This window comes from Amblyomma americanum, chromosome 4 (assembly GCF_052857255.1).
Source record: "Amblyomma americanum isolate KBUSLIRL-KWMA chromosome 4, ASM5285725v1, whole genome shotgun sequence".
In the NCBI taxonomy this organism is placed as follows: domain Eukaryota; kingdom Metazoa; phylum Arthropoda; class Arachnida; order Ixodida; family Ixodidae; genus Amblyomma; species Amblyomma americanum.
The window spans coordinates 62,979,979-63,052,067 of NC_135500.1; the positions used below are offsets into that span (position 1 = coordinate 62,979,979).

The 72,089-nt window shown below is 47.5% G+C and overlaps 2 protein-coding genes and 1 pseudogene across 2 annotated transcripts in view; all 3 read right to left on the reverse strand.

Moving 5' to 3' along the window:
* Positions 1-14,210: 14,210 nt before the first annotated feature.
* LOC144130137 (uncharacterized) lies at positions 14,211-27,184 on the reverse strand. The gene is made up of 4 exons (XM_077664150.1): positions 27,063-27,184; positions 24,581-24,696; positions 20,705-20,917; positions 14,211-14,592 (listed from the first exon to the last, which is right to left on the reverse strand). The coding sequence occupies exons 1-4, from the start codon at positions 27,121-27,123 to the stop codon at positions 14,278-14,280; spliced, it is 705 nt and encodes a 234-aa protein (XP_077520276.1). The 5' UTR covers positions 27,124-27,184; the 3' UTR covers positions 14,211-14,277.
* A 3,737-nt stretch (positions 27,185-30,921) lies between these two features.
* On the reverse strand, positions 30,922-31,557 carry LOC144129525 (uncharacterized; annotated as a pseudogene).
* A 39,625-nt stretch (positions 31,558-71,182) lies between these two features.
* The window catches only part of LOC144129526 (uncharacterized), a 16,827-nt gene continuing 15,920 nt past the window's right edge, over positions 71,183-72,089 (reverse strand). Inside the window, exon 4 of the mRNA XM_077663680.1 lies at positions 71,183-71,370. Within this exon, the coding sequence (XP_077519806.1) occupies positions 71,183-71,370 (188 nt within the window). The remainder of the gene's footprint in view (positions 71,371-72,089) is intronic.

The window sequence follows — 72,089 nt, forward strand, 5'->3', positions numbered from 1 at the left end:
TGTGTGTGTGTGTGTGTGTGTGTGTGTGTGCGTGCGTGTGTGTGTGTGTGCGTGTGTGCGTGTGTGTGTGTGTGTGTGTGTGTGTGTGTGTGTGTGTGTGTGTGTGCGGTGTGTGTGTGCGGTGTGTGTGTGTGTGTGTGTGTGTGTGTGTGTGTGTGTGTGCGTGCGCGCGCGCGCGCGCGTGTGTGTGTGTGTGAGAGAGAGAGAAAGAAGTTTGCAGGCAAAGGGTGGATGCGGCTGGCAAAGGACAGGGTTGTTAATTGTTGAGACATGGGAGGGGCATTTTCCCTGCAGTGGGTTTAGTCATGCTGATGATAATGATGTGAGCGTAAAATATAAATAAATGAGATATATTGCGGCGACTGGGTTTCGAACCGCGGCGGCGCGAAAAGATCAGCTTCGCTGTTTGCTGGCCTGTGTGCGAGAGATGCCATCGCCGCTTTTTTTTTCAACATGACATTTATTACAATGATGCGATATTTTATGTACATAAGCTATCTACAAACATCAAGAAAGCAGTGCCAAATCATCCCACCGAATCAATTTGAAGCACGAGAAAAGAATCAATGAAGGCAGGTAGCTAATGCATCATAATACGACACATGTAAGCAGCAAATAACTAAGCAATGAACAGGACTGCACTAAGAATGAGTACCGCTCCGGTTAAAACTCAGTCCGGGCATATATTTCTTCCAGCTGCGCAATAATTCTGCTTTTTTCATTTCGTTTATTGAACCCTCAGGGCCAGCGGCATTAAAGACGGGGGTGGTTACAAAAAAAAATACATAAATAGATACAATGCATACTACAGAACAAGTATTATCATCCTGCTGTTACACAATGTTAGATAATCCAGAACGGAAACGCTGGTTATCAATTATGTCGACGATATCTGCAGGAAGGCGGTTCCGTTCACGTGATGTACGAGGCAAGAGTGGCTGAAATGCCGTTTTAGTGTTACATATGTTTCAATGCCAACTTTGTGACGATGATCAATGCGATTTGACACGTATCTGGGGGACGAAATGAGGGCATCGCGTAGCGTGGGGTGATGGTATAGTTCATGAAAAAGGCTCAAACGAATTGTCTGCCGGAAGGATGCTAAAAGAGGTAAAGGAAGATTAGCTTTCATGCTCGTTACAGTTGCGGTGCTGTTAAAGTTGGGCAGGATAAAACGAGCAGCGTTATTTTGAACAGGCTCATGCAAAGTTATCAGTTTTTCATGATCGGGATACCATATCGCGGCGGCGTATTCCAGATTAGAACGTATTAGTGTTTTATAAAGCAATAATTTCAAAGGAGATGGAGTTTTGGAAAAGTTACAGCACACGTAGCCCAACATGCGGTTAGCTTGTTAGTAATGTACTCAATATGCCGTGTTCAGCTAAGGTCAGCAGAAATATGAACACCCGGATATTTATATTAAGTAACCGCTTCTAAGGCACCGGTATTTAGGTAGTACACAGGCGGAGAGGTGGCACTTCTGAATAGTCGCATAATTTTTCACTTATTAATATTAAGTTCCATAAGCCATTCATTACTCCAAAGAGAAATGTTAGAGTTCAGGCTGAAAAATGTTAGCATCGACAAGGGATTTTATTTCGCGGAAAATAAAGCAGTCTTTAGCAAACAAGCCAACAAATGAATGTACAATGAAGGGGACATCATTAATGTAATTAAGAAATAAAAGGGGTCCAAGCCCTTGTGGCACGCCCGAGTAACATCGCTGAAAGGTGAATTAAAATTATATTAGCGGAAACGAACTGCGATCGGTTAAGAAGAAAGCATTCAATCCATCTCAGAACACTGTAGTTGATATTCAGTTGGGTTAGCTTTAAAAATAATAAGCGATGATATACCTTGTCGAATGCTTTAGAGTAATCTAGGAAAATGCAGTCAGCTTCTGATATAAAATATGACGAAAGTTGATAGTGAAGATGGCAAGTTAGGTTTCTTAAGAAAATGACCTCCGAACGCCACGCTGTGCGGGTGTAAATACGAATTAGACTCGAAAATGTTCACAAAGTTAGTCAAGATGACGTGTTCTAATAGTTTGCAACAAGTCTAGTGAACGAGATGGTGCGATAATTTGTAGGGGATGTTCCATTTCCTGGTTTGAACAATGAAACCACCTTCGCGACTTTCCATTGTGTTGGCAGAATGAACTATCGAGAGTCTGCTGAAAAATCTTGGTTATTATCAAGGAGCTGGAGGCAATTGTATATTTTGAAAATCTAGCATGAATGCAGTCAAAACCTTTGTCTTTAGCGGAAATAACAGATTCACAATGTCCGTTCATTATGCGTGTTTTCGAGAGGCTGTGGTTAAAAATGAAAAATAACATATCTAAGGGGTCATCAACAGCCGGGCACGTCTCGTGTTAAACTGCAACTTAGCGCTGTGGATTGTATGTCGTCGCCTTCATCAACTAATACTACTATCGAACCAATGTCGTCGCCAGACGTGCCGACGTCCCAGCAAACCAAACCATGAGTCAACCAGGCTAAACTCATGTTTTCCGACCTCTACTGGGTTTAACTACATTAAAACGCCACCACTTTTTTTTTTCTTCACTGCTTTCTGGGCCGCATCAGATATCGTTTAAAATTGAACAAAAAAAAAACTAGTATTTGTAACCCCTTTTGCACTGGCCTTTTTTTTTCACTATTCCTCCATATTCGCGTAGCGTCCCCGCCAACGTTTTCGTAACGCATGCCCAGCGGAATGGCTGCGCACGTGCTCTTTCACGAACGACGTTTTCCCGACCACCGGCGCGACGGACCGCCGCGATATAATTAGGTGCAGTGCTCACCTCCGATGCCCAAGCAGATGTGCACCTGGTCTCCTCACGCACCGACTTCAAGGGAGAAGTGTGGTCTAGATTTGAAGCTTTTTTGAGGAAGGGATTAAGTGCGGCGCCGAAAATGCACTGCGCGTCAGGCGTGACCACAGATCGATCGTGCACACCTACTCTGGCTAAACGAAGCCAATACTGTTGTTAACAATTCTGGTCGAAAGTAATGCCAAGAGGGCGTCGTGAAGAGGTTTATTCTGACCAGTCCCCCTTGCATCGACAAGGGGCGCACTACTGGAAAAAGGCCCACTCCAGTCATGCCCCTTTTCGTAGATGCGCGCATTCAATCTTTTCAAAAACACTCCGGATCCTAAGCCACAAAAATATTTACTGTCGCCGCGTGCGGCCACATTGGTCATGCAGACTAGCCCGGCACGTCACTGTGAAAGCAAACTGAGTGACGCTACTTAAGGCGGCGTCCTCTTTATTGCAAAACCGTCTCGCGCAGCCGTCGTTTAGTGGCGCCCTTTAGTCATCCACACAGAGAACACCCAGAGCGCCAACAGTAAAACTCAGCGTCTTAGCTAACTTTTTTCCACCGAACATGCACTCATCATCTGAGGAGCGAGCATGAGAGAACCTGTGAGTAAAATGGGTTCCAAATATGCAAGACGCGCGACAAACGAACCCTTCCTCCAAGGAGAGAAGCTCTCCATGTCGGCAGGACAGAGCTCCGACTATACAAGGGAAGGGACTGGGTCGAAGCCCCTTCAACCACGAGCGTCGTCGGGAGCGTCAGTAAACCTGTCATCCCCGCTGATGACAGCAGGGAAGAAAAAGACAACTTAAAAGGAGGTCGTCCTCACCCAACATGCACTAGAAACTTCACAATGAGTGAATGTGAGTGCATGTGAGTGTGAACTGACGTTAGCAAATGCGAGTATGAATGAGTGGATGTAAGTGAGACGCCTGCCATGGCACCGAGGTCGGTCTCCAAGCTGCGCGTGCCGGTTCGTCGTATGTGCGGAAACGATTAGCAAGCAGCTCCGAAGTGCACTCACAAAGCAGGGTACGTATTCACCTTACACACAGGCTGTTTTCGAGTATTGACACTCACTCCCACGTCTCGAAAAATGGGTCCCCGAATGAGAAGGCGAAGGAGTGGGGTCCCTTCAGCGGCATGGGGCCCTCTTTGCGTATCACATAGTACACATGGTCATTCTTTACTTTACATTTATAGATCACTCGGAGTCCTCGTACCATTCCTGGCGCAGTGGTGCAGCGGTCAAGCAATGCCCTGCGATGGAAGGTGCTGCCACCGTGCGGCTTGTGACACTCAGGTTGCTCTTCCCGAGCAACCTCTCGCGACCAGTCACTAATTTAACCGCCACCTGCAAAAGTGGGCAGTTTGCTCACGCTCCGATGGGCAGGTTGGGATGACCCCGCAAGGTCACGTGACGTAGGTGGCAGGTGCGTCACCTGCCTTTCCGCACACACGTCAACAACGCCGATGCCGGATTTGGAATCTTGACTCTATTGCGTTAATATCGAATCGAGGGTTTCTGAAGGCGCTCTCCAACTCTGTGAATCATGTTTACTGTCTAAAGCTAATATGTTTTAAATTCAGGTAATCATAATAAACCAACTAATTAGTCGGAAAGGAAAAGTTAGGGAGGGAACTTGAGACTACTTATGTGATTCCAATGCGAAAGCATTGTTTTGCATTTGCTTTTTATTTTTAAAATATTTGTCCTCCCTTCTAACGAAACGCCTGCTTATTACCATGCTGTCGTAAGGCAACGCATATTCAGTCGAGCCTATTTATAATGGACGCAGTTATAACGAACGCTCGCTTATTACGAACAAGGGACGTGCTACCATCAAATTATGCCATTGCATCTGACACAACGAATAAGTGCGGCCACACAATTCGGATATAGCAAAAGTGGGGGCTCTGTAAACTCGACCCCGAAGTCTAAAAACCTCCGTTTTTTGCATGAGCGAAGAGTAATGAGTGCCTCCATGACACCCCCCTCCGCCTTTTCTAAGAAAGGATGCGAACATCCTAACGCAAAACAGTAATACGGGATGTATGGAGGCATGACGAAACGTTTTGCCTGATGAGGCTGCCAAAAACGCAAGCCTGGAAAGCGGTGCTTAGCGCTCGTGAAAAGTGCAGCAAGCTTCGCGTTGCCCTCCTTCTATGGGCGACCATGGACGGCAGCGAGCGGTGGCCGCCGTGTGTCAAGGGGAAGACTCGCAAGGCACAGCGCTTTGGGAGCTAAATTCTGATGCGCTACAGGTGGTTCGCAAAGTGGGCTTCATGATCAACATCACCCTGACTACGCCCACTGCAGGGCGAAGGCGGCCACTCCCATGTCTCTCTAATTAACCCTGTCCTTTTCCAGCTGCGAACACCGTATGCCTGCAAACTTCTCAATCTCATCCGCCCACCTAACCTTCTGGCACCCCCTGCTACGCTTACTTTCTCTTGGAATCCACTCCGTTACCCTAAAAGACCGGCGGTTATCTTGCCTTCGCATTACTTTCCCTGCCCAAGCCCATTTCTTCCTCTTGATTTCGACTAGGATCTCATTAACCCGCGTTTGTTCCCTCACCTACTCTGTCCGATTCCGGTGTCTTAACGTTACACCTATCGCTTTTCTTTCCATAGCTGGCTGCGTTGTCCTTAAGCTGAACCATTTTTGTTGTTTCTGCCCCGTAGGTAAGTACCGGTTAGATACAGCTGTCGCATACTTTTCTCTTGAGGGATATTGGTAAAATGCCATTCATGATCTGAGAGAACCTGCCAAATGCGCTCCATCCAATTCTTATTCTGATCCCGCAACGCATAAATTCAGAGCGCACCTAAACACTAGGCTTGCGAAGATTGAGACGGATTTCCAGTCTATTTCAAATGTAAGGTCTCAAATTGACAGAATACAAAGCATTACCGCCAACTGCTCAGCTCAGGTATCTAGTTTGACTGCCCGAACATATGGCCTTGAAAACATGTCTCGCCGAAGCAATTTAGTGTTCTATGGGCTCAAAAATGCGGAAAACAGAAGCTGGAGTGATTCTGAAAAATTATTAATTGATCACTGCCAGAAGAACCTGAGTATAACCATTGAAATCAATAATATTGAGCGAGCGCATCGTCTACGCACATTCAAAATAGAAAAGCACCGCCCAATCAGAGTTAAACTTCCGCATTTCAAGGACAAAGAACGCGTTCTATCGTCAGCTTATAAGCCTAAATCGACTGATTACGCAATCATTTAAGATTTCTCTCCTAACACCCGACTCGCCCGTAAACACCTCATTGAATTTGCAAAAGCTAACCACATCCCCTACAAGCTCCGTCACAATAGGCTAGTCTCTAACGATAAAACGTACATCTTTGATCACACCGCTGAGAAGGTGCTCGAACGTAAAGCATAGCAGTCACCAATTCCCCTCAGCAGTAACGTACGGTCCAAAAGCGATCATCTGTCGCTTTTTTACACCAACATTCACACTATAATATCAAAGCGTGATTCCTTATGTAGTCTTATCAGCTCGTCATCCAGTAACGTCGTTCTGCTAACTGAAACTTGGCTAAATTCATCAATCTTAGATTCCGCTCCGTTAAACATTCATCATGGTGTCTTGGACTGGATTTGAAGCTTTCTAACCGACCGCATGCAATTTGTTTCCGCTAACGGCTTCTCATCATCTTACTCACACGTTCTTTCACGAGTACCCCAAGGCACAGTTCTTGGCCGCTTGCGCTAATACACATTTACGACCTACCTTCCATGGTAGCAAATAGCATTTGCCTTTTCGCGGATGACTGCGTACTCTACCGCCCCATAACAAACGCCGAGGATGCTTACATCCTCCAAAATGACCTGGATAATATACAGCAGTGGTGCACTGCGTGGCTAATGTCCCTAAATACTACAAAGACTGTAGAAATTTCTTTACACCGCCGCCATTATTTCCACTAACCTTTTAAGGTATCTTCGTATTAACCTCGCTAGTGACTTATTATGGTCTTGCCACATTAACCACATAATAAATTCATCTAATCGAGCAGCTGAGTATCTCCGTCGTAACCTGCGCAGGGCACCTTCTTTCTTAAAATTACTAACTTAGCAAATATTTGTGCGACCTAAACTTGAATATGCTGGCAGAATATTTGACCCCCATCAGTCTAACCTTACCTCAGCCCTTGAATCTGTTCAGAATCGTGCCACTCGCTTTATTCTTTCAAACTACTCAAGATACTCTAGCATATCCGCCTTGAAGTTCCCACTACAACTTCCTCCTCTCGCTTCCCGTCGCCGAATTTCGCGTCTCTGCCTTTGTTACAGGTTTTTCCAATGTTCACCCCGTGACAGCAAGCTCATTCTACCAGTACGTCGAACACCCCGCACAGGCCATTCAAACAGCATCATTCCGCATCGTACCCACACTACTACGTTCCAGAAGTCATTTCTTGTGCACAAAGTTCGCGACTGGAATGATCTCCCCGGCGACTTAACGCTAATCTCTTATCTTGCCCATTAAAAGACTGCCATTGAGGAAGCCATGTCATCGTCTTGATTCCCACGTAACATTCATTGTTAACCGCCGCTCTAGTGCCCACTCCTCATGTAATGTCCTGCCAGGGACCCTTGAGGTTCAAAATAAATATATCAAGTAGGTATGGGAATGGCAAGCGACGGACTGTAAAAAAAATAGGAAGGTCCAGTTCGTGCTTGATAAGCGTGCGGCGTACCAATTCTGATCTGACTGCGAAGACCACGATTTCTACCACCGAACGCAACGAGCCAGGCCAACCATTTCCCGTCGGCATAACCCACCTGCTCGACATACCCTATAGGCGTCGCGTCCTGATAGCAATTGACTGGCCAGGTGCCGAAGTTCGGGGAACTCTTCCCTGCCGTTGAGTAGGTTCGCGTGGATGAGACTGTCTGCGGGGTTCATCAATCATTGCTTCCGTAAGGCAGAGTTTACGATCCTAAGAACGATGGAAGACGCTGTCAACCACGCTGTCGGATGTATTTAGATTTGTCGCAACACATCGTCAATGCGCAGCTGCGCGACCTGACGTCGTGTGGGATGGCTTCGTTGCTGAAAACGGTGAAGCAAAAGAGCCGTACGTTGAAAAAAAATTTACGCGAAGTACAAATTCTCTCCCAATGCCAGGAATCTGACGAAGACGATGACTACTAGGTCGACTACACCACGGCGGCCGTGGAGGCTCCCGCCGCGATTAGTTATATCGCGCCCTTAAGGCAGCTTGTGGAGAAAGCTATCGGCGAGGGGCATGTGACTACTTTGAAGAGTTTGGAAAGCGCCGTAATAAGGCCTAGTTTGAATAAACAGAACCGCATAACAGACTTACACTGCCTGATTTTGTATTTTTGGATGTAACAAGGGAACTCCACTTACTACGCTCCTCGGATACAACGAATGCAATCCGCGTGAGCGTCAGGTTTGTTATAAGTGGGGTTGGCAGTAGGTTTACCTTTACTGTAGGTGACTCGGTTAACTTTAGTTCGCCTAGAAGCAACGCGAGTTTGTGGCACATGAGTTGCGTGCTGGCCTCACAATTTGAAAGTCTGCATTCGATTCACGGCACTTTCGGAAGAAACTTTTCTTTGATACGCGGTGACGTCATCTAACTGCTGCTGATCAACACCGACGCCGGGTTACGTTGGCTATGAACATATTGCTACGGTTGTGCTTGTGCTTGGAACGCTCGTGCTTGGTGCGCTCGCGCTTGGAACGCGAAGAGGACGAAGTGCGTTTCTGCTGCTGGGCTTCGCGTGCCCGGTTGTTCGGCTGCGTGGCTGTAAGCTGTTTCCCTGTAAATATACTGTTCCCTTTTGGTGTGCACATCTTCACGTTACATTATTGGTGGAGGTGCTGGGTACAGCCACAGCAAGCACGGAACTTCGCAGCGGTCGTCAGCTCGCCGGCTCTTCAACCATGACCAGCGAAGGGGCCGCTCCGTCGGCGTCCGCCAACCCGGCGTTCATCATTGCCCATCCGAGAGATCCTGGGACCTTCAACGGAACGGACGGCGTCGACGTGGAGGACTGGCTCGCAATGTACGAGCGCGTGAGCACACACAACAGGTGGGACCCGACCCTAAAGTTGGCCAACGTCATCTTCTACCTGACGGGCACTGCCAGGGTATGGTTCGAGACCCGCGAGGATGAACTCACCAGCTGGGATCTCTGCAAGCGCAAGCTTTGTGACCTGTTTGGTAAGCCATTCGGGCGTCAGCTCGCTGCGAAGAAGGAGCTCGCATGCCGTGCACAAACGTCCACAGAGTCCTATGTATCATACATTCAGGACATATTAGCTCTCTGCATGAAAGTCGACGCCACTATGTCAGAGTGCGACAAAGTAGGTCACGTGCTCAAAGGCATCGCAGATGACGCCTTTAACCTTCTTGTATACAAGGACTGCGGAACGGTTGACGCAATCATCAAGGAATGCCGCCGGTTCGAACAAGCGAAGAGCCGCCGAATTTCTCCGCAGTTCACGCGGTTGCCGAATACGACTGCGACGTCGTCCTGTGTAGACTCGACTCCACCGAGCCGTCTGCCGACATCTGAGAGCCTGACACGACTTGTGCGCCAAGAAGTAGAGGCAATGTCCCCCGTTGCGTTTCATCCACCCGCAACAGACAGTACTCCAGCAGTATCCCTTATACAGGCTGTCGTTCGCAAAGAATTTGCCAATCTTGGGATTCAACCTGTTTGCTCAGTTAGTGCCCCATATGCTCGCCGCATGTCCCCGGAGCTCGGTTCTGAACGTGCATACTACCCTCGACGCAGCCGCAATCCAGATGAATGGAGAACACCTGATGACAGGCCCATCTGCTTTAACTGCTCCCGAGTTGGCCACATATCTCGACACTGCCGAAGCCGTCCGTCCTCGACCTACAGCCGCTACCCGCCGGGTTCTGCATATTCCCGCCGCTCTCCCTCGCCCTCGGAAACGACCTCTTCTGGCCACAACGCTCAGACCCCGCTTACCAATCGTTCGTCGTCACCTCAGCGCCGTCGATCTCCATCGCCCCGACCTCGCCGCCCTTCGTCGCCGGCCCCATATGCCCGCTCCCGGTCGGAAAACTGATGGCTGCAGCGTCTGGGGGTGATGCTGCTCTGACGACCCGACCAGAAAACCCTCCTTTAACTCTTCATGCTCATCGGAACATCCTTAACGTCGACGTGGACGGGGTCCCTGTTACCGCTCTGATCGACACTGGAGCGCACGTCTCAGTCATGAATGCTCGTCTTCGCCGTCGCCTAAGGAAAGTGCTCACTCCTGCCCCCTCAACTGTGGTCCGTGTTGCAGATGGCGGTATGTCTATTGTCGTCGGAATGTGTACTGCTCGTGTTTCAATAGCCGGCCGCCATACTTCTGTGCTCTTCACTGTCCTCGAACACTGCCCTCATGACATCATTCTCGGCCTTGACTTTCTCACCGACCATTCCGCCCTTATAGATTGCGCCACAAGCATCGTTCAACTCGCTCTACCTGTTCCTTCAGAGCCACCGGATCCAATTGTTCACCGACTGTGCACCGCCGACTTTGTCCGCCTGGACCCCGATGCCGCCACTTATGTCCGTTTCTCCTCGGTCCCGCCAGTTCCCGATGGTGACTACATCATTACTCCGGTTCCTGATGTGCCCTTTACACGCAGTGTTGCCCTTGCGCATACAGTTGTCACCATGTCGGCAAATCAAGCGTCCCTTCCGGTTCTCAACTTTGCCTCTTACGTTCAGCCGCTCCCACAAGGTATGTCGCTCGCCACGCTGTGCCCTGCTGCCGAATGCGTCGTATCGGCGGTGAGAAGCGTCCCACCCTCGTCGAACTGCCGCGACTGTGACGTCCCACCACCTGATGAATATGCAAAAATGATTGCTGCTGACCTCTTACCAGGGCAAGCTCACGACCTTCGGTATCTTCTGTCGTCTTTTCGCGACATCTTTGACTTCGATGACCGCCCTTTGGCTCGAACATCTGTGGTCACGCATCGCATCAACACCGGTGACGCAGCTCCTATTCACAGACGACCCTACAGAGTGTCCAGTACAGAACGCACCATCATACAGCAAGAGGTGGACAAGATGCTCAGTAAAGACATCATAGAGCCCTCGTCGAGCCCTTGGGCCTCACCAGTTGTGCTGGTTAAAAAGAAGGACGGCAGCTGGCGCTTTTGCGTTGATTACCGGCACCTAAACAACATAACAAAAAAAGACGTCTATCCACTCCCAAGAATAGACGATGCTTTGGACTGCCTTCACGGAGCCAAATTTTTCTCTTCAATTGACCTTCGGTCCGGGTATTGGCAAATCTCTGTTGATGACAATGACCGCGAAAAGACGGCATTCGTCACACCGGACGGCTTATATCAGTTTAAAGTTATGCCATTCGGTCTCTGTAATGCGCCAGCTACCTTCGAAAGAATGATGGACTCCTTGCTTCGCGGCTTTAAATGGTCCACATGTCTATGTTACCTCGACGATGTTGTGGTTTTTTCGCCCACGTTTACCACGCACCTCGACAGACTGGCGAGCATTCTTTCTGTCTTCCGTCGAGCCGGGCTACAGCTCAATTCGTCGAAATGTCAATTCGGTCGCCGCCAACTCACCATTCTCGGACATCTAGTCGACGCTTCTGGTGTCCGCCCGGATCCTGTTAAAGTTAAAGCCGTCAAGGACTTCCCTATTCCCCAGTCGTCTACGGATGTGCGCAGCTTCGTCGGCCTCTGCTCGTACTTCCGCCGTTTCATCAAAAATTTTGCCGGCACCGCTCGCCCCCTGACCGACCTTCTAAAGAAAGACACCCCTTTTACCTGGGGCCCTGCCCAAGAGGAGGCCTTTTCTTCGCTAGTCGACTTACTCACCTCCCCACCTATTCTGGCCCATTTTGATCCGTCGGCTCCGACTGAAGTTCGCACAGACGCCTGCGGTTATGGGATTGGCGCCGTGCTAGCCCAACGTCACCAAGGGCAAGAACGCGTTATTGCATATGCCAGCCGCCTCCTTTCTACAGCTGAGCGAAATTACTCAATTACAGAGCGCGAGTGTCTAGCTCTTGTTTGGGCCGTAGCTAAGTTCCGACCGTACCTGTTTGGCCGTCCATTCTCCGTAGTGACCGATCACCACGCCCTTTGTTGGCTGTCTTCACTGAAAGACCCCACAGGCCGGCTCGGACGTTGGACGTTGCGCCTCCAAGAGTATTCTTACACTGTTCATTACAAGTCAGGGCGTCTCCATCAAGACGCCGACTGCCTGTCTCGGCACCCTGTAGAGCCGCCTGATCCTGGAGACAACGACCTCGGCCCGTGCCTCTTCGCTATCTCCGATCTGGTTAACATCGCGGACGAGCAGCGACAAGACTCTTCCTTGCGTATTCTCATTGATCGCCTCAACTGTGCCAGCCGAGATCCTTCATTGCAACTGTTCGTCATTCAGGATGGCGTCCTATACCGCCGCAACCTTCGTCCTGACGGACCTCCGCTCCTGCTAGTCGTTCCCCAGCGTCTTCGTTCATCTGTCCTAGCGGAACTACACGACCTACCGACCGCAGGCCACCTCGGCGTCTCCCGCACATACGATCGGGTCCGACGCCGCTTCTTTTGGCCTGGTCTGTACCGCTCTGTTCGGCGTTACGTTGCCTCCTGCGACCTCTGTCAACGCAGGAAGAGACCATCAACGTTGCCTGCTGGCCTTCTACAGCCTATTGACGTACCTCTCGAACCATTCTACCGTGTTGGACTCGACCTTCTCGGACCTTTCCCGACGTCCTGCTCCGGCAACCGTTGGATTGCTGTCGCGACCGACTATGCGACCCGGTACGCTATCACGCGTGCGTTACCAACAAGTTGCGCAACCGATGTCGCCGACTTCCTATTGCAGAACGTAATCCTTCACCACGGCGCTCCACACCAATTGCTGACGGACCGCGGCCGCTACTTTTTGTCCCGAGTAGTTGACGATATCCTCCGGTCCTGTGGCACGCAGCATAAGCTCACTACAGCTTACCATCCCCAGACGAACGGGCTTACCGAGCGCCTCAACAGGACTCTGACCGATATGCTATCCATGTATGTCTCGCCCGACCACTGCGATTGGGACGTTGCCTTGCCTTATGTAACATTTGCTTATAATTCGTCGCGGCATGATACCACCGGCTATTCTCCTTTCTACCTTCTGTTTGGTCGGCATCCTGCGCTGCCATTGGATACATTACTACCGAGTTCTACTGCCTCGACCACAGAGTATGCACGTGACGCCATCTCCCGAGCAACTATGGCCCGTGAAATCGCCCGAGACCGGCTCACCGCATCTCAGACCTACCAGAAGTCAGTTTACGACCGCCGGCATCGCCCAGTACACTATCCGCCGGGCTCACTCGTCCTCCTTTGGTCTCCTTCTCGCCATGTCGGTCTCTCTGAGAAACTTCTACGTCAGTACAGTGGCCCTTATCGAGTTCTCCGTCAGGTGACCGACGTGACCTACGAGATTACACCTCTTCATGCTCCGACGTCGTCCACTAGCCCTTTGACTGACGTCGTTCATGTAGTCCGTCTCAAACCGTACCACACGCCTGCTACATCATCCCCTTAGCACCGGGACGGTGCTTTTGCCGCCGGGAGTTATGCTACGGTTGTGCTTGTGCTTGGAACGCTCGTGCTTGGTGCGCTCGCGCTTGGAACGCGAAGAGGACGAAGTGCGTTTCTGCTGCTGGGCTTCGCGTGCCCGGTTGTTCGGCTGCGTGGCTGTAAGCTGTTTCCCTGTAAATATACTGTTCCCTTTTGGTGTGCACATCTTCACGTTACATTATAATGTCTTCGCATTAAAGAATCTCTGTAGTGCGCGAGGCGTGTGCCAAAAATATGCAACCGGCTTCGCTCGCTTACAGCGTGTTTCATTTTTTTTTAATCCTTGACTCAAGTTAGCTGGAGCACTGTATATTAGATTAACCCTATGTGGAGACAGAGAAGTGTCTATGTGGAAGATTGAAAAGTGTGGACAGACGCGATAATTTTGCGCACAACCTGCGTTTCTTGCTTACTCCCTGTGAGGGTAGGGTGCCTCGATGCCCCTGTACATCCAGGCACGCTATGTGAGGGCCGCATGAACTGCCACTGCAATGAACGCGGTGGGTCGGCAACGTCTTTCGTATCCTGTATGCATTTCCTTTCGTCAAAAATCCTGCCAACATGGCTGCTCCGTAACCCCGGTGAGCCTCTTCCGGAAGAACCTTGTGAGCGCTCTCGGGATCACAAAGCCTGTCGCTGGTTAGCTTTCTTTAGAAGGCCGTTAAAGGAATTAGCTTAGTTCGCTTCCCTCTGAATTCAAACGACGTCTTATGGCTTTATTCTCGCGAAACTCAAGACGGGAAGTCTGCGCATTGCAAGCGCCTGCTCTATCGACGACGGCGCGAGGATGGGCGCAGATTACTCAGCCTCAGCCCGAGTGTGCCCTGCGAGTGGCGTACACGGCGTTCTTCTGGTGGACAGGGACCACCCGCTCGTCGAGCAAGACGTAGAAGGTCTCGTTGCCCCTCTCCGCTTCCGCGTAAATCTGCAGGCCCGGCAGCTCATTATTCTGGTACCTGATGCGGGCTACGACAACCGCCAGGTCGGACTTGCGCCACTGCAAGTTCGGATCGTCGTAGAGGAAGTACTCCTCGAAGTTTTCAAACTTGACCAGCTGGTTTGATCGGAAGTTCGGCGGAAGGGGTTCCCAGTAGTACGAGTAGACTCCGGTGGAGAGGACGTGCTGCAAGCGGCGCCAGAGAAAGCGAAGGGCGCGTGTGAACAGCCGCACTTGTTTGGCGAGGGTGGCGTTAAAGCCAATGTGCAGTGGTACTGTTCAATCGAAGCACCTGGTTCAGTCATTAATTCGTATTCCTTGCAAGAACCTTATGTAAAAGGCGACGCAGAAGCATCGATGGGTAATGGGTATGTCATGTTCCACTCGCTGCCGAAAGCAGTACAAGAACTCCCGGAACGAACCCGAATGTGAACACCATTTGTAGCCTCATTCCCTGTTCCATACATTTCTTATACCCATAGCTCAACGCGGGCCACACATCTTTAGCCAACAGGTGTTCAAGTTTTTGGTCACGACCTACTGGGACGACGCTTTGCTCGATGAACGCAGTTATGCAGATATTGCTGAACAAGAAAGCATGACACAAATTCTGTCGAGATGGCTACGGCGCGATAACAGTTCACGCTGTGTTACAACCACTTGAGAGGGCAAACAGGTGAACATATGAAGGTCAAGCGGGCTAACGGATGGATATTGGTTGTCAGCTAAATTGTTCATTACCGGGAAAAGTATGTATAGACTGGTTTTGCCATGAAAAGGATCTCTGAAAAAAAAAACACCGAAGACACACATTGCCGCTATATACAAACATGATACACACTTAACACAACCCTTGAAGCAGCCCACACACACAAGAAAAAGGGCATGTGGTTCTCAAAACGACGCGCTCAACTTCTTACGTTGTGGAGACGACGTAGGCTATAAGATCAACGTTAAATGCAAAAAAGCATAAAAAATACTCTCTCACACACATAATGCGGTCGTCACCAATACATTAAATGCTAGAACACTTGTTTAGTTGCTCAGTCATAAGCTGCGTAATATTCGCAGATCACAGACATTTTTATTTCGAAAAATTACGCAAAGCCTATTTAGCCCTCCTAATGCAGATTGTTGCCCAGGTAAGTATGCGTGGCCTCGTGATAAAACAAGCTTTTGTGTGATTCGCATCTCTCAGTTTCGTTGGCGTTCCGGAATGTTTTCGAACCAAGGAAAAAGAGCAGTGCGAAAGAGGTTGGCAGATTGAGCTGGTTGCGAACGCCGAGGTAGCACGCGTCAGCGGAGGGTTTTTAATAATAATAATTGGTTTTTGGTGGAATGGAAATGGCGCAGTATCTGTCTCATATATCGTTGGACACCTGAACCGCGCCGTAAGGGGAGGGATAAAGGAAGGAGTGAAAGAAGATAGGAACGAATAGGTCCGTAGTGGAGGGCTCCGGAATAATTTCGACCACCTGGGGATCTTTAACGTGCACTGACATCGCACAGCACACGGGCGCCTTAGCGTTTTTACTCCATAAAAACGCAGCCGCCGCGGTCGGGTTCGAACCCGGGACAGCGGAGGGTCAGGGTTGTCTTTCGCCGATGAGATGGCGTTGTTGGAATTAAAATTGAAAATTTCAGGAGCAGAATTGGCAACTGAAATATTGCGGTACGAGAGAGAGGTCGGGAGGCGGTGGACGGTGTAATACGAGAGGGGGTGCGTCCGGAGAATGGGGCGGGCGTCGCGGAGCATTTCGAGGTAGGCCAGAGAGCGGAAAAGGCAGACCGCAGACTGGAAAGTTGGAGTGCTGACACAGCTACCGCGATCGAGAAAAAGGAGGAAGGTGTCAAGGCGTGCCAGAGGAGCGCTCTGACGGTTTGAAGGAAACTGATGAAGACAAGCTCGGCGGTGGAGATATCTGTGCTGCGGCGAGCAGGCTAGCATCCGGGAATGATGCGGTAATCGAGGATGTCAGACCTCCGGATCGGTTGGCAGTGGCAGCCGCAGTGTCAGAAGTGGTGACTGCACTGAAGGAGGATAGCGGCAACAACCAGGAAGGCGCAGACGCATCTGCGGCTGTAATGGTGACCGCAGTAGAGCAGACCGGTAACGCTGGCGCTGAAAGAGGTTACGGCAGGCATACAAATTCTCCAGAGCGCGAAGAGTCCAGGCGCGAGCAAACTGGCGGCGCTACGCCGAGAGAGACCGGCGAACGCGCGAGAGTGCGCGCTCATGATGCGGTAGCAGGTGTAATTTTGTTTGGCAGTGGAGGCGAGATCGCGGGCCAACCGTGTGCGCCAATGGCGTCACGGGAGTCGCAACAAATGAAAACGACGCGACTGGCGAATGAGTCTGAGTGGGCAAGTCACCAGTGTGGCGGAAAGACTAAGCTGCGCTTCGCAGAAAGGTCCAAGGGGGGAACGCGTGGTCAAAATTGTAACGAGTGTCAGATGGCGCCTTGTCAGAGGCCGTACGACAGGGGACGGCCAATTGCACTAATCGTCAGGAGGTATGCGCCGTGGCAGATGAACAGTAAGGGCGATTGCGTTGAACCGACTGACCGCCCTCCGCCGCAGCGGGTTTATAGCACACTGTGGCGTTCGAGACGGCAATTGTGGGCAGGCATTGTGAGGACAACGCTGACAAGCTGCCGAGGCTTATAGCACCAGCTGCATTGGTAACGGGAGCGGGGTGAAAGGGGTAACGCTGTTCCCTAGTCCTTTGTTTTAATGGTGTCGTAGTGCCCGGGGGAGGATCACGGGACACCAGCCGCGCGCGGTTGTGGTGTGAAGTGTGGTGCGTTACGTGGAGGCATGCATCACAGTGGCGGTGGAGGTGTCGGGCGCGCGGCCTTATCGCATCCGAACGTAGCCGGAAGAAACGGCCGCCGCGGTTGTGCGCGTGTACGCGCGGGCGATTCGGCGCGCCCAAGAAACAGCCGGCGCTTTGTGTTTCTGTGTGCGTGCTTGCCGCTGACGAGAGACACCCCCCCCCCCCCCCCCCCCGAAGAGCAGTTACAGGGGCATCATCCGATAAGACCAAGATCTGCGCGCCGCCTCCGCAACGACGGGAACCAGCTCAAGATGCCTTCACATGGAGCCGACCGAAGGGAGCAGCGGGGAAGCAAGGACGAGAGGAGGATGAGGATAAACGTTTATTTTCGTCGACCAAGGTAGCAGTTGGTGTGGGGTCATAGCCCCATCGAGTGGCCATGAGCCCGTGGCGTAAGGCGACTTCTAGGGCTCTTGGCAAGGACAAGAGAGAGCAAGCTGGAAAGGAGGACCGGGAACAGAGGGGAAACGACCGAGAAGAGCGGGACAGATGGGTGGTAGATGCCGAGACGAGAGGCCGCATCTCGACGGCAGAGTTGTGTCACCACAGTTGTGAATAGATGTGAATAAATTAGGCACTGTGTAACCGGAATGTTTGGTGCGGTCTGGCTGAATCGGGAGGAGAGTAAAACAAAATAGAGGAGGGAGGAAAGAACCTGCCTGACTGCATGCAACCACACAAGAATTAGTCCTTTCTTCTTGTGTGGTTGCATGTTCTCGTGTGGTTGCATGATTTTGCGCTGCTCCTTTCCCTTGTTTCAAAATGCACCAACTAGCCCAAAAAGTTTTACGGAATGTTTTCGTCTAATTCCGTTTCTTGCTTTGAAACACCGATACATCTTTTTGTAGCGATAGCTACACTACGTCAGTCACCTCGCGAGGGTAGTAAGGCTGCGCGCTGAGCCGTGGCACCATCGCTCCGCCAGCTGTGCGCATGCGCGGTGTGATGTCATAGCCCGCAGCTGGTGTGCGCGCCTCGCCGCTGCGCCTATGCGGGTGCAGACGCCGCCCGCCTCGTTAGCTGTGCGCATGCGCGAAGTGACTTCAGAGCACGCAGCTGGTGTGCGCGCTGCGCACTTACATTACGCTAGCATTTCGGGCCTTCGACGCGGCGGCGCCGTGGCCACCGTGGCAGCTGCCGACGGCGCGGCGCGCCGGCGAAATCGGGTGGGGGTAGAGTGGATTGGAGGAGAGGGGAGAGAGAGTGAATCCGCGTCCAGGGACGAAGATGAAGAAGGAACGCCCAGCGAGAAGCAGCGGCGAAAGCCCCGCCGCGGTGGCTCAGTGGTTAGGGCGCTCGACTACTGATCCGGAGTTCCCGCGGGTTCGAACCCGACCGCGGCGGCTGCGTTTTTATGGAGGAAAAACGCTAAGGCGCCCGTGTGATGTGCGATGTCAGTGCACGTTAAAGATCCCCAGGTGGTCGAAATTATTCCGGAGCCCTCCACTACGGTACCTATTCTTCCTTTCTTCTTTCACTCCCTCCTTTATCTCTTCCCTTACGGCGTGGTTCAGGTGTCCAATGATATATGAGACAGATACTGCGCCATTCCCTTTCCCCAAAAACCAATTATTATTATTAAAGACTGACTTTGCAATTCGACTGAGCGAGCTGCACTCGGCCAGCGGTAGCTATCGCGTCACTCCAGGTTTAACCGGAGCTAAACCACAGCCGTTTTTTTTAAAGATTAAATGCCTTGAAATAAGGCAGGGCTTGTGTTGTACCGTTTATATTATCCCTTAGGGGCATATTGGCGCTCTTTTGTTTGCTATATATAATTACCCGTCTTCTAGACATGTTTCCTGTAGCTGTTACAAAAATGTAATTCATAAGGTGTTTGTCTTGCAGGAGGATGGAAACTCAGCATATACTGTTTCATAGCTAAGAACGGACGATGGATGCAAGGGACACTTGTTTGTGAGCTGCGATGCCACTCTAGAGATAGATAATAACGACGCCTCTCGAAACACTAGTTGTTTATTGCTGGTTTCGTGATTCTTCACAAACTTCATGTTTAGGGAACGTAGTTTTTTCTCTTGCAGGCGCTACGCTACTAGAGACCAAGATGCTGTAATATTTCCTGTACGAAAGCACTGTTAGCCTCCTAACCTGGAAAATGCCGGTGTGAGGTGAAACCTCCGAAGCTAGGCACATGATGAGCGACATGGTAGGAAATAAACGAGACTTTGAATGTCTGGCGATGGCTATGCTGGTTTGGGGTTGGAAATGATAACGGCCTTTAGGTTGAAGGTCATTAGTGTAAATCCTTGACGGTTAAGGCCTTTAGCGTGAATATTTTTAGGTCAAAGGATGCTTTCGCTTCCACAACACATAAGAACATTAGGTGCCCTCTACTGATTTTTTTTTGCCGTTATACTGTTTGCCGTTATACTACAACGCCATTTTATGGTTTACGAGATCGTGTGAGAAGATTCCTTTGTACGAGTGTATTTTTCAGCCTTAAAGGTTTCTAAAAAAATTGGAGGGCACACCTGGGCTTCGCCTTAGGGGCAAGAAGCGATAGCCTAATGGGCTAATTCCAATAGATGCAGAATTGGTCATTTTCTACTTTACACTCTTAGATCCCTGGGAGTCCTCACACCACTCATGGCGCAGTAGTGCGGCGGTTAAGCGATGGCAGGCGCTGCCACCGGTGGGCCTTGTGCGGCCGAAGTTGCTCTTCCCGAGCGACCTTTCATTATTTTAACTGCCACCTGCCACGGTGGGCAGTTTGCTCACAATCCAGTGGGCACGTTGTGATGACGCCGCAAGGTCACGTGACCTAGGCGAGCCACCTGCCTCATAGGTTGCTTTGGGTATTATTCGCTCACGGTCAACGACGGCGACGCCGGATTTTCTGCGTCAAGAGTTCCTTAACGCTATCGCGTTAAAATTATTTTATTGCCGTAATAATGCATACGAAACTCGTATACTAATTACTACGAGACTTTTCTTCTTCGCCATGGTACAAAAAGCCGCGCTTAACCCGTGATGTCCGCAACGTCCGGAGACGATAGAGGCCCGTGTGGGAGGCAGAAATATACGTGCATGCAAATTCTCCTATAGCGGGGGTCACAGGACCACAAGGTCCGTCCAGTGGCTAGGATGTAGAGAAAGTGCATTGCTTAGGAGGCTATTTTCTGTGGTCAGGCCGAGGGGCCTTTGCTTTCATTTGTCGCCCTGTTTGGCAGTGCGCGTGGTTCTAATATTTCTCAAACACTATCACAAGCTGACAATCTATAGGCACTGCGCTTGTTTAACTAAACTGTCCCGGAAACAGCAGGCACCCTTCAGTGCCAAACTCCGCATTCAATGCTACCTCGCCTGCTTCTCTAACGCGTGCTAGGTTTTCCGAGGCTTCCGACACACGTCGCTGGACGACTCTTTCACCTGCGACTGCCGCCACGAAAAGACATCGGTCGTGGTCATGAGAAGCGCCAAGGGAATACGGGGCGGACGTACACGAAATACGGACGCCGTGACGACGGTGAGTGGCGGCAGCACCTGGCTGGGCCCCAGGAAGAAGGCACGGCACAGTCCGCTCTCCATGGAGCTGTAGCCGGGCATGTGGGTGACCTCGCGCAGCTGCTTGTTCGCAAGCAGCGTGTCGTTGTTGAGGAACTCCAGGGCCACCATGCACAGGTAGGTCTCCTCGCCGTTGGCCAGGTTGCCAATCTGCGAGGGCCAGCCCAGCCACCGAGCGGTGACAAGAATGGAGGTGTGCAATTTCCGTAAATTTTGAATCCTCTAAAAAAACAAAAAATAAATAAATATTGAAAACATTGGGAAGAAACTCAAAAGAAGAACATGTCGACCATTTATATCCTGATACGCCCGAAGTTTATACTTAAATTTAGGGCTCAAAATAAAGTGAAGACAATTCAGTGAGCTGCAGATAGGAACATTATTGGTGTAAGGATATGAGACAGGAAGAGAGGAATGTGGGTCAATTAAGCTTATGAAATCATAGTAGAAATGAAGAAATGAACATGAACAGGGCTTGTAATGCGAAGGCAAGATAACCGGTGGTCGTTAAGAGTAAAGGACTGGATACCACAAGAGAAGGCAAGCGTAGCAGGGGGCGGCGGAAAGTTAGGTGGGCAGATGAGATTATGAAGTTTGCGGGGGATAAGGAAGCCTCAGCTGGCACGGGACTGGGTTAATTGGAGAGATATGGAAATTGTCTTTCTCCTGCAGTGGGCGTAGCCAGGCTAATGATGACACCCGAAGTTTCCCACCGAAAAGTCTTTTTCACGGATTTTTGTTCCCATATGCACTCTATTGACTGGTGTTTCCACTACTCAAAGACTGCCACTTGGTGACGTTGGCGTGCGGTATCGATGGTTGTCTGCACTTGCAGCCTTGGTGAGGCAAATAAGTCGCATGCGGAGCAACGCTGAAAGGTGCGTGCTGCGGGCACCGGAGGAAATTATGCGGAGTCTCTCCACAAGCCAATCCGGTGAAGTTCTGGGACAAATGCTGTTGAAAGCTGACCATTCTAATAATCAAGCTGACAGAGGAGCCAATCAGCCTACCGTTAAGAAACGTCTGCAGAGTGAATTACACTACAGTGCCAGTAGATGCCTGATGAGACACTGCCACCAAATGATATAACACCCGAACGGATACTACCTGGAATCCTTCTAGCTTTGAAGGCTCGCGTTTGGGCTGCCATAAATTGCACACGCTAAGTGGGCCACTCTCGGCTGTTGAACATGACAGGGTGATGAGAAAACAGTAGAAAAAGTAGAAAAAACAGTCATTTCACGCGGTGTTTGCACACTTTGCAGTGGCGGAGAGCATTCTGATATAATCGCACTTCGTTTCCTTATACTCCACGTTCTGCATAACTATTTTCCCGAACACCTTTGCTGCTTGCGGTCATCGGGTTTCCCTGAACAGGTCCTGGTTTCTGCTGCGGGACCGTTATCTAACAAGCTTAAGCCAAAGCACTTGTCTCACAACGCAGATGCGCCGTATCAAGAAATGAGATCTGCTACATGTAATGCCATACGTGCACAAAATCTCGCATAATTGCCACGAGATACGGTGTCAACGTTGTCTTTTATGCTCCCACGAAACTGTAGTCACAGTGTGCCCGTATCTCAACCAATAAGAGCAGAAAGAAGAAATGCAATGCCGACCACCAGAGTATATCTACAAAATGTACCACTGCCGCCTCGGTGGATCAGTAGTTATGGCGCTCGGCTGCTGACCCGAAAGGCACGGGCTAGATTCCGGCCGCGGCGGTCGAATTTCGATGGAGGCGAAATTTTAGAGGCCCGTATAGTGGGCGATGCCAGTGCACGTTGAAGAACCCCAGGCGGCCGAAATTTCCAGAGCCGTTCACTACGGCTTCCCTCATAGCCTGAGTCGCTTTGGCACGTTAAACCCCCATAAGCCCAACAAAATCTATTGCCAATCTTGTAGTCAGGTGGAAAGGTCTACATCGGCCAAACTAGCCAACGCATTAACGATCGCATAAGACAACACCGCACCGCGCTACATGTTACATTGCAACCATTGTCAAGTCTGTAACCCCCTCTTCAATGATATCAGAAAAACTTTTGAGGTCAGTATGGTAACCCGCATTGAAGGAATGCGAAAGCATTGACGCCTCCTTGTTACTCTTTGCCCCTCTTTACCTCTCTTTGCCTCTCGTTTAGTCTCTTTGCTTTACTCCTCTTCTCTTGTCCCTTCTCACATTTACTCGTCTAAGCACTGATGTAAATTCATACAACTTTCCAATTACCACAATTAATTGTCTTACTTAATCAAGTTCCATCAATTGCCCATTTTGAGTTTTTCAACTGGACGCCACGCTTTGTTTTCAAATTTGGCACCACGCGTTGGCTCTGCTCACACTTCCGGTTTTTCAAATTTGGCGCCACGCGTAGGCCTGGCTCCGCCCACTTCTTGGACATTTTTGGCTCTAATTATTAACTGATCAACTTATAGACACAGTTCTGTTTTTGACATCAACCTCATATGATCCTCTTTCGATTACAACCATTCATTTGGCGCTGCCTCTTCTAAGTTCCTCACGACTGCTGGGGACACTTTTTGCGGACACGGCCTTGTCGACATAGCCTAGTAAAGCTTTCGCATTATTAATCGGCTGTGGAAAAAGTGCAGATAGAGTGAGAAATCCTGAAGCATATAAAGTAAAGAAGTTAGGCACTGAATGCGTCTGCGACAGCTGGGTAGGGTTAATTTCAACAGAATTACATTTCAAGAATGGGACATAGTTTGTCACATGCGAAATAACAAGCCTGCACCGTATCAGATGTATTTGTTGTTTGTTTTGTAGGCGTTGCTTACGTACATGTGCGCCCGGCTATTGTGACAAATTTCACCGAGTAAAATTCAGCTCTTTTCCAGCGTCGCCCTGTCTACTCCTCCTTCTTGTGAATGAGTACTTTTCTACTGGATTTTCCGTGATCATGCACCAAGTGGCCCATCAAGCGACGCTTCTTCAATCCTGTTATAACCATACCAGGGTATCAAGCTTTCTTCAGAAAAAAGAAATAAGCTCGGCACTGTTGCCAAGGCCGTAAAGGACTACAAGAACATTTTTTTTTGTAGTAGCAAGTTTTTTAGGCGCAGATGTTGTAGCGACGAAGCAGCAGCAGATTTAATTTCAGTTTTAAATTTCATCACACGTACAACCGCATTCTGATGTAGAACAGACTGACGCAACACTTGTCGTTTAGGCCTTCACTGCAACTGACAGGTAAGCATGAATAACCCGAAATTATTTTGAAACTGAAACGTATGACATTAAATGAAGCGCACTTTTTCGCCTTTTCTAAATATTTTTTTTTACATAGCTGCCCATTACATTTCAGTGCTCACTGGAATAATTGCCCAGTACCTCACTTACAGGCCCTTTAGACCATGTCTGATTTATTTTCCTGTTTACCATTCCGCGGGGAAAAAAATTAGAAAAAAATTTTCTTTTTCCAGCAGACTTGGGTTATTTCTCTGCGCCCTCCCATCAGTAGAGGATAGCCGTTCGCTGAGAACAATGGCATCCAAGCGGATCATCGCCCAGGGGACGCGGTGAGTTGCAACACTATTTGAAGGAGTGTGTGTTGGCCTAATCGCCAGGACGACGGGGGTCTTCCGGCTGATGACTTCGAAGAAGTAGAATAGGCCTGCCGGGTGGACTGAATCGAGACGCGCGTCGAATTGTTTTTTTTTCAAAAATTTTAAACCATAGGCGCTTTCACGTGGAGCAGAGAAATTCGCTGTGCGCAGCCATGAGGCCTTCATGTGCGCTGTACGAAAAGATGGCCATGCAACACACCGTACGCTTTCAAGTGCGCGAGGACGCACCTTGAAGGAGTTCGGCTCGATGTGGTACATGCCAAAGCTGTACGTGTACATCTTCTCGTCGTCGTAGTCCTTAACCCAGCTGGGTGGAACTCTCCGTCGTGGCTGCATGTGGCCGCCTGGTGGAGAGAAGGAAGTGATTCCGAGACGTCGAACAAAGCACATCGAAAAGAGATCAAACGGGAACGATTTCTACACGCACGATCGTTGACTGGCGACAGCAGCCAGCCCTGCAGTTGGCCGGAACGTCAAAAGAAAAATTTGAGGTCCTTCTTAACCACATTCTTAAAAAAAAAAGATGCGGCGATAGCATTTAGATTGCTCGCTATGTTATCTACAATGAGTGTCTAATGTTCTTACGTGTTTCCGACCAAAACGCCGCATACCTTATTAAGGTATGCGTAAGTCATCACCTTCTAGAACGTTTGAGTACGTCCTATTGGATTATGATACGGGATTACAGTAATCCAATCCACTTTAATCCCCACTAATTCACCTTAATCCACTCTCAGGGATGGGTCTACATCCAAGCATTAGAAGGACTTTTGAAACTTCGGGAGGTGAGTCAACTTCCAAGTTTTGGAGGTCCTCAAAATTTAAAGCATTTGTGACGCTGATGGCGTTATGATGCTCATGACCAAGCATGGAATTTCGTGACAGAGAAGCTGGAAACTCATAGTGAGACGACAACTTAAATCCTATCGCATTAAAACTACGCCTGTCGCGGTTCCTTGAACCCGCTAAGATGACAAGTGTGGTCATTAAAGGCCTGTTGAGCTTTTCAGTAAATTATACTACTCGTTTAAAACTGCACTTTTTAACAGGACTTCTTTCTACTTTTCTATGCGCACAAGCAGCGCGCTGCCCGTGTCGCCCAATTAGCGTTGTCGTTTTGGCGCGTGTTTTTTTTTTTCAGAAATTAGAGACTGGTTGCCTAACGTCTTGCAGAAGTCCCCTTTTTCTCTCTGCGCTTTGCAAATGAACAAAGTACAGCAAATACGCGTAGATCCAGCGCTGGTATGAGTAATAATTGGTCTTTTGGGGAAACGAAATGACGTAGTTACTGTCTCATGTATCGTTGGACACCTGAACCGCGCCGTAAGGAAAGCAATAAAGGAGGGAGTGAAAGAAGAAAGGAAGAAAGAGGTGCCGTAGTGTAGGGCTCCGGAATAATTTTCACCCCATGGGGATATTTAACGTGCACTGACATCGCACAGAACAAGGGCGCCTTGGCGTTTTGCCTCCAGAAAACGCAGCCGCCGTGATCGGGTTCGAACCCGGGAACTCCGGCTCAGTAGCCGCGCGCCCTAACGACTGAGCCACAGTAGCTGGTATGAGTCGTGAGCTCGGCTTTTTTCGTCCTCGTATTTTGATTGCGTGGTCCTAACGTCGACGACCTAGCGACAATCGCAGACCGCCACCTTAAGTGCATACGTCCGCCTCATTTCCAGGGCCGTCACTTGCCAGGGTTTATATACTGTGTGATTACAGAGCGGCGCTTTCAACACGCGACTGACGCGAATAAGGCCGACTGCCTAACCAAGCGTTAGGTGACTACACAGCAATGAACGGGGACATGCTTGGAAGTACAGCCTGGGTGTGGCTGATACGAATGGGATGGACAAGTAGAGTGAAGTAAACAGAGAAAAATATTGTCGGGAAGAAAAGTCTGGGGTGCGCGAGAGCCAATCGTATTCCATCGCTGTGTCAAGTAGCTGCCCAGTACCCATCTCGTACCAAGCCTAGGTAGCGGAAAGCCGTCGCACAGGTGCTGCCGGTCACACCCCACTTATTGGAAATGCTTTCATAGACATTTCACATAAGAGCTCGCTGTGCATAAGCCATGCTGCTTCCTGGGCTGTGGTGCCCACCTGACGCTAGCACGTGGAAGTGGCAGCGAAACTGGCTTTCACCAACCCTGAGTGGGGCCGTTTCGACATCTCTCTCGGCCGATGTAAGGCAAAGTCACGTGAAGTGGAATCTCGGACGTTAGGCGATCCAAGTGCTGGAAGACGTTCCCGGTGCGTTCACCAGTTACGTCAGTGATAACACAATAAAACGCACTCCGCATGCCACCTCACAATTGTTTTTCGACGTCCCAGGAGTTTTCCATGTGAAGTCAACGCAGAAAAGTCAGATCCCACACTACGGCCGACACGAAGACAAGTCTTCTTACTAAAACTGCGGCTAGGGCACAGATGCTCCCCCTCAACACTTATTCCCTTTGTATTGTTTGCTGCTGTCAAAAATTCCATCTTACTGCCCTTTCTAACTCCGTGGAACACTACGGATACTCGCAACGTCCTGGGAACTCCGCTGCCCACCAGAAAAAAACAACAATCGAAGCAATATCGTACCGCCGCACTAGATCGCACCCGCAGTCTACTTTCAACGCGCACACTCGGGCGCAGCGTCCGATCGGCGTCAACCCTATCAGAAATGGAACGCCTCCGACGAAGGCATGCGGGTGCGTGCCAGTGCTCACCTTCGAACATGAAAGGAGTGAGGGTCAGGAAGACAGCAGCAGCCAGGCTGAAACGGTGCATCTCGTACCAGAGGATGACCACCGCTGCGGTTTCACTCGGGGAAAAAAGGCAATGCCCGTGCGATTCGCGGCAGCTGCACCTTCGTCTTCTTTCTCGCTCGCGAGGACACGCACTCACGGAGCAGCCGAAGAAGCCGAAGACGCTGGCTAAAAGATGGAAAACGTGTTTGCTCATTTATTTCTCCGTGTTAATTTCATAAACCAAGGAAGTAAGGCTATGTGAAGAGTCCTTCAATACCTTTACTGGTTATGAAAATTTGCCGCAATGCTACAGGAGAGCTTTGTACGCTGCCATTGGCGACCGCCTCAAGGCGCTAGCTGCAGTATAAGGCAGGGTGCTTTTATGCAGCTTGCTGCATGCTCTAATATAAGGGCAACGAGTGAATGTGACTACGGAAAATGCACCTTGGGCAATGGCTACACTGGCCATTTTCGCGACCATCTGAGCTAAACTGGTCATCACTCTTTCTACGAACTTTCTGCCTTTTCTTCCCGCCTCCTCACACTGTATAATGACACTGTTTTGGAGCAAAAAATAAATAAAACCACGTTTTTTAATACATCTTTATTTTTACTTCATATTAGAATGCGCTTAGGGTGCTGCGCTGATAGGAGGCGGGTATTATGAAAGAAAGGGGTAAGGCTGCCTCAATTTTAATAATGCGAAAGCATTACATGTCCCATTAGCAGAAAAGCCAGCGTCCGCCGTCTATGGCGCAAAATTCGGAGGATGTCAGAACGGTTTGTACGATGTCACAACACCTGTACGCGAACATGTATAGTCATGAATGATTAAACCTAACTGTTACCTATGAAAAGTCATGACCCGTAGTCATTCTGCAAAGCATCATGACTCAGCACTTTACAATTAATGTAAGTAGGGTTTTTACAAATTACGCGCAGACATAGACATGCCCCATAATCATTCTGCAACGTAGCATGGCTCAGCACTTTACATGTAACGTAAGATAAGGCATGTAATCTGTACAAAGTGCACGTAGTGTAAGTTGGAGCTAATTTGGAAAAGGTTCGGAACGGGCCAACAGCACTCCGAGATCAGCCAGTCCAGCAGGAGCGTGCAGTAGGCGACTTAATGGGCTGATAAGACAGCGGGGTCATAGTATGTCTTGATGCGCTGGACATGGACAGTCTCGCGACCGCGGCGTCGCGAGATCGGAGGACGACGTGAGTGGCTGAACCATATAGTTGACAGGAGATGTTTGCTGCAAGAGGTGATAGGGGCCTTGTTATTTGGCGAGAAGTTTCCGCGAAAGGCCCACAATGCGGCAGGGATCCTCAGCCAGGCAAGACAGCCGCGCGGGAAATGCTGGGCAGGTTTATCATCGTGGCGGATTTTTTAGAGAGATGGGGTAGCTGTCGTGAGCGACCGATGATGCACTCAGATGTGTCACGGTGGTAGGGGAGAACAGCAGCGATGGGAACTGAGGGATGTCGGCCGTAAAGAAGGAAGAAAGGAGAAAACCTTGTTGGGTAGACTGCGTAGCAGTATTGTCATCATCGTCATTATCCTGGCCACGCCTACTGCGGGATAAAGGCCTCTCCCATGTTTCTCCAATTAGCCCTGTCCTTTGCCAGCTGCGTCCACCGTATGCCCGCAAACTTCTTAATCTCAACCGCCCACCTAACTTTCTGCCGCCCCCTGCTACGCTTGCCCTCTCTTGCAATCCACTCCGTTACCCTTAAAGACCACCGGTTAACTTGCCTTCGCATTGCTTGCCCTGCACGAGCCCATTTCTTCCTCTTGATTTCGACTAGGATGTCATTAACCCGAGTTTGTTCCCTCACCCACTCTGCCCGCTTTCTGCCTGTTAACGTTACACCTATCATTGTTCTTTCCATGGCTCGCTGCGTTGTCCTTAACTTAAGCTGAACCCTTTTCGTTAGCCTTCAAGTTTTTTTCCCCATAGATGAGTAATGGTAGGTGAGCAGTATTGTACGCGGACTTAATATGGGAGAGAATCAGGTTCCAGTTCGTGTGGTTAGAACTGATGTACATAGTCAGCATGTCACCCAGAGTGCGGTTAAAGCAATCAGTAAGGCCGTTTGCCTGAGGGTGATAAGCAGTGGAAGTTTGTTGGATGACGTTGCACTCTCGGAGCAGGGTTTCCATGACGTCAGAGAGGAAGACGCGGCCTCTGTCGCTGAGCGGTTCACGACGGGCACCGTGTGTAAGGATGAACCGCCGCAGAAGAAAGACGCCACATCCTGGGCAGTCGCAGCAGGGAACGCAGCGGTTTCCACATGCCTCATGAGGTGATCAATGGCAACAATAGCCATTCGTGCAGTGACGTGCAGTGCAATAAACTTCGTGCAATGACGGCAAGAAGTTTCGCGGGGTCAGGGCGTACACCGTCTTTCGACACAACGTGACCTAAAGTTGTGAGTTCACGGGCAGTAAAATGCATTTCTTTTTAAGTTCAGCTGCTGGCCAGCGTTTGTGAGGCGTGTCAAGACGGGCTTAAGGCGGCATACATCCGTCTTAAAGTCGGGCGAAAAGATGACTATATCGTCTAGCTAGCACAGGCATATCTTCCGGTTGAGGCCATGCAAAACTGTGTCCATCATTCGCTCGAAAGTGGCAAGAGATTTACATAGGGCGAAAGGCATGACGGTGAACTGGTAGAGGCCGTGAGGGGTCACAAACGCTGTTTTGACACCATCTGGCGCTACCATTGGGACCTGCCAATAACTAAAGCACAAGCCAAGCGAAGAAAAAAGCTCTGCGCCTTGTAGACAGTCCAGAGCGTCATCAATACTTTGAAGAGGGTAGACGTCTCTGCACCTTCAATAGTTCAGTGGCGGAAACATTGTATGGGCGTTGTCACAGAGGGGCATGGGCACCAGTGTCAGTGTGGTGCTCGACAGTCGACGCGCGCCCCGAAATGGGTCGCTGGCAATCGGAGGAGCGAATCTTCTCAAGAAGTACAAGAAGCTGGGTTTTCTGAGTGGGAGGAAGAGTGGCGTCAATAGAGCGAAGGAATAGGTCGGTCGATGCAACGGCGGGCGCAGGAGCAGATGAGCGAAGGCCGTCCATGTCGACCGGCGGCGATTTTGTGGTGGCGCCGTGGTTGAGAACAAAATCGAAGAGCTGCACGGTGCCGACGCATTCGCCGCGGCACAAGCGAAGGAGCTTGAAAAAGGTTTGGAGACCTACACTGCGGTGAGGCCGGCGGATATAGTGAGCAGGGCATAAGGCAGCGCAAGGCAGTGGCGCCGCAGAAAAATATGAGACGGCTTGAAGACAACACTTGCATCGCGAACAGAGTCACAGGAGGGAGGAAAAATAACGGAAGAGTACGCAGGAATATCGGTACTGTCGGCAAGAAGAACTTTGGCAGAAACACAGGCGTCGCAAAGTTCAGCCTCTGGCACGTAATTCGGCAGCGTAGAGAGCGCTACTTGAGGCCGAGCACAGTCGATGACCAAGTCGTGGAGCGATAGCAAGTCCCAGCCCAAGATGGTCGAATGCGGACATGACGGCAGAACGATGAACTCGATAATATATTTTTTTTTATTCAGATACCCTAAAGGCCCTTATGGGCATTACATAGGGGGGGGGGGGGGTTAACAACAGGATATTTCAAACACAATTAGGGGGGGGGGGGGGTGCAAGGCAATATAGAACATCGCGGTAAAGATCATCGAATACAACAAGAAAATATAAAAAGAAAAAAAGGAGAGAGAATTGCATACATGTAAAAAAAAAAGAACAACAACAACACTCCGTACAAAGCATGTAGATGCACTTACAATGCGTCAAAGGCATAAAATTCTGCTTTTACCCAACATGCGTAAAACTGCGTTTCAAATTATTTACAAATGAGTCATGATCACGTATAGAAGCTATTTCTTTTGGCAGCTTATTCCAGTGATGAATAGCTAGAAAGAGCGGTGATTGTCGCAGGAGATTCGTACGCGCAAACATGGGACGTACTTTGAACGGATGGTCGAGGCGGGGGAAAATTTTTTGTGGGGGTTTGATATGGGATGCTGTAAAGGATGACGGGGCATGATACAATCTGTGGAAGTGGGAAAGTAGTGCTAACAGTCGTCGTGTTTCTAGAGACGGTAATTGGAGGGACTTTTTGATAGCCGTGATGCTGGATGTTCTAGAGTATGTTTTAGTGATGAAGCGTGCTGCTTTATTTTGTAAAGATTCCAGCTTGTTTATTAGGTAAGTCTGATTTGGATTCTATATTATGGAAGCGTATTCAATCTTTGAGCGAACTAGAGCTGTGTAAGCTAATAATTTAGTTGACTGATTTGCTAAATATAAATTTCGCCTAATGAAACCAAGTGTTTTATTTGCTTTCGAAATTATTTCATCAATGTGATCATTCCATGTAACGTTAGAAGTTAAATGGACTCCCAAATATTTTAATGTATACACATTCTCTATGCATATGCTGTTCATGTCTTGTATGACTACTCGATCAGTACACCCTGCTAACGGCTGGATGAGGTGCGCGCTTGCAGTTCGTAACGACAGGCCAGAAAGGGGCGTCTTCACTTTCCTCACAGAGCGGCAATGGGCTACATCCATGAAAAACCGCAGCTCCGGTGTCGACAAGCGCCATCGCAGACACACCCTTTACAAAAGCTTCAATTAAGTTAGCGGCAGACAAACCAGGCCTTTCAAATTTCGACGACTGCGCAGTTCTTGCCTCAGAAACTGCGGCACCTAGTTCTCCTCTTGAGTTGTCGGGGGACGCCATCACATCAGAGAGAGAGGGGAGACTTAAATGAATAAAGGAGAGGCCTGCTTGCTTGTTGGCCTAGCATGCTGCTCCAGGTGTGGGTGAAAGAAAAGAAGATAAGAGAAGAAGAAGGTGAAAGAAAGGAAAATAGAAAAACGAAATGGTAAAGGGTGAAATCAAGCATACTCAACACTCACAAACATGCATGATTATCAAAGGGTGTTCACCAAACCCAACGTGGAGAAGGCAAACCGCGTCCGGAGAGCGATGCGTACAGAAGAGAGAACACCTTTGGGACGGCTCAGCAGGAGGTGAGTACTGTCGCTGGGGCCACTAACCGGAAACTTCAGCAGGTAGTCGTAATGCAACCTTGGTCCGTAAAGTTTCGAGACTGAGGCCATTAAAAAAATTCGTTTACCATTGAAATTATTTGTGTAGCACCCATTCCAAACAGTCTCCCTTGCAGTCTCTACACAGCTTCCAACGCTTCTTGAGGTCTTAGAAACAGTTTGAAAACGCTTCTTTTGGCAGGGTTATCATCTCCTTTGTCATGGCGTGTTGAATGGGCTCCGCGCTCCAAAGTGTTCGATCCGCGAACCAGTGTGGACAGGAGGCCAGGTTGTCAAGGTTTTCCTTCGTTCCAAGAAGAATTAGTCTCTCCGGGTCTCCCGGTCTACCATCGAAGAGCAGAAAATCGTCACCAGTGGCCAACTGCCCGAGCTCTCTATCCAATACGATGTCTGCGATGGACCGAGGCGTGGACGGCAGCGCCTTGGAAATCATCCGTTGGCTTTGAATCGTCCTCGTCATCGATGCTTGTCACGGATCTCTCCGGAGAACACTCGGACCGAAAGAATGGACTAGGCGACGGGTGTACCCACACAAACGCACATTTAATACAGCCTACGTGACACACACACTAGAACACAAAACTAACAAAACTAACTCAAAACACAAATACTATAAATACACACGACCCGGGCACACTGCTATCAGCGTCTACTACTAGCGTTCGGCGTTCGTGCTCACGTTTGGTTCGATGTGGCTGCGGCGTTGCATGGATCCAGTATCCGGCGTCGAGGCGGCATTCGACGTGCTTGGGCTGGCGTCGCTTGCTGCGTCGTACAAGCTCCCGGTCCAAGCGCCCGTGGAGGTGATGCCGGTGTTGTTGGCGTTGGGAGCACCACCCGGATGGGCGGCAGCAGCGCTGGAGACTCCCCTGGCCGTAGCACGTGGTAGCGTCCTCTGTTGACTCCCCGAACGGGCTCAGGCACGGCAGGAAGTCCACGATGCGTTGCCGTAGAACGCGAGCTCACCGGAGCATTAGCCGGCGTCGCTCTCTTCCAGCCAAAGTGACCCTGACCCGCCGGAGCCTCCGCTTCTCTGCTGTTCCCCCCCTGTGCCTTGCTCTCACTCGCCCTTTTATAGCCTCGGTGTTAGTCCACGTAAGCCTTGTCGTCGTCTTCTTGTGTTCTTCACCAATCATCTCTCTCCACCTCACCGAATGCTTCTCCACCAATTATCTCTCTCCACCTCAACGAATGCTTCTTCCTCTTTCTTACTGATCGGTTAATTTGTGTCGTCTCCTTTTTCCTTTAAAATTTAACTTAGGCTCCTTAATATATGTGACAATACTATTGAAGGCAGTGCTGACCTTTGAAATTCTGCAGTGCATAAAAAGGGATGAGAGAAATGATGAATAAGCGACGTTGTATTTCTTTTTGTCTGCATTCAAAAGTCGATCAGAAAAACAGCATTGCATTATACTCGTACCTGAGGAATATTGCGAATTCAAGCCGCACGTTCCTTATATGACTAAAACCCGCTTCCAAAAAATAATGCGCTGTCGGATCAAGAACATAAAATTACCGCATAAAATTAAGGGAAGTGCAATTAAAGATACAAGTCAGCCACTTTTTGCAGTGCATAAAATGCATGGTTATTAAAAAAGTTCAGTCAGGTAGAGGCCACATAATTATCTTCAGTAGCCCCTTAGAAGAATTTAATTACAAGGCAACACTATCCTTATTAGTGCTATATCGCCTTTTCACATTTGCTCATCTCACCTGATGTCTACGCCGATACAAATTAAAATATTTCCAGAGCTTTTTTTTTCTTTCTTTTTATTTTGACAGAACTGGTTACAATACAAGACCGAATAACACACATTGGTATAAAGCACTGCCAAGGTAGACGAGGCAAAAGGCGTTTAATGCACGCCTGACGAGGCCTCGTCTCCGGAATATTGCATCAGGACAGACGAGTGGCCGGTCGCGCCAACAACAAGAAAGAATAAGGAGGCAGCAAAACTGTGCAGTTACAAAACAATCAGAAAGATTCGGTACAAGACGCCATTATTAGAAACATCAATCACTAAGCAGGTAGAATACAATGCAAAGGCAATACTCAAGATACAATGGAATACCGTACATAAAAAAAACACTTAAGAAAAAATCAAACAAATTAAAACAGCATACATCAAAACAGCGCAGTTATGCTTTATCTAGTAAAAAAGTTTTAACTTGTCTCTTAAAACTATTTACTGAGTTGGAGTTACAGACTATTTGAACAATTTCCTGAAACATGTTTAAAAGTGCAGGGATTTGAAAGTCAACCGACTGCTTCCCGTAGGATGTTCTGATCAGGTTTGAAGTAAACAATACATTTCTCAACTCGTAGCCACAGTGAGCACGTTCATATGTTGCGAAAAAGCCTGGTTGATCACGTTTAATTTCGTTATATATTCTGAGTGCTAGTACTTGGCGAAATACGTTAGTAAATGTAAGAATCTTGTTTTCATAGAAAAAACCTTGAGTATGTTCACGTGCTGATAAGTTTTCAATAAATCGAATCGCTTTCTTCTGCATGATATGAAGCCGTTCAAGATTGCCCTTTGAAGTCGTGCCCCATACCAGTACGCAGCAGTGTAGTCGTGAGTAGATCATTGCATAGTACAACTGTCGCTTGAACCACGTGGGTAAAATGTACCTGAATTTGTTTCGGATACCTAAGGTTTTCGATATATTGGTGCAGATGCTATCGATGTGTGGTGTCCAGTTAAGGTTTTCGTGAAAGATCACGCCTAGAAATTTCTGTTTGCTTACTTGCGTTATCACTTTTTTCTGAAATTCTAGCTTTAGATAACAATCTGCTGCCTTATTTTTGGGTCGAAATATCATGTAGTTTGTTTTTTCTGTGTTCAGGACTAGCTGATTATGATATAACCAGATAGACAATTGTTCAAGCCATGCATTTGCTTCTGTTAATATGCTGGTTAAGTCGGTTCCTTGAAAAAAGATATTTGCGTCATCAGCGTATAAGATAATATCAGGAGTTCGAGGAATACATACAATGTCATTAATATAGAGAAGAAATAAAAGGGGACCTAAGATAGATCCCTGCGGGACACCATACTGTATCAGTTTAGACGTTGATGTGAAGCTATTGATTTTTACAAACTGGTAACGGTTATGTAAGTAACTTTTAATTAAGTCGAGCGTGATTCCACGAATGCCATAGTTACAAAGTTTATTATATAATATATCATGTTTAATCGAGTCAAAAGCTTTCCTAAAATCTAAAAATATGCCTACGGTATACATCTTATTCTCAATATTAGTTATTATTTTTTCTTTGATGTTCAGCAAGGCAGATTGAACTGTTTTTCCTTTCTGAAAACCATACTGTTGTTTTACTATTATGTCTTTCTTTGATAAGAATTTGTAAAGTCTATTATTTATAACATACTCAGGTATCTTTGAAAAAAAAGGTAATACAGATATAGGTCTGTAGTTCGCGAGAACATCCTTAGGTCCACCCTTATGTATTGCACAGACGCGGGCAATTTTCATACTGTCTGGGAATATACCATGCCGCATTATGTTGTTGCAAATATGGGAGAGGGGGACGCAAAGAATATCAGATACCGCTTTCACTGGTCGGACAGCAATGCCATCATAACCACAAGCAGAAGAATCTTTCATATTTTTTATAACTCCTTCAATTTCATCTGGTGTGGTTGGCGTCAAAAAAATTGAATCTATTTCAGTATTACTTAGATTTAGGTATGAACTGACCGAGCTGCTGCGAGATGCACCAGCCGTAAGAAAATGATTGTTAAATAGGTTTGCTAGTGACTCACCGGCGTGGCTTGTGCCATCTACGACTAACTCATGGGGTATAGTGTCACTTCTCTGCGAAAGAATTGAATTAAACAAGGTCCATGCCTTTTGAGGGCAGTTGTACACTGCCGTAAACTTGTTCATGTAATACGCTGTGCGAGCTTTCTTTAGTTCACCACTTAACTTATTTCGCAGTTTTTTATATTCTGACAGTTTATTTATATCTTTAGTCTTAATAAACGTGTTGAACAAGTCATTTCGGGCATTTATCTTGTTTAATAAATCGTTTGTAATCCAAGGCTTTCTTGCACGCTTAGGTTTTTTCAGAATTCTTGCAGGGAAAGCATCATAATATTGTTGAGTTACCGCAGTTAGAAAGCAGTTGTATGCATCATTAGGATGTGCAACATTTAAAACATTTTCCCTAGTTAAACTGCTTAAAAGATCACGAAAACGTGTTATTCCAGCTGTACTGACATGTCTACGAGGCGGAGCTTTTTGGTGTGACTGAGGTTGTGATGTTACCGGCAGGAAGCAAAATATTGGCATGTGGTCACTGATGCCTGTTGTCAGAACTCCAGAGCGCACACCATTGTCATGACAACTTGTCAAACACAAATCAATTAATGTCTGGCTATCTGCAGTCACACGAGTAGGTATGCTAATAACATTTATTAGACCGGTCGAGTGTATTAAATCCTGAAACTTACTGGAACACAAATCAGAGGAAAGCAAATTAATATTAAAATCTCCCAAAATGACTACTGGGCACTTAAAGGATAACAAATGCTCACTAAGGTCTTCGAAAAAATCTAAGAATGCAACCAAGGATCCTGAAGGTGGCCGGTATACAACCGTCACAGCAAACGCTTGACACTTGACTGCAAGGGATTCATAGTTGTCCGTAATAGCAGAGTACTCTTGGATGATACTGTACATATGGCGTTTACTGATGTAGAGCGCCACGCCTCCACCGCGTCGGTTACATCGACCAAGCGATTCATAATTATAGTTATCAAGCTTCACTGCATGCTTTTGATCACTGAACCAAGTTTCCGAAAATGCAAGTACGGTAAATTCATGATTTAACGTTGCCAGGTACGCACAAACGTCAGGTTACTTGTCTCGCAAGCTTCTCGCGTTAAGGTGAAAAAACGATGCTGTTTTTTTCAGTGCTTGTGTTTCCTTGACTATGTTGGCGAAAGTGATAGCGCTATGATAATCGCAGTTTGGGGTGTAAGCAGCCATGAAAAAGAAAAAACAGAATCAGAGCGCACGCGCTCTGCTACACCATTTTCGCCAGGTCATCTTCAGTTCTGATCTGGATAGCGCTGTCGCCTTCTTTCTTGCGCACAAGGATTCTGCCATTCTTTTGCCAGACAAACTTATAGGAACGCTCGAGTGCCTTCGATTTTGTCACCCACAGCAATTTCTTGTTCAGAGGAGTTAGATTGTCAAGGAAACGAACGCCGGGAACCTTAGTTACCAGATGTGTCTTTTGCTCGGTCCACTGCTCCTTGGTTGTACGCGAAGAAAAGCGTACCATGATTGCGGGAGTGTTTTCCTCCCTTGCAGGGAGCCTATGTATTGCTTCTACATCTTTCGCGGTTAGCTCTGGGATGTTGAGCTTGCGTGCGACGTTATTTAGTTTCACGAGCAAGTTTTCGCCCTCACTTTTTTCAATACCGTGAACCTCCAAGTTTTGGCGGCGGCTGTATTGGTCAAGGTCATTAAGTTCCCTCCTCAGTTTCTTAACTTCTTCGATCGATGTTTCCGTTTCTACTTTCTGCATTCTCTCTTTCAACTCGGAGATTTCCTGTCCCTGGGTAGTCACCAGTGTAAGTAGGGTATCATACTTAGAGGACAAAAACTCTACTGTTTTTTCAATGTTTTTCACAGTTTCTTTCACAGACAACAGGTCCTCTATTTTGTCAATAAGTGGTAGGAGCAAGGCAATCCGTTTGTTCATAATAGTCAGCTTAGCTCCCACATCAGCACCTTGCTCAGGCTTCGTTTTCCCGGAGCTCTGACTCCGGAGTTTAGAGGCTTTACAAGTAGGACACAGCCATGTTTTGTCAATCTCTGGTTTGGATTTTACCGCTGCCTCTCCCACTCCCGAGCAATTTCCAGCATGATAGGAGAATCCACACTCCGAACAAGTCAGGACAAGGGAGTCATCCGTGATTGCTTCCTGGCATGCTAAGCAAATATCTTTCTCCATTTAAATAGTAAGGCAAAAGCACAAACAGCAGCAGCGGGAGCAGCAGTATGAAATATCTCAAGCACACAAAAAGAAAATTTTCGATACTAACCTGCAAAGCAGGGGATGAGAAGTTAGCTGTGCGTCGACCAGCCACTGCCTACCGCTGCTGCTGCGTGCAATAATGCCAGGCTTGACGGGGTGTCTCTTCTTATAGCGGCAGTGTGGTGACGTAGTCGCTGATTGTCCGGTAGACTGATGTGCTATTGGGCACGGCGGGGGTTCTTCCACGTGATGCTTGATTCAGGCTGTTGATCAGATTCAGATCTGCAAAGCAGGGGATGAGAAGTTAGCTGTGCGTCGACCAGCCACTGCCTACCGCTGCTGCTGCGTGCAATAATGCCAGGCTTGACGGGGTGTCTCTTCTTATAGCGGCAGTATGGTGACGTAGTCGCTGATTGTCCGGTAGACTGATGTGCTATTGGGCACGGCGGGGGTTCTTCCACGTGATGCTTGATTCAGGCTGTTGATCAGATTCAGATCTGCAAAGCAGGGGATGAGAAGTTAGCTGTGCGTCGACCAGCCACTGCCTACCGCTGCTGCTGCGTGCAATAATGTGACGGCTTTCTACATTGTGAACTGAGATACAGTCCAACTCCGTAAGTGAAGGAACTAAACTTTTTTTTTTTGATGCACGTCGTGTGAAGCTACTTTTAGAATTTTTTCCGGCTATGGAAAACATAATGAAGTTACCATTCAGTGAAGCAGTTGCCTCTGAGATGACTTTTCTGGCCCGGTCTCGAGATCCTGTCGCTTGTTGCTTCATTTTCTCCATTGTTGAAACCGCGATGCAACGCTCAGGGTTGGGAAGGTGGCCTAGGTGTAGAGGCGTTGCTTGCGAAAAAAAAAACCAACAGAATGTAGCTCTTTGAGGTGAATGCTAGATATTCGGTCAGTTATTCTTTACCTATTCTTCAGGTATTTTCGTGCTTACTGATGTAAAGATGAATTTTCAAGTGTATTTAGGGTTGGCTGAGTTTGCATTCATATTTTCACAATATCACAAAAACAAACGTGTTTCGAAACACCCAAGAAATAAAAAATGGGGCTCTTACCTTTTCAACATGACGTGCACCTTCCTGCTTGGTAGTGGTGGCGGACCCTCGACACCCGGCAGTGCAGCAGCGCCATGAAGTTCGATTATGGTTTCTTCGCATTACGCGGTAGGAGTAGCTCTCATAGGCTAGTTTTCCCGCCTTTCTGGGTTTTCAAAATTTCTGCCATGGTTAAGGGCCGCATTGATAAGTGAAATTGCGGCGCCTTTTTATACACCTCGCTTGGTTGGCCCCGCCCGCTAGGGGTGTTCACGTGACGTCACGGGCGCCCTTTTTTATTGTCCAGCGCGTAGATAAATTGCAAAGGTGTGGTACTTTTTGCTCTGGTTGGGGTGAATTTTTTTTACTATGTGGCTATTTTTGGGCTATATTTGGCCTACAGGTTCTTTTGGGGGGGGGGGGGGGGAGGGGGTGCCTTGTGAGCTAAGAGAGTGTAGGTACTACAACTGGCTCGCCATACCAGCCGTACCGGCTCAATTTAGAATGCTGTTTCCATGTGCTGCCACGGCCCTGAATCTTCCGCTCACTGTCTTTAACCATTTACTGCCTCTCTAGTTGGTGCTAGAAAAAGGCACTCAACTGTTTGGCCCTTTACTTGAGCCGGACAAAAGTCGGGTCGATTAGGCGGTTGTGCTGAAAACCGGCTGTCGGGCTCAAGTGTCCGCTAGGGGGTCAAGCTAAACGACCGTCGAGTCGGGCCGACTGCAGAGGGTAGGTTGACTGGCAGCCCTCTCCGTAAATTACACTTAATCCTCTTTCACGTTTGGGGAAAGCTTCTTCTGCAGGGAAGAACAGAAGCTGGTGCCGGTTTACTACTCGCGCGGTCGAGCCTCACAGGAGGCGCAGCGAATTGTGTTGACCTTGCTCAACTCGGCCCGCAACGTTGGGCTCATGTATACGAGCAGGAACTCCGGAACCGGGGGGGGGGGGGGGGGGAGGGGCGGTAATATAACATTTAGGTATTAGAGCTAGGCGTTCGGTTAAAATATAGATAGCCAGTTGTTAGCAAAAGCCATATCACTTTTCAGAATTTCGAAACCGCGCTTCCACATATATATATATATATATATATATATATATATATATATATATATATATATATATATATAAAGAAATAAAGGCCAAAAAAACGCTTCCTTGTGGTACACCATGTGTAACTGCTAAGAAATTTGACTGTTAATTATCGACGCATACGCACTGATTTCTACCACTCATAAATGATAGAAACAGTTACAGTGGTATGCTCCGAATTCCGTAGAGTGAAAGTTAATGTAATAGTATATCGTGATTAAGACAATCAAAGGCATTTGTGAAGTCAATAAAGAAGGCTAAGGTATAATTGTTTTTGTATATTTCTTAGTATATTTTCTCCCAGAGTCAATAAGGATGTCTCTGTTCATCCATTTTTCCGGAATCCATGTTGGGCATTGGTTAGCACTTTATGCTTATTTAGAAAAAGAATTACTCGATCATAAATTAGTTTCTCTAGCCCCTTTGAAAATATTGGGAGAACAGATATTGATCTGCAATTTGAAACCAATTTTTTATCGCCTCCCTTATGAACTACAGTTAATCTAGCTTTCTTTATGGCAACTGGAAATACACCCGTTTCAAAGACAAAGTTATCGATATGAGTTAGAACAGGAAGAATATGCTCCAAGGTATATATAACAGGCTTTACTTGCATATTATCTACGTCTAATGCTGTACTGTTATTCAAAATGAATAAATGTTGTGTAGACTTCTGATTCATTGGTTGGCTGCAAAAACATACTTTCGGAACATTCATTCATTCAGTATTTATTGATACTGTCAGCCTTTCTAAGGATATTACAGGAGTGGAAAATCTAATAAATACACAATACATACAAGGTACATTTCACAACTGCGACATCGACACAAGAGACATATAGGAAAAATGATACAGCAGATAAGAAAACGCATGTGCTGAGGCAGAACTATCATATTGGTGTACTAAGGTCCAGGTAAGATTTCAGGCATTCTAGCAATGCATCGAGGGAGTTAATATTTACAGTGGAATCAGGTAGCATGTTCCATTCTTTAATAACACGAGGAAAAAAGCTGTACTTAAAACAATCATTATAAGAACGCGGCACAGGAATGTACATGGAATGGCGATGTCTTGATGTCTCATCAGGGTGTATTGTAAAATAGGGTGGTGTGTTGATATTCAAATGGCCATGAATTAAGAGGTAAAGAAACTTCAGCCTATCTACCTTAGTGCAGTATTCTAAACTTTTAACGTTTGCTAATTTACATAATTCGGTTGGTGAATCAGTTCGGTGATATTTATTGAAGATAGAACGGAAAGAAAGTTTCTGAAATTTCTCAATTTTTTTTTATTAGACGCGGTGTATGGATCCCAAACAATTTTGCCATATTCAATTACAGGTTTTACAAGGGTGTTATAAGTGACTGTGTTTACAACGGGAGTTTCATTACGGATTTTGAGTCTTAGTCCCCAAATAGCTTTGCGTGCCTTGGAGCATACATTTATTTAAGTGTGTATTCCAGTATAGGTCAGAAGTGAAGGTTAAGCCGAGATACTTATGCTGTTGTACTCTATTAACTGGTTTACCTGCTATAGAGTGAGGGTATGTCATTATATTTTTTTCTTGTAATAGACATAATTACGGATTTGTCAGAGTAAAGCACCAATTGCCACTTAGCGCACCAATTTTCTATTGCATGCAGATTAGCGTTCAGTTCTTCTTGATCAGTTCGGGTTTTAATTGTTTTGTCTACTACACAATCATCAGCAAACAGTCTGATTGGAACTGTGATAGCTTTTGGGAGGTCATTTATGAAAACCAGAAATAAAAGGGGGCCCAAGACACTTCCACTGTGGAACACCTGAAACCACTGGTGAAGAAGACGATCGATAACCTTCGAGGTGTTCAAACTGTTCAGGGAGGAGAGGTAGGAAGAAAACCAGTTTGTTATTTTTTGAGTTCCTGGATATAGCATAGCACAGCATAGACTACGAATAGCCATATCCAAACTTGCTGGGTTATTTTTCTTGGTATAGATTTAATAAAATGTTCATTAAAATGTTCCGCGAGTGCCATTCCAGTCAATTCGGAGTTCTTAAAAGTAATCCTGTTTGGCTTGGTGTTTTTTCCGCGATCGAAGACCTTACTTACTTTCCAAACAATATTTGGGCTCTTTCGCGCGATATCATTGAATAATTCCTGGAAGTACACTTTCTTGGCCCGCCTCAATTCAGCATTCAACCTGTTTCTGGCTGCTTTAAAACCATCTACATAGACAGGTGAGCGCGTTCGCAGAAAGATATGATAAAGAGTAGTAGTGCTTAAGTATAGATTGCAATCCTCGAATCGAAGAATAGGAAGCCTGTTTATTCGAGCGTTGTACTTCCTCCGGGTAATGATGCCGGTGAGCAGCATTATTCCAGGCCGAACACCATGGTTCTACCGCTCAGTCCAACGAGGTGGACAGTAAGAGTAAAATCAATGGAAAGGTTCGCTGAAAACTATGAAAGGGTGCTGGCGACTTTGCAGGAACTGGTAGAAGCTCAAGGCTCTCTTAGTGGCACCAACAAGACAGCCATAAAAGGATATCAGAAAGTATTAAAGATGTTCAAAACTTTATTTGGCATGAACCTTTCTGTAGCCCTGTTTGGCCCATGAGAGGAAATAACAAGGATGCTTCAACGCGCAGTTTACCACGCTGCAGGAGCAAAAGAAGCAGCAGGGGCTCTTTGTGGCGGCTTGTCAAGGCTACCATCTGACACCTCATTCGACGTCCTATGGCAGCGGACGAACTCAACAGCAACAGAGGCCTAAAGCAACCTCGTGTGCCCAGAGTTTCGCAGCCGCCCAGAAGGCTTCAATTCACAGACGAGCCTGAGGAGCCTGCAGCGTTTGACGGCAAGCCTTCGCAGAGGAAAAGAGTTTTTTGCTGCTTTAGATCGTATTACCAACGACATCCGACGGCTATTTGAACAGCCTGGCATGGAGCAGCTGATTAGCCTAGAGCACATTCTGACTGACGCTGCTTAAGGTGAAAACTTCGCGGCAAATGACTTAAATTAGCTTTTAGGCACACACGCTGCAGATTTTGACATCAGCAGGCTTTCGGCGCAACTCGTGCTTCTCCCAACGCTCCTGCGTGACGAGGGTCCGGCCGCAAGTGAAGGCATTTTGCAGATTCTGCAGGGGAAGCCTGCAGACATGCGTGAGATGATGGACCAGGTTGCCCGGTACCTGCAACTCGTGTTCTCTGGGCCTGCGTCAGCTGCTTCAGGGGAGCGATCTTTCAGTGCTCTAAGACGAGTAAAACCATTTCTGCACAATCGAATGACGCCTGACTCCCCTTCTCCTCCTCCTCCGAGTGCAAAAGAAAAGAGCCACGGACCTCAACTTGGATGCCGTTATGAAAGAGCTCGTGTCTAGAACGGCTGAACGAACAGCAACCTTCGGCCTCCTTTGACAACCTCTCCTGCCTAACGCCCTCTTGTCATGCCAGCCATGAATCTCGTCAATCTGCAATAATAGCTTTGTACCTAGCGCTTACGTATACTTTCGTACTTTCTTGTCTGCTTGTATGAATATATCACATCTCATTTGCTTCACTGCTGGAGTGAATGCAGAAATATTAAAAATGATTTTTCGCAGCTTTCGAACCCGTTTTGTTTTTTGCGTGGTCTGCGCAGGTTCTCAGTAGTTCTGAAATTTGCAACCATTTTTAAAGTGTGTACCAATGCAGAATAAGTGAAGTTGCAAATCATTAAAAATTAACACGTCTAAAATGAGTTAAAAAATTTCAATTGCTGCCATTTCAATTACAATAATTAAAATAACAAAAAGTAACGTAAATAATTAAGAATTGACAAATATTAAAAAATAAATAATTAACACAGCATACAAGGACAACAATACTTGCCCCCCCGCCCCACTCTCAAAAACGTTAGGGTGTCCCTGTATACGAGGATGTGCACTCCCCTCTGCAGGGCCGGCCGACAAGTCGGTGCGCACACAGTGACGTTGTCCCGTCTCTCGCATCTTCCACCTGCTTTCATAAAGAATTTGCGGCCCTCCTGCCACTCACTGACATCGTAGCGGCCGCCATCTTTGGGAGAAGAAAAGGCGGTGAAAGACTACGTGTAGTAGTAGTAGTAGTGGCTTATTTAAAAAAAAAGTAAAGAAGAAAAATGTTGTGAACCGCGGCAATTGCTATATAAAATCTTAAGCACCCCAGCTTCAGCCGGCGGGGGTGAAAGGGAAAGCGAGAGGGCTGCATACAGCGCGGAAGCTAGCCTGTGCGACTGAACATGGCTCCCGCGGCGTCATCTCTTCATAGAAAAAAAGAAAACGAAGTGACGGTCTTTGCGCAGATGTAACTAACTGCATTCCGTTTCCTTAACACCTGCATTCTTGCGATGATTATTTCTTCTCGTATTGAACCATATTTTCGTGCTTCTCATTATCTCGCCCCTGCTGTCGTCAGATAGACCACTTTACAGGGAACTGCATCACGAAAACGTCATCAACACATTGAGACGCTGCTCAAGCGTACAAAAAATTTTCAGACGTAGTTCAACAGTGGTGGCCCTCTTGCTTCTATGTGTTATCGGGACACAGAAATCGCTTTATGCTAATAAAAGTGGTGAAACGCGAATTAAATGTAAACTGACGCGACACTATTTTTTCGTTGCTATTCATCGGGTTTCCGAGATGCTTAAATATGGTTGGATTGGGATGAGAGCAGGGGATAATGTTCAATCATAAATGCTTGAGTGACCTCTGATTACCAAGGGGCATGTCTATAAACAGTCAGAACGGAAGGCTGGGACTAAAATTTAATGAGAAGAAAGCTCATTTCCAACTTCCCGAGAAGGGTACAACAGCTTGCGATAGGTAACGTGGTGCTAGAAATTATAAGGAAATACATGACAGCAGGTATGCGGACCACAGTAGTGAAGTTCAATAAAACATTTTGCTGGGCGAGTTGGTTCATTTTGCTCGAGGGGATGCTTGCAGCGCGACAAAAAACACAAGGGACAGAGACGAACAGGACAAGCGCCACTCTCAACTGGTTTTATTCAAAAAAACGATCGCAACATTTATACATTTCCCCTTCTTCTTCAAGAACATAATCACCCGATCCCACATGCGAATCACACGCAAATATCACGCTTGAATCAAATCAGTTTATCTAAAAACCTGTACTCGTTAGAAAACATCGTCACCGAAGGGCTGCTGACGCATTCCCACCCTTTCTTTTTGATATGGAACGCCTCATCATCATCATCATCATCATCATCATTTATTAACCCTTAAGGGTCCCGTCAGGGACATTACATAAGGGGGGGGGGGTGGTACAGGGGTGTTCAGCCGTCATACATGAATATAAATAGAATGAATATAAATATAGAAGGAATATAAAAATACAGAAAAAAAAGTAGAACAAGACGAAAAAAGACAGAAGTAATTAGTTCACGCGTCAGCGCATCTTTGCTTCTGCCAATGACCTCTGTTCTGTTTAAAAAAGGTGAGCATTTGCATGACTTGCAGTGAACTACCATATTTGTTCCGCTCCCATTTTCGAGGCATTTTTCATGCTCGCGCAGGCGCTTGTTCAGGCATCGTCCGGACTGGCCAATATACACTTTGCCACATGAAAGTGGAATCTGATAGACAATTCCCACCTTGCAATCAACATATCGGTGTTTATGCCTCGTTTCGCAATCCTTTTTTGTTTTTTCCTCATTCACCCTAGGACAAAGGCTTTTGAGCTTGCAGGGCGCTGAAAAAAAAAACAGGAATTTTGTATTTATTCGCCACTTTTTTCATGTTGTGGGCCACGCGATGCAAATACGGAATCACCTGTGGCCTACCGTTATTCACCTTTTCTCTTCTAGCTTTCTTGTTCTTTTGCAGCAATGTTTCTGTGACCATAACCAACAGGGACAAAGGAAAGCCTGCCGATAGCAGCCTAGAAACTTGGTCATCAAAACTTTCCTGGACAGCATGAATACAAGATTTGTTGATGGCTTCTTGAATGCACGGCAAGACGACTGGCCTATTGCATAAGAAAAGGGCTGGTGCCGGTAGAGTTGGCTGCCTGGTTTGGGAGTGTACTGCCTTCTGTGCGTCATGTGAAGCGCCTGTGCAGAATCCTGCGGTCTGAGTTGTGGAGACAGGTGAGGCTGTACTACGACCTTCTACGCGTTGCCTGCTACTCCAGGTTCCCGGAAAATATGGCTGAAGCCAAGCTACGTTCATCTAGGAAGCTTGCCGGCCAGGCGACGGAATTCTGGTGGAGGTGCATTTTGTTGCACCTAACCAAGTTACCCAAGAATCCTGTGGAGAAGGCAGGACTGAGGACACTTGACGGAGTACACCTCACGGACCAGGTGAAAAGTTTAATCGAAAAGGGACCCAAGTACAGTAAAGAACCAAGAACCAGCGCCCCTGAGCTCCTGTCGTCGAACAGGCGCTTAGCTTCCAGAGCAGAATCCGAGGACCAAGAACGATGCCTTCTCGACGGTGTGGACAGCCTCTCTAGAACTGTTTCAAAGAACGCGGTGCGGCGTAAGGACTCGGTGCGCGATGTTGTGGCCTATTTCAAAGACAATTCCCTTCGAATCCTGCAGAGTGACAAGGAAGGAGGTTTCGTAGTGCTCACAGCGGGGATGTGCAACGAAAAAGCCATGTGTGCCGTCAAGAAGAACTTCATTGCCACGAAACGTAAGCCTGCTAAGGTAAAGACTGCAGCTGTTTCTCTGTGCACCAAATTTGAGCTGAATAAGCTTGCAAAAAGCATAGCAGATTGCAATGAGAATAGCCTAAAAATTTTTTTCACTGCTAAGACTCATAAACCGGGAATACCTTTCAGGAGTATCGTGAGTGAACGACACACTTGGCAGCAAATGCTGAGCCAGTACCTCCTCAGAAACTTGAACCCTCTCTGTGTCAAAGATCCTTTTGAGACCAGGAATTCGCATGTCATAGCTAGTTTTCTACAAGACAACCGTTCAATTGGCAGCATGTTCTCTATAGACGTTGAAGACCTTTATTATTCTGTTCCCCACGAAGAATTGTTTACCTCCGTTCAGAACTGCATTGAAGAAAATGGTGTGATAGCATTTCAAAATTCAGCTGGCATAAATGTTGGAAACTTCATGTCACTTCTTGAATTTTATCTTGGTGCAACGGTGGTTAATTTCGAAGGCAGAGCGTATGTGCAAAAGAGTGGCATATGTATTGGTTCATGTGTGGCGCCTGTGTTGTGCAAGATTTTTCTCTCTTCCATTGACCGCGATTTAGACCAAGTTTTAGAAAACAAAAAAGTAATTAAAGTTTTTAGGTACGTTGACGATTTTTTAGTGTTTTTAGAAAAACTAGAAACTGTGACCTACCACGAGACTGTGGTGGAAATTTTATTTGTTTTTAGAAAGTTCGGAAGGGGGCTTAACTTCACTCATGAGGTTGCCATAGACAACAAGTTGCAGTTTTTAGATCTACAGATTTCTGTGAATGATGTGCATGCTTGCTGGGGCTATAAGCCTCGTGCCCTCAAGGAAATAATGCCGTTTGACTCAGCCCAGTCCAAGACAGTAAAAAGAGCCGTTGCAACCATGTGCATTCAAGAAGCCATCAACAAATCTTGTATTCATGCTGTCCAGGAAAGTTTTGATGACCAAGTTTCTAGGCTGCTATTGGCAGGCTTTCCTTTGTCCCTGTTGGTTATGGTCGCAGAAACATTGCTGCAAAAGAACAAGAAAGAAGAGAAAAGGTGAATAACTGTAGGCCACAGGTTATTCCGTATTTGCATCGCGTGGCCCACAACATGAAAAAAGTGGCGAATAAATACAAAATTCCTGTGGTTTTTTCAGCGCCCTGCAAGCTCAAAAGCCTTTGTCCTAAGGTGAATGAGGAAAAAACAAAAAAGGATTGCGAAACGAGGCATAAACACCGATATGTTGATTGCAAGGTGGGAATTGTCTATCAGATTCCACTTTCATGTGGCAAAGTGTATATTGGCCAGTCCGGACGATGCCTGAACAAGCGGCTTCGCGAGCATGAAAAATGCCTCGAAAATTGGAGCGGAACAAATATGGTAGTTCACTGCAAGTCATGCAAATGCTCACCTTTTTTAAACAGAACAGAGGTCATTGGCAGAAGCAAAGATGCGCTGACGCGTGAACTAATTGAGGCGTTCCATATCAAAAAGAAAGGGTGGGGATGCGTCAGCAGCCCTTCGGTGACGATGTTTTCTAACGAGTACAGGTTTTTAGATAAACTGATTTGATTCAAGCGTGATATTTGCGTGTCAGTCGCATGCGGGATCGGGTGATTATGTTCTTGAAGAAGAAGGGGAAATGTATAAATGTTGCGATTGTTTTTTTGAATAAAACCAGTTGAGAGTGGCGCTTGTCCTGTTCGTCACTGTCCCTTGTGTTTTTTGTCGCGCTGCAAGCATCCCCTCGAGCAAAATGAACCAACTCGCCCAGCAAAATGTTTTATTGAACTTCATTTCTAGTACAGTGGGCCCTTCTTCTTTCATCTCCTCTTCTCCATGTCAAGATACGGTGTTAATCACCCACATCGCTTGGAAGACATGCAAGGCAAGACGACTGGCCTATTGCATAAGAAAAGGGCTGGTGCCGGTAGAGTTGGCTGCCTGGTTTGGGAGTGTACTGCCTTCTGTGCGTCATGTGAAGCGCCTGTGCAGAATCCTGCGGTCTGAGTTGTGGAGACAGGTGAGGCTGTACTACGACCTTCTACGCGTTACCTGCTACTCCAGGTTCCCGGAAAATATGGCTGAAGCCAAGCTACGTTCATCTAGGAAGCTTGCCGGCCAGGCGACGGAATTCTGGTGGAGGTGCATTTTGTTGCACCTAACCAAGTTACCCAAGAATCCTGTGGAGAAGGCAGGACTGAGGACACTTGACGGAGTACACCTCACGGACCAGGTGAAAAGTTTAATCGAAAAGGGACCCAAGTACAGTAAAGAACCAAGAACCAGCGCCCCTGAGCTCCTGTCGTTAAACAGGCGCTTAGCTTCCAGAGCAGAATCCGAGGACCAAGAACGATGCCTTCTCGACGGTGTGGACAGCCTCTCTAGAACTGTTTCAAAGAACGCGGTGCGGCGTAAGGACTCGGTGCGCGATGTTGTGGCCTATTTCAAAGACAATTCCCTTCGAATCCTGCAGAGTGACAAGGAAGGAGGTTTCGTAGTGCTCACAGCGGGGATGTGCAACGAAAAAGCCATGTGTGCCGTCAAGAAGAACTTCATTGCCACGAAACGTAAGCCTGCTAAGGTAAAGACTGCAGCTGTTTCTCTGTGCACCAAATTTGAGCTGAATAAGCTTGCAAAAAGCATAGCAGATTGCAATGAGAATAGCCTAAAAAATTTTTTCACTGCTAAGACTCATAAACCGGGAATACCTTTCAGGAGTATCGTGAGTGAACGACACACTTGGCAGCAAATGCTGAGCCAGTACCTCCTCAGAAACTTGAACCCTCTCTGTGTCAAAGATCCTTTTGAGACCAGGAATTCGCATGTCATAGCTAGTTTTCTACAAGACAACCGTTCAATTGGCAGCATGTTCTCTATAGACGTTGAAGACCTTTATTATTCTGTTCCCCACGAAGAATTGTTTACCTCCGTTCAGAACTGCATTGAAGAAAATGGTGTGATAGCATTTCAAAATTCAGCTGGCATAAATGTTGGAAACTTCATGTCACTTCTTGAATTTTATCTGGGTGCAACGGTGGTTAATTTCGAAGGCAGAGCGTATGTGCAAAAGAGTGGCATATGTATTGGTTCATGTGTGGCGCCTGTGTTGTGCAAGATTTTTCTCTCTTCCATTGACCGCGATTTAGACCAAGTTTTAGAAAACAAAAAAGTAATTAAAGTTTTTAGGTACGTTGACGATTTTTTAGTGTTTTTAGAAAAACTAGAAACTGTGACCTACCACGAGACTGTGGTGGAAATTTTATCTGTTTTTAGAAAGTTTGGAAGGGGGCTTAACTTCACTCATGAGGTTGCCATAGACAACAAGTTGCAGTTTTTAGATCTACAGATTTCTGTGAATGATGTGCATGCTTGCTGGGGCTATAAGCCTCGTGCCCTCAAGGAAATAATGCCGTTTGACTCAGCCCAGTCCAAGACAGTAAAAAGAGCCGTTGCAACCATGTGCATTCAATTAGCCATCAACAAATCTTGTATTCATGCTGTCCAGGAAAGTTTTGATGACCAAGTTTCTAGGCTGCTATCGGCAGGCTTTCCTTTGTCCCTGTTGGTTATGGTCACAGAAACATTGCTGCAAAAGAACAAGAAAGCTAGAAGAGAAAAGGTGAATAACGGTAGGCCACAGGTGATTCCGTATTTGCATCGCGTGGCCCACAACATGAAAAAAGTGGCGAATAAATACAAAATTCCTGTGGTTTTTTCAGCGCCCTGCAAGCTCAAAAGCCTTTGTCCTAAGGTGAATGAGGAAAAAACAAAAAAGGATTGCGAAACGAGGCATAAACACCGATATGTTGATTGCAAGGTGGGAATTGTCTATCAGATTCCACTTTCATGTGGCAAAGTGTATATTGGCCAGTCCGGACGATGCCTGAACAAGCGCCTGCGCGAGCATGAAAAATGCCTCGAAAATGGGAGCGGAACAAATATGGTAGTTCACTGCAAGTCATGCAAATGCTCACCATTTTTAAACAGAACAGAGGTCATTGGCAGAAGCAAAGATGCGCTGACGCGTGAACTAATTGAGGCGTTCCATATCAAAAAGAAAGGGTGGGGATGCGTCAGCAGCCCTTCGGTGACGATGTTTTCTAACGAGTACAGGTTTTTAGATAAACTGATTTGATTCAAGCGTGATATTTGCGTGTCATTCGCATGTGGGATCGGGTGATTATGTTCTTGAAGAAGAAGGGGAAATGTATAAATGTTGCGATCGTTTTTTTGAATAAAACCAGTTGAGAGTGGCGCTTGTCCTGTTCGTCTCTGTCCCTTGTGTTTTTTGTCGCGCTGCAAGCATCCCCTCGAGCACAGTAGTGAAATCGGAGAATATGAATGTGGGAGCTAAAGTGCATTTTATAGGCACTCTAAGGTTAGGGACGGTATCTTAACAATATTCCTGAGAACAAATGTACAAAAAAAGCTTGGCACACATCGACCATAAACTAGGACTTTAACGAAAAGGCTTCAAATGAAATTGTGGAAAACCAACATGCGCATTTGAGTGTCTTGATTTACGCAGAAATCTCGGCACCTCTGCGAGAGGTACAGCATACTCCATGAATACTTTCAGGTTCTGTACTATGGCATACCGCTAGCTAAAGCCGCCATTCATATTTTTGTTTCTTAGCACAGCTGCATCAGGCCTTCCCGCGCAAAATTCCTTGTGGCTCGTCCCGTGTAATGTCGGTGCTTTCTTCTGAAGTAATACCACCGACATTCAAACGAGCTCCATAGGTCCCATTATACCATGGCTAAACACGTTGTGACGGTTTCCAATAACAGTAAAGGAAAGACATGTCATCATGTTGTCGCACAAAACGCACATGCAGGCCCGCGAGTACTTTTGTAACTGCGCAGAATTTCAGGCCGTTGTGTTTGCATTTAATACCTTTGTTTAAACTCTAGGTTGGGAACCCTCACATGCATTCTTCCAGCTGAGGCAGAAGTCATCAAATAGTACTTCCAAAGAAGTCATCAAATATGATGGCACCAGTTTTAACGCAAATAGTTTAGTTTTGTTTAACTTGCTAAAGAGACTCAGGCTATGAGAGACGCCGTAGTGAGGGCCTCCGGAAATTTAGATACCTGGGGGTCATTAACGTGCACTGATATCGCACAGCACACGGGCCCCTAAAATTTCGCCTCCACTGAAATTCGACTGCCGCGGCCGGGATCGAACCTGCGTCTTTCGGGTTGTGGAAACCTGTTTCCCCCCTCCATTTCGACGCGGCCCATCTTCATCGTCGGCGGTCCGGACAGCACCGGTTGGGCGAGGAGGGAAGTCTCCCACATGGGGGAAAGGGAACGGCAACGGGAGCACCACGTCGTAGGTTACGCAGAATTCTGCGGGACCGGACAGAGCTCTTCGGGATCCGACCTGCGCCGTGAGCGGTTGCAGTCGCACGCTCTCGTCACCTTCCGCGGCAGGCGCACGGGGATCCGTTGTGCCTTGCCGCTGGACTTCTGGTTCCAGGCAGCGAAGCGCGCAGCAAATGCGCGCTCTCGGCACCTTCCCCGGCAAATGATAGGGATTGGCCTTGCCCAAAGAATGCGGCGCGCATGGGAAAACCCGGCCGCCATTATCGGCGCATACAAACGTTCGCCGCCGATACCTCCGAAGTCGCGCCCCTGCCCCAGCCGGTAAGTCGGAAGTCCTTCTTACGTTGCCTTCCACTTCCGAGGAATGCCTCGATGATGTTGTGTAGCTAGCTGGCCCGCTCTGTGTATTAATTGCAAGTGTAATAAATAGTTTATGAGTGTTAACGCCATGTCGTCCCTTCCCTTTGTTCCCTCGAGCACGAACCCCTCTGCGGTTAGCGAGCGGGAAAGCTGCATCCGCGCAGTGGGGGTGCGGCAGGGGCAGAAGTCTTGTCCCCCCCCCCCCCCCTCGTATTTCCACAGGGTCAGCAGCCGAGTGCCATAATCACTGAGCCACCGGGGCGGTATTTTAACGCAGAAGTATTTCTCTGAGCTTCGACAGACGCAACCAGCTTTTAGGAAACCTTTTTGAGCGAAGATGCGCCATATTGTTGTACCATTATGAACCGATGGTCCTTAAGGGTAACGGAGTAGATTCCAAGAGAAAGCAAGCGCAGCAGGGGGCGGCAGAAGGTTATAGGTGGGCGGATGAGATCAAGAAGTTTGCAGGGGTACGGTGGCCGCAGCTGGTACAGTACAAGTTTAAATGGAAAGACTTGGGATAGGCCTTTGTCCTGCAGGGGGCGCAGTCAGGCTGATGATGATGATCATTGTAAATCGCATGTATCAGTGTACGTAAAATTATGATTATTTTATACACGTATTTTTATTTCGCCGCTACAAACTAAATTATTTTCCGAAAAAGGCAACATTTAGGTCAGCTCTCTTACACAGCAATCTCTATTGGTCGGAGCACGCTGTGAACGTCGTATGTTAATAGTGTAACGCTGAAGTTTCTAATAGCGCTGATTTGCTTTCCCGTGGTGGAACGTTAAAAACCACTTCCGATAAAAGCTGTCAGTAAATTCCGGTAACCTTGCGCTTTATTTCATCGAATGACGTACAAGCCATCGAATTTGGATATTGAACCGAATTTTCTTTTGTTTAAACCACCGCCACAGCACGAAATAAATCTATTCCCTATTTTGGTTACGAAAAAATAAAGGTTGAACATAGCCTAAGTTATGTTTGATTATTGATGCTTACGGCAGTCTAACAGGCGGAATAAAGAGAACACAGGAAAACTAACAAGTTCGACTCCAGCTAGTTAGAATGGCTTTAGAATCTAGCTAGCTTGCGCGCTGTTTCACTCGCTCACGTTATTAGTGCATATGAGTGTTCCTTTATTTGCTTTAGAAGCACGGAACCCTAGAGCAGTGCGGTTAAATTGCACTGATGAATGCAGTATTTATTTAAATCAACGTATGGGGTGCAGTTGCTGTTGGGGTGGGGTTTCAAGATGCTGATCGTATATTGACTAAGTAGGCTACTACAAGCGATGCACACGTGTTTGTGCAAGCATTGAAATTTCTTTCTGTCTTAGATATCAATTTTTAATTAAAAAAATGAAGGGTCACATAATTCGTTCTTTAATAAAAGGGATTGAAGTGAACCGCTTTCCTAGCCTAGCTGCATCATAACTCCACCTTCGATTTAATGTGACGACATTTTGAGGGTTTTTTTTTATCCATGCGGCATTATATTTAGGCGCAAGCAGCAGTTGCTGCTAGTTACTTTCCGTTTTAGTAGCGCGCCAGTCGCCTTGAAATTTAATATGGGACTCGGTACTCCCATCTTTCAAGAAAGCTAGCAAACCGATTAATATGGAGGCGCTACTAAGGATACAAAAAACAAAAAAACAGGGTGCACATTGTAATTGCAAATTTACAAAAGTTTATTACTCTTTGATTACACATTTTTATACAGATGGCCGGATATCATGACCGCAAGCAATGATGTCCATGCAATCCAGCAGTTTCATCTTGCCTATTTCTTCGCGGCTTTAGTGTGACCGTTTCGATATCGCTTTTACTGAGTGCGATTGATGGATAGCCATTCCACGTTCTTTCATCGGCAGTTGCAATCAAAAATGCGTAAACAATTTTTCTTTGCATTCTCTTTCATGACCTACTATCTCTGCTCTTTCAAACAGTGGTTCGCATCTTCCTTTGCAGCGCTTACAATGCGACGCTAGATTTCCGGGATGGGTAATCTGTTCATTTGTGTTTTGTATCCTTGGTAGCGCGTACATTTCGATACGATGAATCAACTTGCCGGCGTCTTAGCCAGCTTGCAAGCAACCACTTTCACAGAGCAAAGCGCACGCAGAAAATTTTTTCAGGAGAGGTATACAGGAGCAGCAATGAGAGCAGAGGTGACGGAAGGCGAAGACGTTGTTCGATCGCCTGTCGCCTCAGCTCTGTTTATTTAGCTAATTTTTCCTAATTTACCTAGTTTTATTTGAATATTCGAGGAAGGCAGCATCCTTAAAGCGGTAGTGTCCCTACGGGAAGAGTACGGCTGCTCCGGCGCCGGCAAGCCTAAAGGGACCACGCCATTCAAAGGAGGCTGGCTCGGAAGAGGCGGCCATGGCTTCCCAGGCTGGGGAGCGACCAAAACATGGACTCGACCGCCCGTCCAGTAAGACCTCATCGCTTAGTGGGGCTGAGTCAACGATCGTGGACGGTGACGAGTCAGTGGCCGATATGACTGACGTGGACAACGAGGGCTTCAAGTTGGTGAGTCATCGCAAGCAACGAATGCTCGGGATCCCGGTAGTGGTTGAGCCCACAGAAAAGGGGGTTGATTAAGAGAGAAGAATCCCATCTTACTATTCGCGGCCATTCAATCACTGCTGGGATCAGCTCCGGTTCGAAGTCGGTTCAACATGCACGGGGCTCTTCAGCTGGATGTCTCGACGGATGAGCAGGTTGACAAGCTCCTGCAGAGCTCTCAGATTTTTGGCACCAAAGTTAACGTGCGGTTGCCCCATTCCTACATGAAGAACGCCTGTGTTTTTAAGGGTGTACAAAAGTAGTATTCAGAACGCGACCTACTTGACTATCTGAAACCACAAGGTGTATTGCACGTGAAATGACTTGTGCGTCGTGTGGAGTCTCCAGGAAAAGAATGGGCTGCGAAACCTACCAACTCTATCGTGTTGTGATGACCCCCATAATGCGCAGGTCCACACGGGACGGAGAGGCAAAGAGACACCGTATGGCTCAGTTTAAACAAACAGGTATATTCAATAATTACACATGATTAAGGTTATACATCAGAGGCTGGGGCGTCCGAGCTTACGTGCCGACGACTTCATGGGGGCGATGGAGTGGCTCCGGAGTTGGGCTCGAGCGGTTGCTGGCAGAAGCTGCACGCCGTCGGGCTTCGGCGCTGAAGGCCCTCTTCGCTAACGATGTCGTCCTGAGCGTGTATGCAGTAGAATTTCAATAGTCGTCCGTTTCTTCGAGGATGGTTCACAAACCCTCCCTCTAGTGTCGTTCGGCTTGGAAGATGAACAGGAGGCGAGCTTGTAGATGATGACAGCAGAGCATAATTTTACAACAGAACAAACTTTGCACTACTTTACTCATCGACCGGGCAGGTTAGTGCTTAAGTAGCATCACATTACATGCTAAGCATGGAGCCCCAGCTCAGACTGGACTGCATCCGTTTACATGTGCTTTTAAGCACTTGATTAACAAAGGACTAAGGGCGGTCATTTCCAGTGGCCCGCCCAAAGCATCAATTCTCCAATCCAAAATAACATGCGAGATGGGGACCACCCCTTGGGTTGGGCTTAGCCTCGAACCCAGAGTCTGTTAACAATACAAACTAAATAAACAACAAAAACGCCACCACTCTCTCTCAAGTGAGAGTATACACAGGCTCTCTCTTCGGAGCTAATTCACTAGCGCCTGTCTTTCCACATTCTTGGCGAGTACTGCCTGTCCGCCATGACAGGTGTCCGTCACGGCCCTTCTGGGAAGCTGTGGGTGCCTTCCCGGCGATAGCCCACGACAAAGGGGGGGGAGGGAAAGAATGTTGTCTTCGCGGTAGCGCATAGCGTCGGCTGTGGTACGGCGCGCTCTGGCCCGCTGACAGCTCCCTTGTCCTGGAATGTGCCCGGAAATTGGGGAGGATAAAGCCTGTTTCCCCGGGGCGGCGGCGGGTCCGGTTGTTCTGGTCGTCACTCAAAGAGCATGGCTGGGTAATTGATGATGCCGCTGTCACGGGTCTCCGTCTACGCCGCGCCGTCGAACGTGGATCCTCGTAGCACACACGGAATGTCACAGTGTTGACATTGGCTCCCAACTCCGAGCGCCCCGAAAAAATTTATCTGGAATTCACAAAACCCGAAGTTGCAGATTTCACTGAAGCTCCTCCACTGTGTTTTAGATGCCAACGGTTTGGACACGTGGCCAAAGTTTGCACAAAGGATCGACGCTGTAAGCGGTGCGGAGGTGGCCACGACTTTAAAACCTGCAGGGCAGATTTTGCTTGCGCCAATTGCGGTGGCGATCATCCAGCGAGTTTCGGAGGCTGCCCCTTCCGTGTGAGCGCTCTGCACCGTCGGATGTCCTTTATTGCTGGTCCAAAAACCCGACCGACTGAGAATCCTGTCCCTGGATTAGACGAGTTCCCAGTATTGGAGTCTGATGCTGTTGCATTGCCCAACAATGTCCCTAAGAGACCTGAGTACAGCAAGACGCCAAGGCCCAGTGCGCGCGAGTCGACTGTTCGACCTCCAGCAAAATGTGTCCATGTTCTTGAGCGGCCGGATCACAGCCAGACTCCACGGCAAGGGGACCCTTATGTGCACAAGTGACAAAAAAAACAGCTACTGCGGCCAAGAGTGTGTCCCCGTCGGCATCTTTTATCGATGTTGTAAGTGAGTGCGTTGCGCAAAATAAGGAGCTCAAAAATCAAGGTATGTCTGACCTTATTCATGTTTTGTTTGGGGCCCTGCGTTCACATGTTCCAGCGATGGCGCCTGGTAACCTGAAGAACTTCCTACAGCTGGTGCTTTCTTTTGAGTCCCTAATTTCCACCTTCGCAGCAAACTTCCTTGCGAACTAAAATGGATGGGGCTAAACCTCGTGGATCTCATATGCACCGAAAAGTGCCGTTTATATTGCAGTGGAACTGCGCTGGGATTTTAAGTCAGTTAGCTGAACTCAAACTATTCTTGAAAGAGACTTGTGTTCCAGTATTGGCCCTGTCAGAAGCTGGCCTGCCAAGCGGGAGATGTTTGACTGGATATGTCGCCCATAAAAACTGCAGCAGAAAGTCATTTCCTGCAGGAAGTGCTGCTCTTTACATAAGAGAAATTCCACATGTTTCTCTAAGCGTTGCCGATCTTTGCACGGATGACATTGAGGTAGCGGCTGCAAGAATACAGCTCGGCTCTCGAACCCTTTATATTGCATCCGTGTACGTGTCTCCGCGGAAGAAGGTAGCATTAGATTTGTTTCTACAGCAGCTCTGCGACCGCTGCCCAGCACCTAGAATCGTCTGCGGTGATTTCAATGCCCATCATGCCGTCTGGGGTGACAGGAACACGGATTCCCGTGGACGCAAACTTGTAGAGGTTATTGACAGTTTGGACCTGTGTGTTGCCAATGACGGAAGCCCCACTTTTTTCCGGCCTCCAGCCTCAGCAACAGCTATAGACCTGACACTGCATTCACCTGACGTCCGCTTGAGTTGGTCAACAGCACCCGACCGCATGGGAAGTGATCACTATCCGATTTTTGTGTTTGCTGCCGACTTTCGTATGCATGGTCCTAAAATTAGCAACGTGGTCAACTGGGACAAGTACAGAAAGCACCTAGAACGTGTTTCTGGTGATGTTGTTGACAAAATGATTTCTAGTAAGCTAGCAGCAACTACGGCGGTCAAGTTACCTGATCATTTTCCGGCCCCGGATTTAAAACTCAGGAACCTTTGCGCAGCGAGTGGAAGGGCGGAGCGCCAACTCGTGCGGAAGAAGGACGACAGGCAACAGAAGACGACCTTCACTAGGCTGAATTCTGCTATTAGACGGCACACGAACAAGCTGTACAGGTCGCAATGGGCCTCATTCTGTGCTAGTTTGACTGTGTTCTCACCGATAACGAGAATATGGCGAGTTATTGGCAGCCTTGCTGGAGAATCTCGCCCTTCGAAGCCTCTTGAAGCTCTTGCAATACGCAAAGAAAAACCTATTGCGTGCTTGGCAGAGGAATTTGCAGACGCACTCGTAAGCGCTGATTCTGGAATAGATATATATTCACCACCTGCTTCCTCCAGATCTATCATGGACGTCCCGTTCACGCTTCGTGAGCTTCAGACTGCGCTCAGTGGCCTGCGGCGCCGGTGTTCACCAGGTACCGACGGCATCACCAATCAAATGCTGAATAATCTGCCCTTGCAACTAAGAAAGGAGCTCCTCAACTTCATCAATCGAGTTTGGGAGACTGGCGATGTTCCTCCGTCATGGAAGGTGGCACATGTAGTTCCGGTACTGAAGCCTGGCAAAGACATGACAGACCTTGCCTCGTATCGCCCAGTGTCATTGACCTCCTGTGTAGCTAAGTTGATGGAGAAGCTGGTAAATGAACGCTTATCATGGTGGCTTGAGGACAGCAAGGCACTGCCATCCTGTATGACAGGATTCCGCCGAGGTCTTAGTGCCCAAGATAGCGTCTTAGACTTGATCAGTCACATTGAACACCAGAGAGCTTTCGGCCTTTCCACCTTAGCCATTTTTCTTGATGTTGTGAAAGCTTACGACAGCGTGCTTCAGAGCTCAATTCTAAACAGTTTGCAAGGCATGGGTATACAGAGCCATATGTTAAGATTCATTTACAAGTTTATAAGTGATCGCACGGTTCGTGTACGGGTAGGGAGTACGTTAAGCACCGAAAGCGTTCTATCACGAGGTGTGCCTCAAGGAAGTGTTCTTTCCCCCACGCTCTTTAACGCCGTAATGGCTGGCCTACCCGATTCGTTGAAAAAAAGTTGCAGGCAAGTGCGTATGTCATTTTATGCTGACGACATCTGTATTTGGATTACTGGCTACCAACACAAGCGATTAGCCCTGATAGCTCGACAGGCTATACTTTCGGCACAAGCTTACCTTCAAGGTGTGGGGTTGTCTCTGTCAGTGGACAAATCCGGCTTTATTCTGTTTCCAGGTGTAGGAAGATGTCAAGCGCGGTTGAAGATAGACCTCGGTCACTCTTGCATCCGTCAATTCAACCACGCGCGTTTCCTGGGCGTCATTATTGACTCCCGTCTACAGTGGCGAAAAGCTGTAGACGCGATTGTTTCATCTATATCTTCTCGTCTCAATGTGATCCGTAGAATTGCACGTGAACAATGGGGAAACCATCCTTCTTCAATGGACAAACTTCATGAAGCGCTGGTGGTCAGCCGGATAATGTATCAATTACCTTTAATTTCCCCCTCTGCATCACAACTTGAGCGTCTCGAAGTTGTCCACAGAAAGGGCCTAAGAAGAGCCATTGGAGTTCCCCAGGCGGCTGCGAATAAGGCAGTACTTCATGAGTCCCTATCGAAACCTCTTAGCCTTATCGCTTCTCAGAGACTATTAATGCATCTTGACCGCTTAGGAGAGACGGTAGCTGGGCGATCCCTTCTCCAGCGGTTCTGCAAGAGATATGAGTCGAAGGCTTACTTGGCACTCAATACTCTTAGTTCTTTAGGCATAAATGTCCGAAGGCAAAGGAAACGGTTGAAACCCCCCTGATCTTTTCCGACCCTCGACTGTAAGGTCACAATTCCCCATGTGAGCGCAAAGCGCAGCTCTCCTTTGGCAGCAACGCGTTCGCTTGTACTGGAATACTTGGAAACAGAGTATGCCTGCCATCTTCAAATTTTCACGGATGGTTCTGTGGACAAGGTCAAACAAGCTAGCGCAGCGGCTTTTTACATTCCTTCTTTGGAATGTAAGTGGTCCGTACGCTGTACTGCTGTTGTATCCTCCACAACGGCTGAAAGTGTTGCTATTGAGGCGGCTTTACGGAAGTTAGGGTCTTGTCCGGCTCAACCTGTTTTCATCCTAACTGATTCAAAATCTGCCCTTCAGAGGTTAGAGCGCGGATTTCCTACTGACGCCTTGTCTCTAAGCTCTCTGCGCTTGGTGCAGAATCTGCACAGCAGAGGCTTTACTCTACATTTCCAGTGGGTGCCCTCTCACATAGGAGTCAACGGTAATGAGGTGGCAGACAGTCTCGCCCATAAACCTCTCTCAAGGATTCCATCAAAAAAAGTACCTCAAGATGGAAAAAGTCTCTGCAGGAAAACGGTGCTCGATCACTTCAGTACCCTGTGGAGTGCGTCCCACAAGCCATGTTTGACCAAGGGACTGAGAAGATCTCAGGCGACCCTTCTACATCGAATTCGCACGGCCTCTGCTCGCATTCCTGCATGGATGCATAAGACCGGCATAGCATCGTCTCCGCTCTGCTCTTTATGTGGTGTGTGCGGGGATATCGAACATTATATTATGTACTGCCCAAAGTACAACGCGGAAAGGCATGTGATGTTCGCTTCCTTCAAGAAGACAGGAACCCGTCACAGCACAGTGCAGGACATTCTCTACCCGAGTGGAAACCAGACATACAGAAGGGAGGCTGCACGCCTTCTTTAAACATTTCTGCAGAACACGGATCTTGTTTTTAAATGGTGACAGCAGGAACGGACTATGGCCTACTGTGATTGAATGTGTGCGTAGATGGTGTCTTCCGGAGTGGACTACTTTATACTGTGAGTGAATGTGTGCATGGAATGTGGCACTACAATGGCCTATGTTCTACTGTGACTGAATACGTGCATAGATGGTGACTTCTGGAGTGGACTGTGATGTGAACTGTGTGGATTGATTGTGTGCATAGATGGTGACTGCGGGAGAGAATGTGTGCTATTATAAGAGACTGTGCGCTTAGTGGGGTAGATGCGGCATTGTTAATATCGAAGGGACGCTGCGGTGGAGCAATTGCCGGCAGACAAATCAAGGCTAACCCCACCTGTAGCATTCAACACCTCAACCTCAACCTCAAGCAGAGGTGATGCATTTTTTCAACTCGTCCACACTATATAATATAATGGGCAAGCGAGTGATATGCGAGCGTTACAAAAGAGTAGGATTCGCAATCTCATGAGGATTGTATGTAACGCCGTTTTATGCGCACAGCGTGCACATACACGCGCGCACTGACTTTACGGCATCCGATTTTCAGCTCAGGTTGTCAACCCGCGATCAGCTTTTTGCTCGATATTTTTCGTTAGTTTGTTCTTCACTTGATCATTCATGGTATGAATTATATCAACAATGAAATGAAATTACCAAAAATGTAAATAAATATAAAAGTACATAATGAAGTTCAGGAAAGTGTGTCATTCTGTGTCTATTATTGGGGAAGGGGGGCCCATCTGTGGTTTTTGGTGCGAAACTATTCCTTGTAAAAGTGCTGTGAAGGGCCAAATTTCTACGTTTTTGCCGAATCGGATGGACAAAAATATGTCGCGGAAATGGTTTTAAAAAATGATTACATTGCTAATTTAACTATGCATATTTTTATTGAGCGTTAATGACCCTCTGGCAGGAGTAGGGTAAATGCAAGAATTAACATGCAAAAACATCCAGGTATAGGGTTGCAATAATTTTTCTAGCTGGAGGAATTAACGTCTACTTCTAAGGCATTGCTAACATAAACATTAATGTTGCAAGGAAGAAACTGTACTTGGACAAGACAGTACGGGCATGAAAATTTAATACATTAGACGTTACTGATATGCTCGCAAATAGGTAGGATCTTTGTCTTTCACTATCGCGCTTTCCAAAATTGGGGGTGGACCGACGCGCATGTCACAGCCAAGGCGAGGTGCAAACAAAGTTTGAAGATCAGAAATAAAAAAATCACGCGTTCTGGCTACCTTCGCCTGTTATGTTTCGCCCTCGTCGTGTGGGAAAACTGGCACGACTGCGGCGGACTGCCGATGAGTCAGTAAAGGCGCCGACGCGGGGTCAACTACCGGCATTGACGCGGCGGCGACATTCGACGGCAGCCTTTCTCTTGTCTGCGGGAAGAAAAGAGGACCGGCTCCACGCCGTCGGCAGGCGAATTTCGGCGAATGGCTTAGAACCGGACGGCGCCTTACAAAACAAGCGACCTCCCCTATCCTTTCTTCCTATCGGTCCCCTCTATACTTCCCCCCGCTATCCTCTCCCTTTCACCTCCGCCGGCTACAGCTCGGGCGCTTAAGATATTAGGTAGCAATTGCCGCGGCATTATTTTCGTTCCGATTTTTTTTAAAAATATACCACCACTACTACTTTCCTTGACGGACAACGCCGACGGTGGATGAAGCAAGCCATCTTTTCCCACGCTGCCTACGGATGACAGAGGATGATCTCGGAAGTGTTGATCTTCCAAGAAGTGGAGTTCAATGGTCGCTTCTGCGGCTGCGTTCCAATACCTCCACGTAGACGGCTACTTAGACGTCTAGCCGGACAGCCGCCATCTTTGGATGCGTTCCGTTTCTCACGAAGCAGTCCAAGATGATTGCTTCGCCAAAGTCAACATCGATGCAGCCTAACTTCCTGTCTAAAGCTGGCGGGAGCTGACGTACGCGGAGCGAGTCGGGTATGGATAGGCACCGTCCTTCAAGTGTGGGTCATTCCTTGAAGTTGATTGTTACGCAGACTAATGGCTAATTGAGCAGTCTTCGTAGACGTGTGGTTCCTAGCAGTGATTCACGCAGGGGAGAATCGTGCGGTCGAGAGATTTGCTACAGCAGCGGACGCTGTAGGTCTGTTTACATGGTCTGTTTGTAATCTGACGATGCCGGCTCTTTGCGCTTCATTTTATGAATTAAAACTCGTCACTGTCGTTGGGTTCGTCGCAGGTGTTAAGGCGGCTGGCGTAATGGTTTACAAATGTGTTTTTCTGTTGTTATATAAGCTGCATCAACTCTTTCATGCACATTCTTTTTACCTCTACAGTCGGAGAACAAGCACGCCGGCATGTTGCGAATTGATTTTAGTCTGTGCAGGATTAAAGCTCGCTGCTGTATCTAGGTTTTTAGTCGCCGCCGAGTGCCACGTACGGCAGACGGTTTAATGGCACGCATGCGTTTTTCCGTTGCAGTGTCACCTTTCGCGCATATTAATTTTGTGTTTACAGTCTTTCGTTTTCATTTTTATGTTTTCAGGGTCGCCTGGACGAGCACGTTCGAGGAGCATTATCCTCTTGAGGACGACAACAACAATAGCGTCAATAATAAAATAATAATGGCATATGTCTTTAGCGTCGTCTTCGGAGAGCGGACAATTTCCGTCCCTGCTACAAGTAGACTGACCGATAGACGCTTCCACAAGTCTGATTTACGCGTAAAATTATTGCAGCAAAAAATGTGCGAACAGCAGCACGCTGTTTTTGATGTCGCCGAAAGTGTGTTATATACATTAGAAAAACAGCGAGAGCTCGTCGCCGTCGTCGTCGACAGCTCGTCTCCGGTATATTTTTTTTTTATTTTGCGCTAATTGAACTTACGGGGTCAGCCTAAAGGACGTATTGAACAGTATGCGAACAGTAATTTATAAAAAAAATGTAAAAAACATCAGCACGCAGTTTTTAAACTGCAGCATAAAAAACAGAAGTACGACCGACTTCTCCGTGGATGGGCACACTTCCAGAAGAGAATGCGCTTCCTTTATTTGGAAACAGCTCAATTCGTCACGAGCGCCATTTTCTGGTTCAATGCGTAGCTCCAGCATTGCAGCACACCAGCTTCATCAGTGCGAAGAACGAATTAGGTCTGGGTGGGTGTGGTTGGGTCCCCCTATGCACGCCGACAATTTTCTAAAACTGCGTAATGCCTTTAGACATGCGAGTGGCCTTTCGCAGTGCTCCACAGAAAACAATATGGCGACTGCCTTGTGGCTTATGTCTACTCACTCCTTTTTGCGTGCTAGAGGTGACTTTAGAAAAAAAGATTCCAGATACTTCCAGAAATCTCTTCAAGGAATAGCCAGCAACGCCATCTATTTATCTGCAGTGTTAGCACCCACGAAAGTGTCTCCCCAGATTTAAGCTCTGCCGAGCCATGTGGGACTATTTAGTAGCATTCCTGGACTCTTCGGAGGGTCGACGGCAATTGCTCTTGCCATTGCGCTCGTGCATGAATGCTGCTGTGTACACCCTGTTTTCGACTTGAAAAATTGCATTTGATGCCTAGCGTTCGTCACTTCCATATCGTTTCTTGTCATACTTGAAGGTTAGAAAAAATGCCTATGAACATGCGTTTGAATAAAAGCCAGTGCCTGACAGGCACAAAAGGGTTTTCATTTACCTGTAAAGGCTTTGGCATGCATCATGAAAAGTGCTCAGACCGATCACATATGACAAAAAGCAAGCAACCACCCTACACTGAGGCCAGCTTTCAAGTAAACGTGTTTTGGACGGTCCAGCTCAGGCCTAGATATTACCCCATGCCCACAATCCCGCGGCACTTGTATAAATTAAAACGAATAATACGGTTATCAGGAAAAACAAAGTGCGTAAGTGCCGAGCTGGACGCAATACTAAGAAAAGACGCATACTGTTGAAAATGTAAATTTGATGCTTACTGTAAATTGGAGAACAAACTGGAAAAAAACTATGTGTTTGTCGATGGCTATACTTTCGAGTGGGCGGTTAATTTCTTTTTACCTCATGTGGATGCCGTACTTATGCTTAAACTAAGATGTCTAACTTTTCGCGCAGCTTAGCAGTGGCGGCAAACAAAAGCAGGGTATATTATTTATATTTAACATCTTCAGATATTAGGAAGTTCAAAAAGGCACATAAAGAAAACAAATGGTATGCGGTGATGTGCTGGTTTTTCTGCTCGTTTTTCCTTTTTGCTTTCTTTTGATTTTTTTTTCATTTATCACATCACTTGCTGAGGATGTTCAGCAAGGCTCTTGTTTGTGCTAATATTTCGTCTCGTGTCCCGTTCTTGCTGCGCTGTGAGCAAAAATGCTGGCAATGTGCTTAGAGAAGTTCGCACACATTCGGTCAAAGAACATTCAACGTCGTAGCTGCATTTAAATACACAGCAGCATTACAGCGAGGCGTCGGGTCGATCGTTTATGGTTCATGGGGTTTAACGTCCCAGAGCGATTAGGGCTATGAGGGACGCCGTAATGAAGGACTCTAGAAATTTCGACCACTTGGGGTTCTTAACGTGCACTGATATCGCACAGTACGCGGGCCTCACCCGGCCGCGGTGGTTGAATTGCGATGGACGCGATATTCTAGAGGCCCTTGTAGTGGGCGATGTCAGTGCACGTTGAAGAACCCCAGGCGGTCGAAATTTCCAGAGCCCTTCACTACGGCGTCCCTCATAGCCTGAGTCGCTTTGGGACGTCTCACCCCACAAACCAAGCCTAAACCAAACCAGTACACGGGCCGCTAGAATTTCGCCACTATCAAAATTCGACCACCACAGCCGGGATCGAACCCGCATCTTCCAGGTCAGTAGCCGAGTGCCATAACCACTGAGCCACCGTGACGGTGCGCGTTGATCGTTGCGTTTCAAAGTTGTGTATACGCTGATGTCCGTAACGCCTCAAGTCAGTGTTTTAGTTCGGGCGGCTCTTTTTTTATTGGCAGTTTTCAAACACCTTGAACGGAAGCGCTGCTTTTTGCGCCCAATTTTACGACTACCTAAGCCGAATATGCATGGCCTAGTACAACTACCAGGTCTAGAGCCATCCCACCGGCACAATTTTGTGCAGCTTTTCTTGCTGTCTCTACTGAAGCAAAACTTAGTATATCATCAATTCGTTATTTGTGTTAATTTTTTTCGAGATCATTCCAGTCTTCAAGCCCGAATGGGCAATAAACATCATGTGAAACGAAATCCCTGCATTCATTTCTGTATACTACTCCATTGGAGTAGACTCCCACTAGTGCTTGTTCGATTAGATGTGTGTCTGTTAGGTAAACGTTTCCTGTGGTTTCTGAGCAAAATGGTCCAATTTCCAAAAATGGACGCCGTAATAGCATTGGCTTCCCAGCGACAAAAAAGTAGCTTTGTTGAAGTGCTGCGAAATTGAAATTTCCAGATAATTCGCTTCGAAGTAGAAAAATAGCTTCAGTATAACGTTAAACGCAACAAACGCAGGCAGCGTGGTAGCCCATTTCGCAAAGTAAAGAAGCCACCGGCCAGCCTCATAACCATTGTGCACCGTCCTGGTAAACGCCCAGCCACCTGAAAATATCGGCTCGGGCAATCCTGAAACCATTACAAGCATCGCATATTGGATATCTTCAGTGCATGACAACCCTGTAGCTTGCTGCAAACAAAATTGCTGACGATTCAATTGCCAACAGCGAGAGCTTTGAAGAACAAGAACTCGTTGTACATCCAGGGCCCTACGTCAGCCATATTTTCCAGAATTCAGCGCCATGATGGTCAACCCCCAGAATGGATCCTTCCAGCACATCTTCTTCAGCGTTGTCACCCACCAAATATTTCATATCACAGGTCTCACCCTACCCTGTTCCTAACTGAGTCTGTCATACAATCAATGGATAACTCAAAAGGTCATTGCCGTATGTGTTGTGATTTGCTGTTTGCGGATATGGCTATGATAGTTCAGCCGTCCCGCAGCTCTGCACCGTACGCCGCTGTGCTGTTCTGTCGTCGTGCGGTTTTTCCCTGCGATCTTCTGTCGTCGTGCTGTTTTGTCGCTGTGCTGTTCTGTCCCTGTGCCGTTTTGTCCGGCGTTCTATTTTGACGCGTGCTGTTTTTTCCCTGCGCTGTTTTGTCGCCATACTGTTTTTTCCCTGCGCTGTTTTTTTTCTCATCATGTCATCATCAATTTCTCATCATTACAGTAGAAGGGCTACAGTTCTCAATACACGCGAAAAATAACCTGATCACACGAAATAGCGGCAGGTAAAGCAATGAAGCAAGTAAGCTTGCATAATGGCAAGAAGTGTGTGAACAGACCTAGAAGGGAAACAATACCTTAACATCATTATTGGCCTGCACGCACAGTGACACCTTAAAAGTACGGAAACAGTTACCTCGCTTGGAATACTTATAAAAAAGAAGGCAATTATTATTATTATTATTATTATTATTATTATTATTATTATTATTATTATTATTATTATTATTATTATTATTATTATTATTATTATTACGAAGTTTTAGTATAGCGTTTGCGTTCTTTGCGTACGCAACAAGCAAGACTGTTGCGCACGCTAAACCCAAAACGCGAGCGACGCTTTTAGTTGACCGTTTACGGACCGTTGCGCGTAACAGGCGCTCAGTGGACAAACAACACACAGGTTTAGCCACGTTTGCGTAAGTACCTAGCGCCACCAAACGTCAGAAAAAAACAACTCTGAGGCTGATTTGATCCAAACCAAGCCACGGCAAAGCGCGCGCTTTTTGCCGTCTGCTATTTCTTTGGCGGATGTAGGGTGGCTAGAGCTTGCAGATGGTTCCTCCAGCTTCTACGCCATGCCATCAAGCATCCGTGCCCTCAAGCCATACGAAAATGACACAAACGGTCGTTGCCATGACGACAGTGTAAACAGTCTGTTGTTAGGCTTACAGGCTTGAAAATAGACTGCTATTTCAAAATGACCGACAACTTATCGCATATAACATTGCGTCCGAGTGAGATAACAAGAAGCGGAAGCGAATGCAACCATTTACAGCCAATTGAGCGCCGAATAACGCAATGACGAGGTATTTTAGAACCGAAGCGGGCAAGCAGGTGCCGCCATGTGGCCTCTGTAAGCCCCGCAAAGACGATACGCTATTTCCAGAAAATTGCGTGCGTAAGCTAAACGCTAAGCTTCCTTTAGCGTTCTGTGCATGCGCTTACTACATACGCTATTTTATTGCATATGCAAAGGTTTTGCGTACGCTATACTAAAATTGTCTATTATTATTATTATTATTATTATTATTATTATTACTATTATTATTATATCATAGGCTAACATGGAGGAAGACAAAGAGGCTCGAATAGAGATAAGGAACAGGCTGGTTACGTGCCATTCAGCCTGCGGACATCACCATCATCACATCAACAGGCTGGCGACTGGCACCACTAGACGCACAGCACGTGCCTGCTCCTGAAAGGATAGCGAAGACAAAGGATGGGCTAACATAGATTAGAAAACCCGAAGTGATTCCACGATACATTACCGCACGCAACAAATCCAGACGAATATAAGACTATGAAAGCTGTTAATACATCGGTATATAATTACCAAGAAAGGTTTGAACTCCAGGCATTCGAAGCAGGCAAGTAGGAGTTTGTCTAAGTTTAGGTGAAAATGTTTTCAGGGGCCAAACTCATAAAAAAAATGCCTGTCAAGCAGTGCGAATTTGGGCAGCTCTGACACATGCAGGGTAAGTATAACGAATGCTAGAAAAACGATGTCGTTTTGCTAGTATTCGTGCTTAAACTACAGATGAGGCAGAATGGCACTCCCATATTTTGCAAATAATAAAAGCACATAAGGCACGAACATCAAGTACGCAGGAAACAAACACAGAGGAAGCCCTTACATGTCATCGCAAGCTTGGAAATGACAACCACGTTTTTTTATAAACCATATCAATGCTTTGAAGGAACTCACCCGGAATATCTCGTCTTTCGGAAAGCTATACACAGCAAAGGGTTCGTTTTGTCGCCATGCATTGTGGTTACTTTTTGCAATCTTCAGCATTCAAAATCTCTCGACGGGGCAAGGAACTCTTCTCCTGACCTTCCTAAGCACCCAGATTACCTGAGGAGCTAGATAGCCCCGCTGCACGACTGAGAAGCAAACTACTCGGGGGTACGTATTTAGACAAAGGCTTCACGGGTCTTCGGTCGTATGCTAGGAATGAGGACGCGTGTGCGCCTCGCACCTTGAGCAAGCTGCGTGGTTGTCCGAAACTGGGCTTCACCCGCGGAGGACGCAGCCGGGTTTACCGAGCTTCGACCAAGCGCACACCCCGAAGAAAGCCAGGCGCCTGACGGGGGACGCTCGTGCTCATTTTTACCGGTGCATGTACTGCTGTGTGGTGTACGAACAAACCACTTCCCGCAGCCCAGACGGGCGCCCCAAAAACTAGACCATGGCTCTTCGTACGTTTACACTCCGGGTGATGTCCTGGAGTAGCATGCCAGGCCGACAACCGGACAGACCTCTCCTGTTCCATTGTAGTCCCTCCTCCTCTTCGGGTGACGCAATTTTCAGCGCAGCTCTTCTCCCTGGTCGTATAGCAGCTGCGGAACCGGCCGGATGTATTGTGCCGCGCTTTTGCGTCACGCTTATATAGCCGCCTGACGGTTCAGTAATTTGTTCGCTTTGCGTGCGTCATCAGGCGCTCCTGGTTTAGGTCTGTCGCTGCATTCGTCAGCGGGGGCGCGTACGTCATCACCGCGGCTACCTTTGGCGCCGCGCTTATATAATGTAGCCGCCTCTGCTTCGGCTGCGCGCACAGCTGCATCCTGACGTCGGTGTCGCTGAGCCTCTTCTCGGGCGACGCGTTTAATAGCCCTTCATTATCACTAATTGCGGTAGATCAACTGGAAGAAGAAGAACAGGTTCCCCAGGCAACCATCGCTCTGACGCTGCCAATAAAAGCAATGACGATTCCTTAAGAAGCACGCTCAAAAATACAACCTCATAATGGAAAATAATTGAAATAAAGAGATGCACAAATGCACTAGAGTTTGCACAGACGGGACTTTTAGATCTTCAGTGCTTGTTTTTTGTGTTCGTTAGTCGCGAAAAAGTTCGATAATTCTACCCTTTTTCCTAGCTCTTATGGTTGTTGGCGCCACGAAATCTCTGTAAAAGCACATTTGGTTTTCTTATACCTCTTCTCGAATTAGTTCATTGTGTGCACTGCGCATTGTATTAACTGCTCCGCAGCAATATATTAAACGTTTTCTTCACGTACTACTTACCGAAGCAGTACATGATTCTCTCGAATCGTTTGCATTCCGCACACTTGCATCTTATTCCATGCATACTGAACTCCGAAACAGAACTCAAATAACGTTAAACCGTATATTCCGATTCATGTAGAAGGCCCGCTGTAAACCGTACCACTGAATCTAAGGATGGTACCATTTTCATGTCTTGAAGAATGTGTCCCGATCTTCAACAGACTTCCCAGGACACCAGGTTTGACACTGGGCCTTGCACAGCGAATTGCAAAACACCTCGAGCATTTGGGTCTTTGACAGATAATGTAAAGACGCTTCCTTCCCCATTTTTCCCTCCTCCTTCAAATCCTCATGGTCTTTAAGTGCCAGGGAGGCTCTCAGACATGGTTTCCGGAGCTCAGAGCGAAACTAAATGTCCTGCGAGCTTTTTCAAAGAACCAGAGCAGAATGAACGTTCCGTTGGACGAAGTCTGTCGCATTGTGTACCGATAGGGCTCACAAAATGAGCAGTGAGTGGCCACTAGAATATCATTGACGTTTTGAGAGGACACTTCATGCCATTAAGGGATATAGTGGGAGAGACACGTTGATTCATTCAAGTGACTCTGACGGAGTAATTGTCGACACACAACAGTAAGCATCATACATAGACACCGCCGCCATCTAGCACTAAACGAGAACATCATGTGACTGATATCGTGAGAGTGATAACAGTTGTCTGGTGGGCTAAGCCGCGGCGTCGGGCACAGCAGGAGCCGGCGAAAGTGACCTGGCGTGGACCCTGTAGATTCCCACGCTCGTCTCCCAGCCACAGGGTGTCTGCTTGACCCGCGGTCGTAGACGCTCGATATAGACTTCTTTGAAGGCCATCGGTGGCACGTTGGCGTCCACCAAAAAGCAGTCCGTGTAGATGTCTGCCATGGGTTGAACGTCGGACAGTATCAGCACCGGTGAACTCCTGGCACATGCGTCACTCACTGAGCACTGGGCTTTACGCTCATAGGTCGCCGTTACCGGGCTACTTTATTCGGAACCCACTCCAGCACAGCTCAACTCTGTCTGCTACTGAGAGTTCCTTCTCGTTATCCAACTGAGTTAACGAGCTAACGCTGGATGAAAGAGAGTACGTGAAAACACAGTGGTTATCATTAAGCAGCTGTAAGCATAGCGTAGCGCCCACATGAGTTTCCGCAAACAAAGTTCTTGAGGGCACAGCTGTACAGCACAAATCAAGAAAGTTTTGAGTGCGTAAAACGCAGCACGACAAGACCGGATAAGTGTACCGGCATTTAATAATAGTGAGTTTCCATGCTGCCAATCTTTCCTAAAGGACCGGAAAGAATTATCCACACGCGCATATCATGTTTTTTCGACAAATACCAAATACTAACAGATTCGCAGTTTGGTTTTATCAAACATAAATCTACCGAGACAGCATTACTAAGCCAAAAAGAGTATATATTACAGTGTTTCGAGGAAAGGAAACATGCCCTTGGCGTTTTTATAGATTTCTCGCAGGCTTTTGACTACATCAGTCATAATATGCATTTGGCAAAACTGTTCGACTACGGCTTCGGGGGTCGTGTTCATGCGCTTCTTGCATCATATCTTGCACACCGCTTTCAGTTTGTAA

Bases quoted from the DNA above. Each gene is read 5' to 3' on its own strand.
- LOC144130137 (XM_077664150.1), bottom strand. From the start codon at position 27,123: ATGCACCGTTTCAGCCTGGCTGCTGCTGTCTTCCTGACCCTCACTCCT. The intron at 24,697-27,062 runs GTGAGCACTGGC...TCTCTCCACCAG, and splicing joins CACTCCTTTCATGTTCGAAG to GCGGCCACATGCAGCCACGA. The intron at 20,918-24,580 runs GTGCGTCCTCGC...TGGCCCTCGCAG, and splicing joins TCGAGCCGAACTCCTTCAAG to ATTGGCAACCTGGCCAACGG.